Below are 72,089 nucleotides of genomic sequence, written 5' to 3'. Positions count from 1 at the left end.
CCTTCAATCCAGTCCCTTCTTTTTCCGACTGTCCAGGGTTAGTCTTAGTTGGTTGCAGGGTCCCTTTCCCTTTTCGCAATCAAATTGGGCAGTCAGCAATCCGATGATCGGCACTTCCGCAGCGCAGACATTTTCCCTCTTTCTTTCAACAATTTGCCTCCGTATGATTTGGCCCTCCGCAATATCCACAGGGACCCCGAGTAGCAGAGACCGGTTTCCCCCTGAGAGACATCACGCGACACCCTCGATTGTCGTACTCCCCCATTTCCCTTTCCAATTTTAAGAGGTGTGCTTGTACCGGCTTGCTCAGAGCTACTCCCAGGAAAGTCCCTTTTCTTGGTTTGGAACTTTTTCACCTGCAGCCTAGCATTCTCTACTCGTTGCGCCTTCTCTACGGCATCTCTGAAGGCGTTAATTTGGGCTACGGCTAAATCTTTCTAGATCTCCACGTTCAGACCCTGGACGAATTGCCGTATTCTTCGTTGCTCGGTCACGATGAGTTCGGGCGCGAATTTGGACAGCTGAGTGAATTGGCTCTCGTACTCGGCCACTGTCTGGGTCCCATGACGAAGTCGGATAAATTCATCCTCCTTTCGTTCCTGAACTAGGGGAGGAAAGAATTTAGCATTGAACTCCCGCATAAAGTTCACCCAAGTCCTGGACGTTTGCTCTCGGTCCTACTTTTGTCGTATTACGTTCCACCAGGAACGGACCGCCCCTTCCAGTTGGAAAACAGCAAAAGTCACCTGCCGTTCCTCCGTGTAGTGCAGGGCAGCAAAGATATCCACCATTTTCTCTAGCCACCTTTCGGCTACATTTGGATCGGGTTCCCCAATAAACTTTGGTGGGGCAAACTTCTGGAACCTCTCGAGGGCCCGGTCCTCACTCTCCACGTGATTACCAGGGTTCCCAGGGTTGGGGTTAGGGTTGTGACCCCGTTGGTACACCACTTGGGTTAGCAAATCAGTCATTTGCAGCATGGCAGCGGCTATTTGGACGTTGGGCTCAACCCTAGGTTCAGGGTTTGGTCCAAACGAGATTTCCCCAATGCCCCTCTCAAACGTGGGTTGCCTAATTCCACGCCCATGGCCTCGTCCACTACGAGTGCCCTCCATTGATCTAAGTCAATCTAAGGTCGAGGTACAAAGATAATATTAAAGATAATTATGGGCATAAGTAAGTAACAAGAGGTACACACAGATCAAAAGCATATATACACACAACTGTACCGAACCAGTCACACAGTAGCAGTCAGATAGATACAACCAAAAGAGATCCATGAAGGTAGCGGGGTCATCCAAAAGTACTATGAACGCATTAGATTAAAAGCACAAAAGCAACTAACGAAAAGTTATTTCTCTTCTAGGCCTCCATCCCTAATCTACGAGAATACCACAATTTATATCTTAATCCAGGTTAAGCATACTTACTAACACCCGAACAAACCACATGAAGTTCCATAGAATCAAATTTCTAGTTCGCCCAAGTTCTTTCTAACCTAGGCTCTTATCGATTTAGTAGCCGGGCACAAGAATCCCAAATAAGATAATTCACAATTCGAGCCGGCCGGTCCCAAGAGTAAATCATCCGTATTAAAGATTCCTACCCGACATACATACCTAGCTTCCTCAAGTCCCATGATAAAGATCTTTACACATATGACATGCACGGTTCATAACTTATGCTCAAAAGAGCACTTATACCTTTAGACGCATTCAAGAAAGCAGGACCATAACACCACTTGGTCCAAGCTCACTCCGCGCAAAGACCACGCGAACCTGGCTCTGATACCAACTGTGACGGCCCCACCTCACCCTAAGGCGAACTAAAGGGTTCGGCGGACCACCTGCCCAACTCTCGCCAGGACTACGGAAATGAATCACCCAAACCCTATCTTTCGCGCGATCGAACTGTAAGAAATTGATCAATTGAAGACCACCACGCTCGAGGATAACTTACCAAATCCATAGGAGAGCAACATCTCAAATCAATACACTGAACAACCAAGGTTAATACTCATTTACATCGGAGTCTTGAACAAATTAACTAAAATACAAGCCAAAGTATCCATACTGCTCAAAATACAATTAGGGTTTCGGTCGCAAAAGAGCTTAACAAATTAACATATATACTAGCTCGACCTTTTCCCAAAATCACAGTTCAAAGTGTGGTTCCCTGTAAGAAAAACAAAGTTAACAGAAACGGGGTGAGCTTACGCTCAATGAGGTACCAATATAATAACAGGTTAGACTCATAGAACTTCATATTCAATTAATCACATAGGCATATCCAATACGGAATTGAACAAACATCCTAAATAAAATGATACAGGTGACTCTCAAGAGCCCAAAATCCCTGTTGCAGTACTTGATCCAAACCCATTGACTCTCCGTCAACGTATGAAGAACAACCATGTCCGTAGACCCCACTTTACACCAAATTCCGTCCACCAAACTTTTCCCTACCGAGCCCGAACACCTCAACAGTAACAGAAGTAGTAATACTCGAGTATACCGGAATCAAGAGTCTCAATATTCAAAGATTCCAAAACAGACACCGTGGTTCGTTATCTAATCGACCAGACCCTTGCCGGCTCGACTCGAATAACTTAGCCACAGGATTTGAGCTCAGAGGTCACAGAAAGGTCGTTGGATACAAGCTTCCAAACGACGTCAGAACAGATACAAATACAGATAACAGATTCAAATTCGCACAATAAATTGGCATACGAACAGACAAGAGAACGAGTGTGATAAAGTACACTCTCGTCTCAAACAGAATAAACAGATAGTACAGTCATTCAGATCACAGATTGCAAGTACAAAAATCAAGTTAAACAACAAATGAGGGGAGTGGTACACTCACCGGTTCCAATATAGATACTTCAAAAGTTTTACCCGAAGTGGCTTTAATCGCCAAGAAATCCTAAAATAACCAAGATAAAACAATTACAGTTCGCACATCCGCAAACCCAGTAAATGGAATGCATAAAAGAGGGTCGACTACTTGTCGTACGCCTTTCCAGGTTAAGTACTAGTACAAAAGAATTAAAAATATGACTTTTGAGTAAAAAGATAACAGCTGGCCCTAGGGTTACAAACAACCCTCAAAACCCTTCATTTTTACTAAGATCAACTCAATTGAAGGAATCGCGTAGCCCTAAAATTTTGGGCAGCATGCCCTCTGTATTTACCTATTTTCCAACCACTTATGGCTTCATTATTTTTCTCAATCAATCCCAAAGTCATACACAATATAAATTCATCACAACAGCCGTTCAATAGGCTCAAAGTCATTCAAGTACAAGATCTAGTTAGGAAAATGACCGGAAATGAGCTTTAAGCTAGGAAACCAAAAAGGCAGATTCACCGCTACTTAGCGTATCAGACACAACCGAAGCTACGCTTATCGGATTGGGGTGAAATTTATACCGTTTCGAAGTTAAGACAAAGACTTACAACTTTGATGAAGACAACTCAGTCTAGTTCTCACCCTAACTAGGTCAAATTTACCAAAATAACCCCAGATTTTCCAGTTCGAAGCTCACTGTGAAATTCAACGAGCAGTCCTAATTCATTCAAGCATATCTCAGCACACACAACTCCAATTCAGGTAATTCAAAATCCATTTGAAAGCTAAGATACAAGGCTATAATTCTTCAGAAGACATCGACAATCAATTCAGTACTATTCCTGGTCAAACTAACCACTTACAGAGGCTGATTATCATTTTTGACAGAAACAGGGCAACAGGGGTAATTCTGTCTTTTCATAGCTACAGAGGTCGGATTGGGCTGAAATTTTACAGGAAACTATAAAACATCATTTCCTAAAACTTTCATGTTTTAATCTAAGCCTGATTCGGCCTCTAACATGCTCAAATAAAACCAGACAGAACAGGGAAAATTGAAACCCTAAACTGAAATTTTCGCACCAAACCAGAAATTTTTCGCAACCAATCATATCCAACATATATTAGCTCCAGATTACACTATAATAAGCCCTCAATCCATGACCAAACCATGATTATCATACAAAACAGAAAAATAATAATAATAAATCAAAATTTCATCATAACTTCACTTCCAACCATGAACAAACCATAATCACACCATATGTCATCATATTAAGCCACTAAAGCCACCAATTGAACATTATCAAAGCTAAAAGGAAAAGTTCTTAACAACTCACCTTGTAACCTCAAGAAAACAAGCAACTTAGCACCTCCTCTTTCCAAACCACTCCACCAACTTAGTCACTACCACCTAACAAAGGATTTCTACGGAGTGAATTTGAGACTCTACGGTTGGATCACAAGATTTGAGCAAGAAATAGCTTAAACTAGTTGTGGATTTTCTTTTTCTTTTCTCTCCAAGAGCTCTCGGCCAAGGGGTTGGAGTATGGTGATGATTTTTGGACAATTTTAGTCTTTAAGAAAGGTAAAGTAAAGGTAAAGTAAACAAGGTCAAAGTCCAAGGGTGAATTGAATGGTGACATTTGTCACCCTTAGTAAATGCAACTCTATCCTTTTGTCTCTCCATTGATAATTCATCTAGGTAACTTCTAATTATCTCTTAACACCTGCTACATTAAACCCGATATACACAACTTAACATAATTGGCCGAATTTTATCTAACTTACCGCACTAGTGGATCCCACATCCGGTATATACTCTTAAAACCTTATAAACTAATTTATACTAGAAAATTGATTTAAAAACCATATTTACTCATACAAATTATTTCTAAAATTTTTTGAATAAAGAAAATATGAAAAAACGTGCAATTAAAAGAACATAAAACCTAGAAATTGAGAAAATTACGGGTCCTCACAGTATCTGACTTGGAAAAGTGTGAAAAGTTTGGAGAAACAACTCATGGGAGTATCAAGAGTAAAAAATGACAACTAGAAACAACTCATTTGACTCTTGAATTCTTCTATAACTAGCAGCCTTGGAGAACATTTTCACAACTTTGGAAGGCTAGAGAAACTCCACAAAAATGTAATCTTTACTAGAATTTTCTTAGTTCATTAGTTAGGATATATAGAGTAATTAATATAGTTTACCCTTCTTGTATTTGTAGTTAGATTTGGATGAAAATTAGTGTAGTTATTACTTATAATTTACAAGTCTAACCAAAGATCCTACTCTTATGTCTAGCATGTGGTATCAAAGCATTAGATTGAATTTATGGCTAATAAATCAATTATGTCATACTCAATTTTAATTTATTTTTTCCACAAAGTTTAAGACAAATTTATGAGAATTGTATGAATTATTATATCGATTATAAATTCACATTATTGCTGCACCTATAAAGTGATTTATGGTCTTTTACTGAATTTCTTTTAATTGATAGCCTTCTATTGTTCACATGCAAGACAATTTCATGCCTCACAAGAATTATTGTATGCAAATTACATGTGTTGAATTCTTGTGCAACCACAATGTGGAAGCTTAATAGGAATTCATTTAGTTTGCTGTATGAAGGCCTTGTCTAACTATTCCTTCAATTCCTATTGTTTACTAGTGTTTTACTTTCTGTGAACCCATGCATGTTTTTGTATTGTTTGTGGGTGGAGTAGGTACTCTAATAATTGTTGTTCTCGTTAGAAAGGTGCAACTAAGTAAACTATAGCCTACTATCTTTATTAACGCAATTTGAATTTTCAGTCCATGTGGATTGATTTAACACCTTGTCCTTTGTATGAAATAGTTGGTCAAATAGTCAATTGCTTATATTCGAGTAATATACTAAATATAAGTTAACCATGACCACATCCTATTAGTTTGGTATTCAATTTACCAATTGAGCTATTGCTCTTCATGGCATTCAAGGAAATTTTATGGGGTCCATGTAATTGTTAGTCTTGGGATACCAGGTTATAGTTTACTTTGGATTTAAGTCATATCATGATAATGTAATTCCTAAATTACGAAAAGTGTGAATTTTGACTTTTTACACAACATGTTTGTTGTAAATTGGCTTGTATTTTTTAATATGCCATTATGTATAATTTTACTGGTATATTACAAATGGTAAATTTGAGATAATTGTATGCTTAAATATTTAAGAAAAAATAAATTGGAATCACTATGCATTTGTTGTTTGGTCCTGGCTTGATATATATCAGCATGAAGTGATTTGTGATAAATGAAATAGTAAATAGATATGTACAATTCAAAGTTGATTCTCGATGGATTTTGTTTATGCATTCTTTAACATAATAGTCTATCATAATGTTATCCCTAGATTAACATATGCGATATGTTAATTTTGCCATTCAATATCCTAAATTAAGCATGCAATTGCAAATTTGGTTTTATGGTGTTTTTATATGGGAACAAATTAAAGAATCCCATATTGATGTGTATTTGAATAACTTCAAATATTTTGTTAAAAAAATTCAAATTAACGTAAATTGAGCCAACACAATTATATTCTTGGGCACCTTAAGGCTGAATAACCTATATAAACATGATAGTGATGATTAATTAGTTGTCATCAAAGTGATGTAATTATAATAAAGTTTATTAAATGGTTATTTATATGAAATCATGATTATAGAATTATAATATGCCTAAAGGTGTTATATTTCTATATCCATGAAATAGTTGTTATATTCCCTAAAAGTGTATAACTTCTTTGATACAAGTGAATAATTGTCACTCACTTGTAAAATTGCCCAACTAAAAATAATATTTATGTTTTGGTTTTATGAGTGAATAATTGTTTCTCACTTATGGAGTGAATGACTGGCATGTCATTATTCAACCCAAAAATAGGATACAATGATGCAATAGATTACTAGTCTAATATTCAATTGTTTAATAAATCTATTAAACAAATTGGTTTGCTAGACATTAAATTAGGAAATTTTTCTATGCCTAAAGGCAAGAACTATTTCTTTAATTTATTGTTTTATCTTATGAGTTTAGATTTACTATTTTAGTTAAAATTATAGTAAGACAAAATAGCATCCTTATACCTTATACAAGTATTCTTGTTTTTAACTTGTATTATATTCCAATAATTTGTGATTATTTCCTTATGTTGGCCAAAATTATTCGGTTCTCTTAATTTTGGATGCAAAATTAAATTAGCACACATGAGTATGAATCTCACTTTAATGTGTATGTGCTAATATAACAGTTGGATACAAGTAGTTAAAGCAATTAATATTATTAATATGCTTATTAAATATTATATTCACATAAAGATGTTTGGTTATTACCCTTAAGTGATTAAAGTCAAAATTTTCATAAAGGTGTTTGTGGAATTATAGTATATTTTTGACAAAGCACCTTTCAAACACTTTTTGTTTTGACTCTGAAATAGTGTGAATTAATTCTTGAATTTACGGTGCAAGCTATTGATTTATTTATGGTAAATTCCATGATTAAAATTTTGATAATTTCTTGAGCATTTCATTTTAAATTCTCTTTGAAACTTTGAACTATTCAGAAATATTTTACAATGCATATTAAAGACTATGAATATTACTGACACTTAACCATGTGCATGTGAAAGAACAAAAGTAGTTTCAATTTGAGAGATGAGACATTAAAAGTTAATATTGTGCCTCATTAATGTAGAAATGCAAAAAGAGGCAATGATGTTTCCATAAAGGATGAAACATAAATTAAGATAAACATTTGCCATCCTTATCTAGCCAGAAAACATTGAAAGATTTGTGTTTATTATTATAAGTTATTTTGAGAAAATTCAATAGGATGTCTCATTTTATATGTTTTGACTATGAATGACACTCGTTGTCGTACCTCACACAATTTGTAGTACCAAAATATGTTTAGTCTTAAAAGAGAAGGAAACGTATTTGATAGGGAGAAAGCATATTATACAAGTGGAGTGTTTTCACCCATAATAGGGAGTTCTTTTGAAAACATATTTGGTCACAATCTAGAATTCACTTCTTAAATTAATAACTATTGAATATAATTTAAATGTTGATTATTCAATAGTAGTTTTAAAATAATAAATTTATATTTCTAGATTTTGAAATGACAGATGAAATTGAACAAAACACAACTTGCCTTATATAACAATATTTGGCATTAAGTGTGTCATTCATGAAAACTCATTATGTTTGCTATAGGGGATTGAAATATGTCTCCATAAGTGTATTTTGATAAAATGAAAGATACAACAGTTTTAAATTTCATCAATCATGGCATATATTTAGACTATATATTAAAAAATAGACTAGTCAGATTATTATGGATGGGGAAAATAATTTACTTTGTTAGTAGTCATAATAAAGATTTTATGAATTATTTTCTACTAAGTTGAAGTGGTTAAAGATATTTATTTATCTTATTTTTTATAACAATTCAAATTTAATGACTTTGTTCTTATATTTAACATGTTCATACGAGAATTAAAAATAAATGTATAAGAGCTAGAAAATAAATTGATAAAAGTTGGGATAATTTGAATATCCTATGTATAATTTCTTGATAGATTGCATTGATAAAGAATATACATTGCTTAATTGACAATATTTGAGTTATGTGTTTGTATCAAGAAACGAACACTTTTGGACAAAATAAATAATAGTTTGAATTTTTCTTTACTCTTGTACAGTGAAATCTTGAAAATTTCATTATATATGTTTTCTTTGTGTCCATCCATTATTGTCAAGAATTTTATTTATGTCATGGACTGGATTGATATTTCAGCTTACATGGAGATATATTATCAACATTTAAGCAAACTAAAATAATAACATATAGATGTTTTAGCTTATGTAAGAATATGTTATCAATTCTTAAAGAAGCTAAATGCTTGAAATACTGTCATATGTTGCAAGAGTTTTTTATATTAGAAATGTTTAATTTTTAAAAACATAGAATAAGTGATTTGACTCGAATAATGGACTTGAAAGGTACGAGTGAATTATGCACGTTACCATTATGTTTGGAGATTAATTGCTTTTCAAGAGAAAATTTAAAATTTCAGCAAAATGAATGTTTTTGAACTATTTCATCTAATCTTCACTAAAAAGCTTTAAGAACCTAACATTGGAATTTGATTATTATATTTTGAAATAATTGCAAATTATATGGATGCTATGATATTGTAATAAAATATTTGTTGTTTGACCTATATTTTGTCGATTTTGTACTATTGGCCATCTGAAAGTCATTGGTTCAATTTTGACACTTTTATTAAAGCATGTGAGGAAAAGTGGGAATTGAATCGAATAAATTGACATAAAGTATAAAAATTAGAATATTAATGATAAAATAGTTGCAACTACCTGAGTTCATTAGATTTGAATTATGATCATTAATGTTATAACTTAAGGATGTCGGCTAAATTGTTGTCACAATCATATGACTCATAAGGAATGTATTAACTTATTGTATAGTTGCTACTATATTTCTAACTATTTGTGGATAATTAAGTCCACTATGTTTTACTAAGAATTGTCACTATTGTATTTTTATAGAAGAGTAAGTGCCTTAATGGATTTAAGCAAATCAAAGTGAATTATGTATTACATTGTTCAATACAACATGCCAAATTTAGGGTGTCCATTTGAGCATACTCATTAATGAAATAGTGGCGCCAAAAAATTTTGTGAACATATAAGTTGGATGGGGTTTTGCTACTATTGATGTTTGGACATATTAAATTATGTTGTTTATGCACATTATCATGAGAAGTATACGCAGGATTAATATTTGGACAATTAAATGGAATCAAAGTTGTCTATTCCTTCCTCAATAGGTTTATCTACATTAAGTTGTTAGAATTGTGATACATCGAAGGAAATATATTCGCCAAATTGATATATGACCACCGTGATTCATTCTAATAATGGTGTAGGATAGAACATAATTAAATGTTGTGGCCACTCTACGCTATTTATTGGTACAGGACTATCATAATTTATATAGTTATTTGTCCAAGTGAGAGAATATTAAAATAGTAGTGAGGCCTACATGACCACAGACAATGTTCTAATATTCATTAATTATCTCACTAGTTTATGGAATAAATAACTACTTAAATGAATTTATGTTGATAATTATAGAATCCTAAAAATAGACAATTGGAGGAAGTAGGGAGTTTTATATTGGTCATATGTGGATGTATTATATGATGTTTATTGTGATACTTATATGATAATTACAGTGATTATTAATTTATATCTCATCATTATGTTTAATAAATAAAGTATGATATATCTAAAGAATATTAGGGTATAGCGTTATCCCATGATGGGAGAGATTATGACTCTATAAATATTGTGAGGACCCGAAAAATTTCTTATTTTTATCGAATATTAATGGTTTAATTAAGTATTTATCCACCTGTTTTCCCCAAAAAATTTATTACGACCATTTTAAATCCATTCGTATGGAATAATGTCTTCATTATGCTTTTAAAACGTGCCGTTAACAACTTCAATTTTTGGAGGATTGTTTAGGTGAGAAATAATGAACACGAGTGTTTCAATGTGATATTATATTCGAGAGTATGATTATCCTGGGGAAATTAAGAACGGACAATAGCAGATTAAGAAAAGTTAATCGAGAATTAAAGGTGAATAACTCCGGGATTCCACTGGATTACCAATGATTGGTTTCTCGGCATATCTGGGAGAAACTACATGTCTCCGTGCAGAGGCTTGTGCCCTTCTTATTGGTCTTCAGATCTGTATACATAACGGTTTTGGAAACATATGTGTACAATCAGATTCATTGGTTTTAATTGGGATCATTCAACGTCGTACTCAGTGTCCGTGGAAAATTCGAAGATACGTCAACCAGATTTGGTAGTTATTAGATGATCCACCTAGATTCACGCACTGCTATCGGGAGGCTAACACAGTTGCTGATGCTTTATCCAATGTGGGTATATCTCATCCAGATAAACAAATTGAGGTTTACGATACTTTCAGTAAATTCCCAAGGTTGGCTCGTGGGGCAATCCGTTTGGACAGAATAGGGATACCTTCAATTAGAAAAATGAGGATTATGTAAGAGGAATATTTGGTTATATTTTCCATGAATAAATAAAAAGAATTTCTAAAAAAAAAAAAAAAAAAAAAAAGGTGAATAAGTTCTAAGTGAGCATATACTACTCACGCGTGGATAGTTTTCCAAAAGACGCATGGATACAAATTTATTGGAGATTTGAGGAGTTAATACTCGACCCATGTGAGGACTCGTAAAACTCCTATTAAAACCCTATTTTGAGCTTATTTAATTATTTACTTATTCATTTATTTCGAGTATTATTTTCTAGACCTATTGAACCTAATTACGTGGAAATATAGCTTCATTATATTTTTAAAGTGACTTGTTTCAAAAATTAATTTTCGGGAGCGCGTTTAGTGAGAACAGTGAATAGTGCTTGGAAATTTTACCCGATTGAGAGTACAATAGGCTTGGAATATTAAAGACTTATACAATGGACCTAAATTAGGTATTTTAACGATTAAATACTCAAGTGATAGTTATTAGTATTATCGTTATAAGGATTTCTTGGAGGTTTCGCGTTATCGCGCTTAAATTGGTGGTACGCATTTTCACACGCGCGATTTTAATTGAGGGACTTTAGACCCTTATTTTGGGACGAATAAGAGTGAATAATATTTACATGAATATAAGTGCATTAGAGGTTTAGTGCACTAGTGAAACAAATGCGAGAGAAATCGAGCCCAAACGCACCCTACGCGCACTATTGAGAGTTGACTTTTGCTCCATTTTACACCACACAAATGAAGCTTCTCTTGGAAGCTAAAATTAAATCAACTCTCTCTCTCTTCCTCACTAGAGTAGCCGGCCAAAGGGGAGCAAAGAACAACACCCAAGTTCTTCCATTTTTTTCTTCATTTCCCTCACCAAACTTGCACCATTTCACATCAAATTTTCACCACACTTAGCTTGTTACTTGGAGAGTTCATCTAGCTATCAAAGGAGCTCACTTTCCACGGTTTTCTTGGAGCTTCAAGGGACCGAAATTCTGCTCTTGTACACCCACCAAAGTAGGTAATGATCCAACACTCTAATCTTGATTTATGGTGGTTGTTCAACACCTTTAAGCTCTTGTATTCATATGGGTGGTTGTTATTGTTGGAAAATTTTGAATGTGGGCTTTATGAACTCCCACTCTTAGATGATGGCTGATGTGATGATTGATGATGGGTTTAATGTTAATTAGTTTAGTGCTCAAAATAGTAGATTAATGGTTTATTAGTAGTATGAACTTCAAGAAATGCATGGGGTGAAAAGTTCCGATTCTGCCCCTGCTTTGAACGTACCTATTTCTTCCGAATTTTGAGGTTGTAATGACTTATATATGATGTTTATATGTTGTATAGATGGTGTATAAAATTTCATTGAAAAATATTGAGGTTTGGTTGGTCAAATGAATCGATTTCACAAAGCTAGTAAATCTGGAACTGTTCCCGTAATGCTCTGACCAGCTTTCGTGTATTGGCCATAACTCTGTACTCCGACGTTGAAATCAAGTGCCGTCAGTGGCATTTGAAACTAGACATTCCCACCATTCCAACGGAATAAAATTCACATTCTGGTTCCATGTATGTGAGCCGAACCAACCATTTAAAGTCGGCTGTTCTGTTTCTCTGTTTTCCTGGAACGAAATGCTGAGGCTACAACTTGTGGCTCGAATTCGAGCTAGTTGTGTGCCGAAATTTCAAAATGATTTCTTCTGTGAAATTATAGCTCTATGAATGTGTTTTCCAACGCCATAAACTATGCCCAATTCTGAGTTACGTTGAGTGATTTGTGATCGAAATACGGAACCTGCCCTGCTCTTGAAAACCCTAACTTTTGGACAGATTTGATGCAAGGCTTGGTGTAAACTTGCTAACTGAATATTTTGGTGCTAAACACTTATGAAATGTACCATGAATGTTCCTTAGGCTTTGCCTACACTAATGAGCCATGTTTGAGGAATTTTTCCTTGACCAAATGTTTGGAATGGAAAACAAAAGGGCTCAAGGCAGTTTTGTCTTAGGATTTTCGAAACTTTGGTTGTTTGGTTGACTATCTTCCCGAAGTTATTTTTCCATGAAATTTGATAGAGGGATACTATTTATATAGGAGTATTATACTGCCAAATTTTGTACCAATCCAAGTCCATTTCGATACCTAACTAAAGTCCCACGGTTGGAAGCTCAAATCTGGAAATTTGTTCACCAGTTTTGAATTTTTCCCTAAATTTGAGCTACCATATCTCGGTGCTCGAAACTCCGATTCTTGATCCGATTTTTCTGTTATAAACCTTACTTGCAACTCTAATTGAGTTACAAATTTCAGAGGCTAGCTCGCAACGTGTGAATTTTTCCGAATTTCCAAAGATAGTGAAAAACCAACCCCAACACAACCTTAAGTACTCTGAAACAGTAACTTTGAGCCCATTTTTGAATATTCTCCATTTAGAATCATGGAAAAGTGTCTTCTAAGAACTTTTAGTACTTTCAAAGAGGTTTCCAACGGTACCAAGTTTTCCAATTTTTGACATGTAGAATGTGAGATATGATTTTTCAAAATATCGTATCAAAACTGAAAATTTTCCGAATTTCAAAGGAAGGGAGTTTTCAAACACTTCTTACCCCTTCGATATTACTTGAATGTTTTATACTTGATTTTCCAAAATGAAAACTCGATCGCTCTTGTACTTTAACAAATTCTAGTTGAACCTCGATTTACGAGTAATTGAGGTTCATTTTCATGAAATTCCCTTAGATTGCACTAACATACAATCTTCCTTGATAATTGGGGCACGTGAATGATAATACATTATTATTTGCTTAGGCGCATACGAGGACCTTCAAGAGGATCCTACAGGGAACACTTGAACTTCCAGAAAATATCTCTTCTTGATTTGCACGGTGAGTGTCAAGTGTATGGCTACTTGAACTCTATGAACTTGATTCATGCTTGGCTTACCTGATTACATGTTTAGCCTACTTGGTTTTGAAAAATGGAGTCGAGTGTGTACTTTATCGCACTCGTTCTCATTTGAAACAAATGACTCATGCTTAACATGGTTTACCTGATTTACATGACCTGAAATACATGCTTCAACCTGTCAAATGCCTAAATACATGACATGGTATGCTATGGCTGCATACATCATTGGAGTGAATCTTCTCGACACTTACATGATACATGGGAGACGCCCAAACTCATAGGCCGACCTTGGAACTCGAGCCGGCATGGGCTTGGTCGGGAACCTCGGTGAGCCATGAGATTCACATGATAAGCTTGATCTATTAAGAGATCTTGCTTGGCATACTCGTGGAGTATCGCCTTATAAATGTCATGCGGGCCCGAAGCGGTGTAGGGTGGACGGATGAGAAGTAAGTGGTGATCTACGGTTTGGAAATATCAACCCGGTTGACGGAGAGTCATCGCGGGAAGATATACGAATGAACTGGCAAAGCAAGTGGAACTTAGCTCCTGAGAGCTACCATATCCTTGAATTGTTTCTGTTTACATTTCGTTGGCTTTATGAATTACTTGTAATTTATCACTTGAACTGTTATTTGGGTTTGTTACCTGAACGACGTGCTTGCATGTGTGTTCTTGGCCTCACGAGCGTTTTGCTCACCCTGTAGATTTGTTTTCCCTAACAGGATTGGACTTGGAGAAATGTTGGAGAAACCCCTCTTGGCGTACTCTTGTTTTAGGGTTTCCGTTGCACTTTGGGGCTAGACTTGTGATTGATGTATATTTTGAATATTGATGTATTTCGAGGTCCCGATGTAATGATTGGGCAGATGTTGAATATTGATAAGCTTGAATGCTTACGCACTGATTGTATTTATGATATTTAATCATAACGTTAGTATTGTATTAAGCTTGGACGGAAATTGCTTGAGTCCTGGCGAGAGTTGGGTAGGCGTCCCGCGGATACCCTTTGGTTCGCCTTAGGGAGAAGTGGGGGCGTCACAAATATCCCAAGGGCTCCTGGCCCCTCTTACCACTCTAATATGTTGTTTTTTATCCATCACTAAAACAACATAAAGAGAGTCAGATGAGGGAAGACTAGGCTGCACGGATACAAAGTGAGAAAAGACTAGGTTGCATGGATATAAATTGTGTGATTCTTTCTTTAAAGACATCGTCGGTAGATTAAAGTTAATTGGTTACAACAGTCATAAGGTATGCCTCAAATTATTGCTTATGATTTACAAATCTAAACTAAAGATCCTGCTCTTACGTCTAACACTCAATGCTGCATCAAGGTTTCGTTGTCTAGTTCTATTGCATTAAACTAATCGAATCATACTGTAGAGAAGGTTTTCCATATGTCTATAGTGCAATTTCAAAGAAGCAATATAATAAATAATAGAGATATATTCTTTGACAACTTCTAAAATATAGCTAAAGTAATTCTACAAGATTAGCAGAGGAAGCCATTCAATTTTGTTATCTTGAAGTTTAAATGGATCTAGTCATACTTTGATTCATAATTTAAATATAAATGTAAAGCCAAACAATGAAACCAACACAAAAAAATGTCAATCAAAGCCAACATCTAGTAAAAAAAAAAGTTCTGCAATAAACTAGAACCACAGTAAATAAAATTAGAAAAGACACCAACTCCAATTCTTTTCGGTAAAAACATGACTAGGTAGAATTTCGAAGTAGCGATTAGATCCTTGATCAGCATTGGATCGCAATTACCAGTCCACTTTTCCTTATATAAGTTCTAAGGTGGAACCCAAAAAAAAAGTCCAATCTGCTTAATGTATAATTTGACAAGAGGTAACCAACAAAAATCAAACAAAAAATGTTCTACAAAATGTATATATATTTGTAGTAAGCAATGGAATATTAACATGCATACCTCTAACTAATGTCATCAAGTAGAAATTGAATCCAAAATAAGGGAGTTTCTAACCTATGCCTAACCAAAATGAGGGATTGTCTTATAGATCGAGTACCACAGACTATTTATAGACTAGGTTAGAGACTGGTGAAATGAAAATCTCTAGGGTTTCATTCCATCAAGGAAATGTTACCATTAATCATAATTTGAGAATAATATATTTGACTAATTGACTGATGTGATTGATTATTTGATATCAATTAACAAAAGAAATCAATCACTCATTATTAATAGAAGATATTAATCAATCATTGATAAAATATCAACCAATTAATTAGAATATCAATCACTTTAAAATCAATTATGTGGGTCATAATTGCCTCTTTAGAGGAAAGTCTTACATTCTTGCACTTGACCATGGAATAGTCATATAACTTATGAGTGACTAAACCATAAGTCTTTATTGTCACTCAACAAACTAACAATTGCTTAATTAGAAAATAATAATACATGAATAATGGTAGTTAAACTCTTAGGGTAAACACTTCCTTGCATGTATTACAATGTACTATACATTCTAACCAAGTATTAAAATAACTTTATGAATAACTTCAGATAAGTTACTCAATATCCAACTTTATGGATCAAATGGTCCTTACTTTATACATGAACAACAATGTGAATAGTCATATAACTTATGGATGACAAAACCATAAGTCTTTATTATCACGCAACAAATTCAACAATTATGTGGGTGTAAAAGTTCCTCAAAAGTACACTGTTGAGAGATCACCTAATACTGATTAAATTTGGACTTAGGATGTATTAAGTTTGGCTCATTCCAAGAAAAACCTTTTGAGATTTCACTCTTTTTACCTTTGAACTTCAAAACCACCATGGCACTACATGTAAGGGAACCAACCAAAAAAAGAAAGAGATAAACAATATGTATTCAATAGAGTTTCAAAAGAAACTAGTAAACTTGAGTGTACTTGGGAGATGAATCACAAGGTTTTTGCTAATATTTTTAGAGGACAAAATGAGACTTCCTGGTTTTACCTAAAACTCAAGGAGGTTTTGTGGATTTTTCCCTTTCAATAATGATCAAAATAACAATAGATAGTGATACAAAAATACAGGCATCAATCCGAACATCAGTTTGAGCAATAATTTAAGTTTCTTTCTAGTATGTTTAGTGAATAAAATGGCTAATTTTTGTGTTGAGCCTTGAGCTTAATGGGCTTAAGATAATTAGCTTAGTCAGTTTAGTAGAAATAATGTAATCCCTATCCAGTTTGGATTTGGGTCAAAGTAGGGTTTTTTATGTTTTATATTTAAATCGCAACTCTCTACATTGTAAAGGGCTTTTGACCATCTAATGAAATGGGAATTAAGATTTTCCTCATTCTTCTTCTTGTTACAAGTTAGTTGTGTCTCCTTGTTAAGAGTTATGGCTTATCAATTCAAAGACCATGTTTGAATTGTGGCGCCGTTCTATCCTTCTATTCCGAGGTTCACATCATGTGCTAGATGTTGGGTTGTGATTGTACCAAGGTTCGTCACTAGTGTGCGGTGATGGGTTAAGGATACCATCCATGATGTCCCTTGAATTTCAAACCTTGGTTCTCTTATTTGTTTAGTTGTGAGTTGAGATAGTATCAATAGATTCGCAACTACGGGGATTTGTAGGGTCAAGGGATCATACCACCCTCCCAATTTTGATTCTATAGGATGTAGATCTTAGGCTGATCATATACGGGTTTCGATGGAGTCCATATCAGATAGTATGTGAAATATCCTTAGTTACTATCTATTCATATGCAAAGAGCAAATAAAGTATTTAAAGGAAAGAGAACAAAACCCTATAAATATAATTCAATTCGTACTTGGCTGACGTGCAAACGATCCACTCAACCAATCCTTCTGCCTTCAGGTACTCGAATATTTAATATTTTGTTGATTTTAAATACACTAATCATTTTATTAATGACATAATGACACTATAATAAGAGATGAATGCCATTAACTATAATTGAAAAACCTTCATTATCTTTCTTGGAGACATTTTATTAGTTAGTTTTTTTTTTGTTGAATATTAGCCAAGAATTGAGAAGAATATTTGGAGTCAAGATTCATTTATTTATTTCTTTTTCCATTATTCATTTTGGAACTTACAAGTCTCATTTAGTTTAAAGTTGCGAGTAGATCATTCTAGATTCATTGGAATGCATAAAGATAACTCTAAATAAGTCACGTGCCCACTAACTCATTAACTTGACTTACCAACTAACTAATTAATTAAACACATTACTGAATATATTCCCCCTTAATGTGTTTTTCTTGAACTCCAAACCTCTTTTGAAAATAATTAAACTTGTTTTTGGAAGTGCATTGATAAAGATATCTACAACTTGGTCTTCACTCTTGCAAAATTTCAACTCAATTTCACCATCTTCAATTACATCTGAAATGAAATGGTGTTTGATAGTAATGTGGCGAGCTATGCAATGATAGATTGGAATTTTGGTAATGTCAATTCCTAATTTATTATCACAAAACATCACCGTAACTTTCTTTTGCTTCTGATCAATGTCATTAGGAATTCTTCTAAGCCAAATGACTTGTGATATTGCTAAACTTGTAGAAACATATTCAATTTCAGTGGATGATTGTGCCACACTTTGTTACTTCTTTGATACCCAAGAAAATACTCCAAAATGTGAAAAATAATAGCCTGAAGTGCTCTTCAGATCATCAAAACATCCGCCCTAGTCTCTGTCATAATAACCATGCAAATTTTTAGTAACTCCTTTGCTAAATGTGATGCCATAGTTGAGTGTCCACTTGATGCATCTTAACACTCTTTTGATTGCTCTAAGATGTAATTAATTAGGATTGTGCATAAATCTTGATAATAAACTTGGAGCAAACATGATATCCAACCTTATAGCTGTGAAATAAAGCAAATTTTCTACCAAACTTCTATACAAAGTAGAATCAACTTTTTTTTACTCCATTTTCTTTAACAAATTTTTCACTCACAACAAGTGGAGTGATTATAGGTTTGCAATCAACAATGCCAAACTTCACAAGAACATTTTTAGTTTTTTTTTTGGCAAATAAAGACTCTATCATCATATTGATAAATCTCTATGTCAAGAAAATGCTACAGCAATCCCATATCATCCATTTTATATCTTTTCGTCATATCTTTCTTAAAATCAGCAATCATTTTCTTATTGTTATTGGTGTAAAATAAATCACCAACATATAAAGCAACAGTGATTATGTTTGAGTTACCTTGAGTTCATATATAATGTTGCTCACTTTTGCTCTTCTTGAATTCTTGCTCCATGAAGTAAGAATCAATTTGGCTATACCAAGTCCTAAGAGCTTGTTTTAACCCATACAGTACTTTTCTCAGCTTGTACACTTCCTCTTCTTCTCCTTCTTTCATAAAGTTTTGAGGTTGTTAAACATACACATCTTCCTTCAATTTTTCATTCAAAAATGTAGATTTGACATCAAGTTGGTAGAGATTCCAACCTTTTTGGGTTGCCATGGCAATAAGAGTTATAATTATATCAAATCTTGCAATTGGTGCAAAAGTTTTATTGTAGTCAATCCTGTGCTGCTATGAATAACCTTCTGCAATAAGTTTTACCTTCTTCTTTAGGATTAAGCCATCCTGATTTAGATTGACTTTGTAAATCCACTTGACACCAATGATCTCCTTGTCTTGAGGCTTCTCAACTAACTTTCAAGTTTTGTTCTTTTCAATTGCATGAATCTCCTCTTCTATTGCCATCCTCCAATCTTTTTCTTTATATGCTTCAAAATTTTTTTTCTTCAATAATGTAAAAGTTACATCTTGCATAAACATCATTCAAACTCCTCATTTTTTTTAGAGTTGAACTTGGAGAATTCGAGCATGAATTTGGAGGTGAAGATGTACTGCTTGATGGAGTTGAATGGTTATTTCACTTTCTTCTTCATTTGTTGAATTTTCTTCATTTTCATGATGTCAAACAACCTGCTTTGGAATCTTTTTCTCATCCCAATTCCAAACAGCATTTTCATCAAATAAAACATCTCGACTAATAATAATTTTGTTAATATTCAAATCAAACATTCTATAACCTTTAGACTAGGAACTATAATCAACAAAAAATACATTTTCCACTTCATCAAGCTTGTACCTCTTTTCGTTTGGAATTTGAGCGTAGCAAATGCTTCCAAAATCTTTCAAGTGTTTCACCAAAGGCTTCATTCCACTCTATGCTTCAATTGGAGTTTGATTCCACATGGTCTTTGTAGGACTTCTATTGAGCAAATATATAGTTGTATAAATAGCTTCAATCCAAATTTTCTTTGGCTAGTTTTCAGCACGCAACATAGATTTCGCCTCGATCACGGTTTGGTTCTTTCTTTTCAATTGCGCAACCAACGGTCAGCTACTTTTCCAAGTTTTCATCTTCGCAAAATTCTTGGAATGCATTTGAGGTATATTCCCTGCCACGATCACTCCTCAACATCTTAATGCAATGGCCACTTTTGTTTTTCAACAAGGCTTTTGGACTTCTTAAAAATTGAAAATACTTCAGATTTTTCTTTCATGAAATAAACTCAAATCATTCTTGAAAAATCATCAATAAAAAGGATGAAATACTTATTACCTCTATGAGAAGTTGTTCTCATAAGTCCACAAACACTCGTATGACCAACGCCAAAATCTTCTTGGCTCACCATGTAACTACTTTAGGAAATGGTTGCCCATGTTGTTCTCTAAGTGCACAACCTTCGCAAACTTCATGCTTTTCCTCAATCCTTAGTAAGCCATGTGTCATCCCCTTTTGTTGAAACACCTTAAAGCTATGAAAATTCAAATGACCAAATCTCTTATGCCACAACCATGAATCTTCATTCACATGTGCTTTTAAGACTTGATTTCTACTATAATTGAAGTTGACCAAAAAATTTCGGTTGGTTTGCATTTGTATTTTCATAACAAGCTGTCTACCATCCTTTTTGTCATAGATAGAACATTCATAATTAACAAAGTTAATTGCATATTTATGCTCAAAAAACTATCCAAGACTCAATCAATTTTGTTCTAAATCAGGAACAAATAAAAAGTCATGAATAAACTTTGTACCTTATTTGGTTTGGACTCCAATGGTTCCCAATCCTTGTGCTTGAGCTATGAATTCATTTTCGATCTTCATTTCAATCTTTACAAATTCATCCAAGTCAACAAAAATGAATTTATCACTTGTCTTGTGATTGCTATAGCCATTGTCAAGGTACCACACATCATTCTTGATTTCTGAGGCCATATGACGAGCATAGAATAAGTTTCTTTCACCTTGCCTCTCTTTTAAAAATTGTGCTTGTTGATTGGTCGTAAATATGTAATCCTTCTTGATACAGCCAAATCTCTGCAATTATAGCATTTTAATTTATTTTTGTGCCAACAGTCTTTTTTAAGATGATTTTTCTTCCCAGAATAGCTGTAAGATAGTGAATTTTTTACACTAAAAGCTCTTTGAATGTTTGAATGTTGTTACTTCCTTTTCCTCTTGAATTTTTGCCTCTACATCTTCTAGGGCTATATCTACCACCTCTTTGTGAGTCTTCACCTCTTTAGTAGCTACAAGATGCTCTCCTTTATTGGTGCTGGGGCTAAAATTCAGCTTTATTTGGAAAGCATTTTCGATAGATTTTTCAGCATGTCTACCCATCCTTCACTTAAGAGCTTTCAAGGATCCCATCAACTCTTGAACACTTATTGAAGAAATACCTTTTGTCTTTTCAATTTTGAACACCAATGGATCAAATTTTGGGGGTAAACTAAAAGAATCTTCTCAACCAATCTGTTGTCATTAATTTCTTCACCAAATGTCTTCATTTCATTTACAATTTTGGTAATCCTTGTATAGTAACCCATCTTCAAATTTTCAAGATCTCTTCTAAGAGTTTGTAGAGTAACATTCTTTACTTTAAGATTCCCTTGGAACTCCTTTTGTAGAATCTCCCATGCTTCTTTGGCTTGTTCGAGTCTCATGATTATTGAAAAGATATCCCTACTCACAAATTACTAGATGTATGAAAGAGTTTTTGCATCCTTCTTCCCATGTTCCTTAAGTATCTTTAGCTCTTGATTGGTGAGACCTTCTTCACCTTTGGATTTTTTGTAACCATTATCTACATATTACCACAACTCTTGTGGTCTAAAATTTTTTCTTATTTTCACGTACCAGTGGTCATAGTGCTCAATGGAGAATATGGGAATTGGAGGACCACCAATAATATTATTGGCCATTTTGTGTAGTCGAAAAAATATTCAAATTTTTCTGATTTTAGGAGATGAGTTCCTTAGCCATGGTACCAATTTTACTGGATACTAGCCAAGAATTGAGAAGAATATTTGGAGTCAAGATTCATTCATTCATTTCTTTCTCTCTTTTTCATTTTGGAAATAATGAGGCTCTTTTATAGTTGTGAGTACTCCGTTCAACTAACTTATTAATTTGAACAAATTCATTAACTTAACTTGCCAACTAACTAATTGATTAATTACTCAATAGTATTTTATTTTGTTTATTCAACAGGATGACTTAAATTGCAAATGAACCTAATGAAGTTAAGCATTGATCGTTGAGCTTAAGTTGCATTTACATAACTCTAACTCCAATTCTACGGCTTGCCATCAAACTCAATCGAGCACCTGAATTTTTTAAGCACGAGTTTAGCTCCATATTAATCTAAACACCAGGACTTGGGTCTAATTGAACTGAAATAAATTATAAAATGGCATAATTCCCCTTTCCAATCTTAAATCCTGTCGCTTCTTTGTAGATTTTTTTTTTAAAAAAAAAGACATAATCCTTTTTGAGTAAGTACAGAATGTATTCGCTAATAAGTGAGCATTTAGATTAATTTTGAGTCTCTAAACCAACAACTCAATGTTCAAACTAAAAATTTTATTTATACTTCCAAAAATAACCTAGGACGTAGGGAAGAAACCATTATTACCAATATCTCCAAGTTGAACCCAAAGGTTTTTTGGCTTTTGTTGAACTTCAACCTCTTGTCTTGCCAACAAGTTGTTAAGCTCCACCATAGTGGAACATTCTTGAAGCTACAAGTCAACATCTAGTGGATTATCAAAAAGCGTTGAATAGAAGCAAACTTATGTGGTAACTTGTTGATTTTGATTTGACTAATTCTAAAGGTCTCTCTGTTTTAACTTTGGCCTTTTTTGTTTTCGGTTTTTGAATAAACATAAACATATGGTTACTTTCAATTACACTATCCCACTCTTCTAACATAACATTTAAAAAAGCTTTTTATCTTCAACCTAGTGGTTGAAAAATCTTAATATCTTAGTTTTCATTGATGCCACCGAAAAAGTCTGATAAAAATGTCATGAGGTTGAAAATAAGCATTGGAATTGTCAAAAACGGTAAACCAAACATGGTTCACAAAGGTCCTATCAGGTTTACCAGAAGTCCTTTAGATGCCCTTTTGCTTCTTGTTCCAAATGTACCTAATACTTGCGATTGAGATCCACTCTACATGAGCCGAACAATTGAAAAGCCAAATACTCCCTCCGTCCCACTTTGACAGTCCTATTTGTTTTTTCACACAGTTTAAGAAAAAGTAGTTAACTTTGTTGGAAAAGTAAATTTAGATTGCTATTTTTCTAAAATACCCTCACATTAAATATGGTACAACTTTATGGGAATTTGAATTGATAGGAAAAAAAGAATCAACTCTCATTAAATGGGGTAGGTTTATAGTAACAATTACTTACATTGAATAAGGGTATTTTAGGAAAAAATTAAAATACAACTACATTCTTCAATTGGAAAGTGGACTACAATTTGGAACAGATAAAAAAGGAATACAGAACTATCAAAGTGGGACGGAGGGAGTAATAATAATAATAAGGGTGTATTTGTTTGCCTCAAACACTTTCCTTCGCTAAAAATGATAAAAGATAAAATCTCCAAGAGTTCTCCACCACTTCTTAAGTCATAGTTGAATTTAAATGTAAGCTCTCTTTAAAGAACAAGTTTCAGGGAGTCTAATTTTCTCCTACAAAAAAGATATTTTGAAGAAGCTTTTAGAGAAGCCTTAAGAGTTAATCAGAGATGTGATAATTTGGACATCTACCTTGCAAGAATCCCGAAAAACAAAAATCCTAACATTGGAGTGGTGTTAACTATTGTTATTGTGGCATAAGCCTATCGATTATTCATGTTTTTAAGATTTTCTCAATTTTGGGAATTCTGTCCTAGTTTCAGCTAAACCCAAAATAGAGAGATCATTAACAGATACCCCAATTTGATATTTGCTTTTGAATCAAAATTAAACCACTGACTTTTCCAAGCACCAGTATTCACAATTAACTATGGCCAAGAGAAGAAGGTAAAGGGCTTGTACGTTCTACCCCCTTTAGTCAATTTTGCCACAACAAAATTCAGTCTTTTAAGCCATCGACAGAAATGAAATCGGTGTGAATCTACAGGGGAAAAGTGATTGATGAGTCTTAGAATTCAGGAGCAAAAGGCAACAGTTACTGTTCATTTGTAACCATATTTACTTATAAAACAATTAAAAAGGAATTCCTTTTCTATTTTGAAAAACAACTTCAATCATTTGTAACCATATTTACTTAAAAAACAACTCATCTAGTTCGGATACATTCTCTTATTCCAGAGGCCACCAAAACGTCTTTTTTTTTTTTAATCTACTTTCAAACCTAGCTGTCAGAGATCTCGATTATTAACCCCAACAGTTTTTCAACAATGTATTTATGGACTATTTATCTGGAGATCAATCAATCAACTCATAAACCTAAGTCACATGTTATTCTCTTGATGTCCAAGTCATTTTAGTTTAAGTACAATATGCCTTTTTTTATGGCGAACGGTTCAGAATTTGTCAATCTACTTTGCCAGAGAGGGAAAGGGATCTTCTTTCTAAGGAGAACAATGAAATCTTGAAGAGTAGACTCATGGGCCAAAATTTGATAGGCTTTATACATAGACCCAGAGGTATTCCAAAAGTTGTGAAAATTAAACTACAAAGTCTAGCTCAAAGATGCTATATACGATTACAATTTGATATATCACCATCTCTCCAACCAATAATTTAGAATGCTCTATCACACATCTGCCCCAACGGAGGAACAATACTCCTTTACTTGAAGAAGAGACCTCTCTTTTTACCTTTCTTCCTTTCAATAGCCTGCAAGACCAGGTTAGAAAGGGATAAATTTTAGAGGCCCCTCTTTTTGCAAAACAGGTAAGGGACTTGGGAACTAGCACTGCACAACATTTCACAAACAAGCATAGAATTTGATCCATCTACGAGCGCACTTTCTAAGCGTGTGTCAACCAAAATAATCAAACTACAAAAATCCTTCATCAGGTGACACTATACCACAACAGAGCAATAAAAGCCCTTGTTTATTCCCCACGTTTTGATAATTATGCCAAACGCCTTTCTCAAGACCAGTACGTATTGTGTTTACAAAATTCCAGATTTATATTTATTTGACGATACCAATTTCCAAAATTATCGATTCCTCAATCATTTCAAGATTACCATTTTTAACCACTCAATTACAGCAGTATTTGCAAAAACAAAGAACTACTTTAAGAAACAACCAAATGTATTTCTAGTTCATGTGTCAAAGAAGCTACAATTATATTGTCATCCATGGTTAACGAATATTTTTTTTAAAAAAATGCTGCATACAAGTTCTAGATGTAGGACAAAATACGACTCATCTCGCCTGCTAGCACTAGCCGAGGAGGTTTTGGAGGAAGTTGAGATTGTTTCCAGGCCATAAGCAGTAATGGGGAACAGTAACCAGGGAAAGAAGAGGGCAAGAAGACGGGGACTAGGGAAATCTTGAGGGAAAAAAACAAAACTACTAAACAAAGACCTGTAAAACTTTTCATTAAAAAAAAGAGATAAAAAGAATTCCTATTTCCTAATATAATACGTAAGCAGAAGACTAGTAAAACTGTTCTAGAACTTTCCAATGACAACTCCAACTAGTTTCCTAATAAAATCAAATAACTCAGAAAGACTCCATGATAACCAAAAATCTCTGGCAACCAAACAAAAGGCCAAAATTTCCACTTAAGACATCATATTCTGAAAAGCATTAAACTTCGAGATATAATTGGCTAGGACACTTGAACCATCTCAAGACCCTAGGCATCACCACAGACAGCTCCCTTAAGATTAGAATTTCTTCTTTCTTGTAAGTGATCCCTTAGATTTCTCCTTAAGCTTCAGAGATGACAAATACTTATCCAACTAACTTATGGCCGTTTCATCACTTTCACTCCTCAATTTGCGAATATTAGAGGGGTTAATTACAAGAAGTTAACATCGAAGAAGAACTATACTCAAAGTTAAAGAAAATCATTTGCAACTTTCCCGACAACTTTCTGGGTAATTGATACATTTTTGTGTCAACATTTATAGCCAATGGGGCGTAAGGAATAGAAAAGTAATTTTTGGGTACAAATTGATGCTACTTAAGAAGAAAGAACTTAAAACAATCAACCTTAAATTAAAAAAGTGGCAAGTTAAGAAGCCATACCCTTATGACAAATAATCTCAGGATGAGGACAATGGTATCCCTTGAACTGCAAAACAGAAGCAGATGCAAAATTTCAAACAAATGGTTGGATCACATACATGAACCCATTCCTCCCGATACCTTTTAACCACTTTAAATTTTGAAAAAGAATTCAATCCATCATTTAGTTGCACAAGAATTTTCAGATAAATTAGCAAAATTTCATCTGCTGATTACATCCAATGTAGTAATTAGACATTTCTAGTCCTACAAGATTACTTCAGGTGGTAATTACATCTTTATCTTTCAAGTAAGTAGCTACCCATTCTCACACAACGGCGGCTATCATCCAAATAATTGATAACGCACCTGCTTATATCGTTTGAACTGTTTTCTGACCTCAAGAGGCGCTCAATTCCCTGACCATCAATTATTGAGAATTCTGTTGGACTACCATACGGAATAGAGACCTGACAATAAAAATGAAACCATAAATCACTTAAACAGATGAGGGGGAAAATGCCAAGCTAGAGAATATAGCCCTATTACTTGAAAAAGAAAAAGAATGGCACAAAGAATCACATCTGAAAAGTTTTGTATCTTAAATTATGTTTGTTAAATTCATAAATAGTAAAAGATATGCATCATACAAAAAAATCGTTAAAATTAGTTTTTTAGAGCATATAATTTTAGAGCCATATAAGAATTTCAACAGTTGGACAATTTTACAGTTTTACTACTATTAAGAATGGTGTTCCCAAAGAAAATCAACTAACAGCAAGCAAAATTGTACTGTGTGATGCTCCAAAATCAGGTAAATGACCGCCGTCAGTGGTACCTTCCCAGAGTAAAATGTCTCTGGAAGTTTTTAACTGATTGTCCAAAAAAAAAAATTCCCGATATATTAAAGGTTCAAAAGATGCATAGATAGCCTAATGATGGAATTGATTGTCAGGACTCAGGAGTGGATTTCTAATTCTTTCAAGAAAGGAAACTATGGCATAGAAATTACAAAAAGTCCACATGGAAAAGAGATTTGCATCTAGTATCACAGTTTACCTGGTATCAATATACAGAGGAAAGGCTTCTAACACGGTTTCTAGAAGAGAAGGGAGGATATGGCTTCTAACAGGGATACACTCAAGAAGCTACTGGATTTAGTAAAAACGAGGGCAAGATCAAAAGCGTATGTAATGCATACCTAGACAATGCATAATAGCCAGAGTATTGAAGGACAATAGAGAAAAGCATGAAACCCAAGGAACGAAGTGCAGTACAACTCATTAAGTAAAAGGATGGAGCCCTTACTCCGAATACGTCACTTGATTACTAAGATACTGCATTAGCTCAATGTATAAAGCCATTACGTAAATTACTGGGACTTCTTTAGGCCACGTATAACATGAAATTTTTTATGTCAAACACAGAGAAACGAGCTATCCTATTTATTCTCAATTTGGTCAATGGGCCAATTTTTGTGTCAAGTTAGCCATTTCAGCTGTTAATTCACATGAAAGAAGGATATAGACTATTTCTGTGGCAATGTATCATACAGCTTCCTCAACAAGAATATTGAAAATGCGTAAAGGAGAACTGCCAAAACTACATGCTAAACCAAACATGAGAAAACCACATTGACTTCATTGTCAAAGATTTCTTCGGTATGAAGAACTAAATTAACGCAACAAAATTGTAGCAACCATGAACTTGTTTGGTATTTACCATCTAGTGTGCTTATTACTAGTATCATGACCATAATCGACAAACTCTCATTTTGATCTAGCTTATTGTCCATTACTGAATGCCAATAATAACATCATAGTAGTAACTAGGTCAATAAGGATCCCCTTCTATAGCCTCAGATCTATGGCTGTTGCTCAAATCCACCAATTACTGCATTCATGAAAAGTTTCCTAGTGAATGTATTACATATGCTGTGTTCTTTGATTGATTTCTTAAGCATCTCAATGATCTAGGCTGAATTCTGCAATTATGTCCCCTGGTGCAGCTAATAAAAAAACAAAGCAGAAAAAAGGTGAAGGCATGCATGCCATGACAGACTTCATCTTCCTTTTCAAACAATATCCCTATCTAGAGATTAGCAAGGAGACATACAATTGTTGATGACGAAAATTTCTCAGAAACCACTACACCACTAGGCCCACTGCACTTGATGCTATAACTATCTCTCTTGATTCCTAAAGTAGCTGGCTCCCATATATCCAGAAATCCCGTCTGTTAAGACCAAAGGAAAGTGAAACAGATAAAGCAACCAAATAATAATCAACATGGAGTATCAGCTTAACTTTATATTGAACTTCAGAGTAAAAAATAGATCCGCTAAGAACTTGGTTAGACATCATACCGACAAGGACACCTTATATGAAGCATGACCACTGTAAAGTGTCCTCTCTATGCAGTGCTGCATTTCAACATCTGCAATTAGAGACTCCAATCAGTACTAATTAGTTAAAAAATCTATCAAAAGTTCAGAACAAATGGTTACACCCACTGGTGATAACAATGTGTGACCTATCAAGCATTTTTTTTTGTCAGCACAGAAACAAGAGATATAAAATAGCATCCGAAAAGTAACATTAAGCTAATATAAGTTTGGGATAAATCCAAGAAAAAACGTAAAGTGTCTAGTCCAGATAACATCGGTGGTGACACAAGGTAGGTACTGGAGGACATCTAACACTAACATTCAGAGCACATATTTAGCAGGTGGACCGGACCAAGGTTTCAATTGTTCTAACTCATGGTATAGTTTAATCTCATGAGTCAGTCAACAGGATACCCAACATCCACCAGCGTCTACGTAGCCTGTTTGGTAGGAGTTGCTGGTATCAGAGCAGAAGGGAAAGGGTTTGAGAAGGGAAAATGCAACGAAAAAGTAAAGCTAAACAAAGAAAACCAATTCGTAAGGCCCATTTCTAAAAACTGTCAGACAAACTACAATTAAGAAAATAAAAAAGGATTCAAAACTTAGCCAAAACAGCAGAGGAAGCTGAAAAAAGAAACTCGCGTAAATATCCTACTCTAATTCCCACTCTTAGAATTGCAAAAGAGACACAAGTTAAATGTACAACGAAAACAGATTTTATGACTGTCCAACAGAAAAAACAAGAGTAGAAAAAAGTAGTGTAAGACAAAATGAAAGCTTGTGCTTTTAAATTGTAAAAGGCGGCTACAGAAAAGCAAGTCATAGCTTTTTCACAGACAAGAGGATCTGACAAGAATCCAAAAGGTTGTAACTGCTTCCAAGCATAATCCAGAGACCATCAGAACAAGTAATCTATAGCAGGAATCATCCAACTTCCAGTTTCTTCAATTCTGCACCAGTTAGCCCTTCAATTATTTTGACAAATCAACCAGATAGCCTTTCTTTGACAAATCATACAACTTCTCTTATTGAAAGCACATTGTTGTTAAACCACAGGTTTTATACAAATACCAATTTTACCACCAACTTTTTTGAACAGTAAATGCAGCAAGAAATAAAACTTCAAAAATCCTACCCCCTCTGCTCTTCCCCACCCTTCCCCTCTCAGATTTGGTCACGCGACCAGATCTGAGAGGGGGAGGGAGGCCAGGAATGTGGGGCCATGGGGAAACCAGATGGGGAAAGGGTGGCGAGGGAGGCCGAAGGGGAAGGTGAGGTGGTGGGATAGGTGGTATGGAGGAGGGGAGGAAGAGAGGAACGAGGGAGGAGGAAAACATGGGGGGTAGGAGAAAGGGTGGAGGAAGAGAGGAAAATGGGAGGTGGCAGAGGGAGGCAGGAGGAGAAAGGTGAGGTGGTAGGGGAGGAGGGAGGAAGAGAGGAGTGAGCGAGGAGAGAATTTGTTGGGGGGGGGGGGGGGAGGGTAGTAAAAAAATTACCCCAATATATTTCTAAATTTTAAGAATGCCCTAGGATAATTGAGAAATTTTGGAGATATAATGCTGCGGTAAAGTTTTTGAAAAACACCTAATCAATACACACACATCGATATACACACACACATACATATATATAGATATGTCTATAAAGACATGTCTCTGTGTGTGTGTCTTTATACACGTGTGCACGCGTGTATGCGCGCACACACACACACACACACACACATACATATACATGTATATATACACACACTATTACACGCAGGGAAGTTGCAACTAAAAAATAAATCAAACAGCTTCACCATCATCAATAAAAAAAACCATCCTCATATATGCAGGGAAATTGCAACAAATTATACTTCTTGTACTGGGTAGGAGATTATTTGGAATAATATTTTGTAAAAACACTGCAGTGCTTTTTGTGATGTAATGTATGTGAGATAAAAAGGTGGTTAGAAATATAAAAGGATAGTTGCAAAACATGTTTGTGGTCTAGTTTTCTATACTGATGTCTCTTGGCTTGGAATTATTCCCTGAAATCCTTCAGCCATTTGACTCTTGCAGATAAAGGATTTAGGCTTGGCTTTTTTCCCTTTTTTTTATGTTTGATTTTATTTATTTACTCATTTATTTATCTTTTATGCAGGGGAAGTGTGGGATTTAAGAAACGGGAAAGGGGAGGGGGGGGTTTGAATCCAAGACCTCTAATTCCCAAGCCTCAACCTTAGCCACTAAACCAAGGCCTCCTTGACAGTTAACATTTCATTGATACCAAAAGGCCAAATTCATATGACTAACATAGTTTAAGAACTACAGTAATCCTTCTAAAATCATTAGGGACTTTCAGGGTAAAATACCCTCATAGATTACCATAGCCAAAGTTGGTGATTGGTACAAATTAGCAGCACAACAGCCACTCATCAATCTATTTAACTGAACACCACTCTTGTTCATAAAAACATTCCTGTCAAGCACATCAATATGTTTAATCCATTTTGCTTCTGTGCAAACCCATAACACAACAATAGTGGTCAACCAGGTTCAAAATTCCATAAGAGACAGTCATGATCAGCTCATTTTGCTCTTCATGCTCCACATTATGCTGATAGAGGCCAACTCCTTAATGACAAAGATCACATGCACTAGTTGTAAACCCTGCTTATTTGTTTCCCTCTACCAGCCTAGTAGGAATTCAATAAAGTCGTACTATCATCAAAAGGAATTTACCATGTACTGTGGCGCCAGAAGGAAAACTTTAGAACACTTCTGCAGCTGATTTGCAGTAGTACATCAAACTCATTTCCACAAGTTCTTTAGAAGAATCTTCTGAAAACACCTAACGCTTACTTCAAGGAAGTTCTATGCTGGAGATACAAAAATGAGTTTGCAACCTGACTCTTTCTAAAATCTAAGCAAACATTCTCTTTCTGAACTACCAAACTTCCACTGCCCCTATTGGGAACTTTCTCAACAAATCATTGCAGTAAAAGTCAATCCATAAAACAGAAGTACATAAACAAACACAAGTTCAAATTTCAGATATTAATAAATTAAAAAGTTGAATAGATTACCGCAAGTGATCTTTCTATGTTCATTGGCAAAAACTTTTACCAGTTCCCCCTGAAAAGTCAAGGAGATGAAAACATGTCAGACTCCATAGACAAGGATTACCAACAGGAGAGTGAATAAACACCACCAAAACCACTCCAAACTAAGATTAGATTTTAGTTCAATGACATCATTTTTGGCATTATAGATTAAATGCATATTGGCACATATCCAGAAATACAACAGTAATAGATGTGCCCTTAATCACCATTTAGAAATAGTGTATGATGGGCTTCCTACAGTAGTTTTAAGACAAAAGTCAGATATCAAATATCAAAGAACACTAAAGAAGACAAAACTTTCAATTGCATGAATAACCCACTGAGAACAGAAACACTAATTTTGAAACAGAATGCCCATCATAGACTTGTTTTTCAACGTCCGAATAATACAGTTCTACAGCTAGCTATAAAGTAACAGAAATCTATATCAAGATCCAACACTTCAGTTGTGTGAAACACAAAGCAATCAAACACTGCTCCAGAGGAGATATGGACAAAACATTAACAATTAGATGTTGAGGCCATTCTCCCTACCAACAAGCTCATTATTGAGCCAAATTTTCCACTGAGTTTTTGAATTTGGTGGATAGCGTTACAAGTAATTCATCAAATTGTGAGATTTGACGACTATATGTAGTACATGAACTTCATTTAACACTTCTAGATGTATAGCATTTCAGAAGCTCATTCTTTTGTGACTTTAGATGACATCTAATCCAACATTAATCTAATGTTTCTGCATTCTGTTATTCACAACAGATTGTAACTTCTTATTGTCGAAGATATTATCTCCTATGATTATGGGAGATATTATCTTCCATAATTATCTCCCATGATCATGAGAGATATTACCTCCCATGATTATGGGATTTTATTGCTTATGATCAATCAGGTTTGAATAGATAGGATATGAGTTGATTATGTAATCCCTAAAATCATGGTTCTATTACCTTAAGTGGTGGCAGAACTATGATAGGGTTGTCCTATAAATGCCTACCTTGTAAGCATATTTAGGGTGTGGGAAAATAAAGAAAAGTAGAGTTTTTTGTTCATTTTTCTTTTCTTTTAAAGATTTACATGGTATCAGAGCTCCGGCTCTGTACCAATCCCTGCCATGAACTACCGAGCAGCCATGACTGGATCGACTGCTCACACAAGAGAAGACTCATCCTCGTCTTCAGTAGTTATCCAAACTACAGATTACTCCGCTTCAAATTCTTCTTCCCTACAAATAACCGTTCATAAATTAAATGGTTCCAATTATCTGGAATGGGCTCAATCCGTAAAACTGGCTATCGATGGCAGAGGTAAACTCGGCCACCTTACTGGAGAAATTCAACAACCAGCTGCTGAAGATCCCAATTTGAAGAGATGGCATTTAGAGAACTCTCTAGTTATCGCTTGGTTGATAAACTCTATCGATAGGAAAGCCACACTTATTTCTGCCCACAGCCAAGGATGTGTGGGACGCTGTCCGGGATATGTATTCCGATATAGAGAATTCATCTCAAATTTTCAATCTCAAGACGAAATTGTGGAAATCAAGACAAGAAGATAGAGATGTTACAACCTACTACAATCAGATGGTAACTTTATGGCAGGAATTGGATCTTTGTTATGAGGATGAATGGGACTGCCGTGCAGACAGTGTTCGATACAAAAAACGGGAGGAGAACGACAGAGTCTATGTCTTCTTGGCCGGACTAAATCAAGAACTTGATGAGGTGCGAGGTCGTATTTTGGGCAGGAAGCCTCTCCCCTCCATTCGTGAAGTATTTTCTGAGGTCAGAAGAGAAGAATCAAGGCGTAAGGTGATGCTAAAGTCCAAGGCAGAGGATGAAGTTGAGACTTCAGCATTGGTTTCTAAGGGGACAGATTTGGACGGAGATAAAAGAAGGAAGCCTTGGTGTGAACACTGTAAAAAGTCGTGGCACACAAAGGACACGTGCTGGAAATTACATGGGAAACCATCGAATTTCAAGAAGAAAAATGGAGGTGATAGCAAGGTGTTGCAGACTGTGAATGAGGATTCTCAAAAGCAACAAATTGACTCTGAGACACCAGCCTTCACAAAGGAACAATTAAGCCAACTGTACAAACTCTTTAAGTCTCCACAATTTTCAGTCACTGAGCCAAAAAGCTTCACTCCTTTCTGTTCTTTTGCTAAAAATGGTAATCCTTTTACTGTTGCTCTTTCATGTAAAACATCAAATGCATCTTGTCCACGGATTGTATGGGTTATTGATTCTGGGGCCACTGACCATATGACTAGTTTGTCACAATTATTTTCTACCTACAGTCCATGTGCAGGCAATAAAAGGGTCAAGGTTGCTGACGGATCATTATCCGTCATAGCTGGCATAGGTTCCGTTGTCATCTCTCCTACTCTAACACTTCATAGAGTTCTTCATGTTCCAAAGTTATCATGCAATTTGCTGTCCATAAGTAAATTAACTAGGGATCTCATGTGTCGGATTAATTTTTTCCCCTCTTTTTGTGAGTTTCAGGAACTGACCACGGGGAGGATGATTGGATGTGCTAGAGAAAATGGGGGACTTTACTTCCTTGAAGATGGATCAAATATGACAACACCAATCAAAAACACATGTTACGGGTCTGTCTCTATTACTAGTAATAAAGAGATTATGTTATGGCACTTTAGACTAGGACATCCTAGTTTTTATTACATGAAATACTTATTTCCAGATTTGTTTAAGAATAAAGATTCATCTTCCTTTCAATGTGAAATCTGCGAATTGGCTAAACATCATCGGTCTACATTTTCTATACATCCTTATCAACCCTCAAAACCGTTTTTTCTATTACACACTGATGTTTGGGGTCCCTCTAGAATTTCAACTTCATCTGGAAAAAAATGGTTTGTTACATTCATCGATGATCACACAAGAGTTTGTTGGGTGTATTTGTTAAGAGAGAAATCAGAGGTTGCAAGTGTGTTTCAAAAATTCTACAGCATGGTTTTGACACAATTTCAAGAAAAAATCAAAATTGTTCGGAGTGACAATGGAAAAGAATATTTCAATAAAATTTTGGGAAGTTTTTTTCTTGAAAAAGGGATTGTGCATCAAAGCTCCTGCAATGATACCCCACAACAGAATGGGGTAGCTGAAAGAAAAAATAAACATCTTTTAGAAGTGGCGAGGGCATTACTTTTTTCAAGAAATGTTCCTAAATATCTATGGGGCGAAGCAATTTTAACTGCTACATATCTCATAAACAGAATGCCCTCAAGAACCTTGAATTTCCAAACTCCTCTGAATTTTTTCAAAACAATTTATCCCATGTCTCGATTAGCATATGAAGTCTCATTAAAGGTGTTTGGGTGCATAGCCTTTGTTCACAATCATGAACAAGGTCGAAGTAAGTTAGACCCTCGAGCAAGAAAATGCATTTTTGTTGGATATGCACCCACGCAAAAGGGGTATAAATGCTTTGACCCCATTTCGAAAAAAATGTTTGTAACCATGGATGTAACATTCTTTGAAGATAAACCTTTCTTTGGAGATCCTCTTCAGGGGGGGACTCGGTATGTAGAAGAACCTGTAGAAGATGATGATGTTTTTCGTATTGAAAATCAAATTTCTGATCAAAATTTTGTTGATAGGAGAATTGATTTTTCTGATTTTTTAGAAGAATCTACAGCAGCATTTCCTCAACAAGAATCTTTTCAAGATAATAATCCTGAAAAATCAAATGACACTCTTCAATTTGCCCGTAAAAAGGATTTTGAAAATCGTGAAAAAATTGATCATGGATTAGAAGAGGATCTCTTGTCTTTAGTGCCAATAACAGAGTCGAATTCTCTTAGTGAAAGAGATGGGAATGTAACTGAAAAAACCTTGAAAACCTATGTCAGGAAAAATCATCGAGGAAAAGATAAAGCTCCCCCTTCTCTTCACAACAAGGAATCCGAACCTAGGGCAGTTTTTGATGTTTTTGAGTCATCAGATAAAGTTTCCTCTGATTCAAAGATTGCTGATCTGGATCTTCCTATTGCACTTCGAAAGGGAGTGCGTTCTTGTACCAAACACCCTATGACTAACTATGTTTCTTATGAAAAGTTATCCCCTACCTTCTTGACATTTACTTCACAACTTTCTTCTGTGGAAATTCCAAAGAATGTACAGGAAGCATTACAAGTTCCAGAGTGGAGAAAGGCTATTGAAGAAGAGATGTATGCTCTTGAGAAGAATCAAACATGGGAAGTAACAAACCTGCCACAAGGGAAAAAGACGGTAGGGTGTAAATGGGTCTTTACCATCAAGTATAATTCCGATGGGACATTGGAACGGTACAAAGCTCGATTGGTGGCTAAAGGGTTTACTCAAACCTACGGGATCGATTATCTTGAAACTTTTGCTCCAGTGGCAAAATTAAACACTATTAGGGTGCTTCTCTCAATAGCAGTAAATCTTGATTGGCCACTCCAACAACTTGATGTCAAGAATGCATTTTTAAATGGTGATCTGGAGGAAGAGGTGTACATGGATTCTCCCCCTGGATTTGAAGGGAAGTTTCAGTCTAGAGTTTGCAAGCTAAAAAAATCGTTATATGGTCTCAAACAATCTCCTAGGGCCTGGTTTGAAAAATTTACTAGGTCGGTGAAGGATCAAGGCTATATCCAAGCTCAGAGTGATCACACCATGTTTGTTAAACACTCCAAGGACGGGAAGATAGCAGTACTCATTGTGTACGTGGATGATATCATCCTCACAGGAGATGACTTAATTGAGATGGAACGGCTGAAGAAAAGTCTTGCTTCTAGCTTTGAAATCAAAGATTTGGGAACACTACGATATTTCTTAGGGATGGAGGTAGCTCGGTCCAAGAAGGGCATCGTTGTGTCCCAACGCAAGTATGTTTTGGATCTTTTAAAGGAAACAGGGATGAGTGGATGTCGACCTGCAGACACTCCTATGGATCCGAATCACAAGTTAGCAGATATAAAAGATGGAACACCAGTTGATACTTCTCGATACCAAAAGTTAGTAGGCAAGCTAATTTACTTGGCTCACACTCGTCCTGATATAGCTTTTTCAGTGAGTGTTGTGAGCCAGTTTATGCATTCTCCATATGAAGAGCACCTTGATGCAGTATATCAAATTCTGAGGTACTTAAAAAGTACTCCAGGAAAGGGATTGTTTTTTAAAAGAGGAGATCGAAAGACCATTGAAGCTTATACAGATGCTGATTGGGCAGGATCAGTGATTGATAGAAGATCAACCTCGGGGTATTGTACCTTTGTATGGGGCAATTTGGTTACTTGGAGAAGTAAGAAACAAAGTGTTGTAGCTCGTAGTAGTGCAGAAGCAGAGTACCGAGCTATGGCTCATGGTGTGTGTGAGATGTTATGGCTGAAGAGAGTTTTAGAGGAGCTGAAAAGACCTATTGAACTTCCAATGAAGCTCTATTGTGATAACCAGGCGGCAATTAGCATAGCTCATAATCCTGTGCAACATGATAGAACCAAACATATTGAGATTGATCGCCACTTCATAAAAGAGAAACTTGAAGGAGGAATTATCTGCATGCCATTCGTTCCATCAGCTCAGCAGATAGCTGACATTCTCACCAAAGGACTCCTCAGACCCAATTTTGAATTTCTTACAAGCAAGTTGGACATGATAAATATATATGCACCAACTTGAGGGGGGGTGTCGAAGATATTATCTCCTATGATTATGGGAGATATTATCTTCCATAATTATCTCCCATGATCATGAGAGATATTACCTCCCATGATTATGGGATTTTATTGCTTATGATCAATCAGGTTTGAATAGATAGGATATGAGTTGATTATGTAATCCCTAAAATCATGGTTCTATTACCTTAAGTGGTGGCAGAACTATGATAGGGTTGTCCTATAAATGCCTACCTTGTAAGCATATTTAGGGTGTGGGAAAATAAAGAAAAGTAGAGTTTTTTGTTCATTTTTCTTTTCTTTTAAAGATTTACATTAATCATACACAATGATAAAGTTTGAGAATATGATGTTTGAAAGGCTCAAGTACAGAGTCATCAAGCCTCCATCACTGGGGAGGCCGGGGGGGGAGCTCTGGAGCTGTTTCATATGTATCCTGGAAACAGGATTGGAGTAGGAACCAAATGTGCTTGGTTGCAAATTTAGACACAAAATGTCAACCAACCTGATTTTAAGAACATATGAACCACATTGAACAATGAAGTCTCACCATAAACAACTAAAATGTACTAGAGCTCTATCAATAATGTGACCAGGAAGTTGCACTAAACACTGACCAGTTATAAGCTAAGCAAAAGGTTTTGAAATATTTTTGACCTCTCTTGTAGGATAGAAGTATCTATTCTATTATATTGTGCATATATCATCATCTCCTTCAAACCTTGAAGCTGAAGCACTGACCCACTGCAATTTCTGACTTGTAAGTTTGAAGGATGATTAACCAATCTGTCTTTTGGACTATCTCGCAATTCTTACTCGGGGAGTTTTTCAAGCCATACTGGAGGAGGTCAATATATTAGTTCAATTTTCTCTAAAGACCGGCAAAACTTCAAGCCATCCTTTGGGTATTTGGGAGTTCGTCTAAAACTTCACTGGATCAAAGAAGTTGTTTTGGGAATTTGTCCAAAAACCCAAAGGATTAATGGATTTTCACAAACACCCCCTCCCCCACCTCCCCTCCCTCCATCCAATCTTCTCCCCTCCTTCCTCGAACCACCAACCACTTACTCCACCCAGCACCCCTCCTCCTTCGCCTCTTCTATCCCGCCTCCACCTCCACCTCCATCCCCATAACCACCACCACCCCCTCCCCTTCTCTCCCTCCCCCTCTTTACCACTCCACCACCCAACCCGCCACCACCCCTTTTTCTGCCTCCCCTCTTTCCCCTCACCCCCACTTCCCTTCCCTATCTGGTGGTTACACATGGCATAAGAAAAGAAGCCACAGCAACAGCAGTGCGTAAGATAGGCAGCAAGAAGGTCATGGCATATTCGGAAAAACTAGTCTTAGTTGCACAAAGAATAAGAAAAGAAGGCACAGCAACAGCAGTGGGTAAGATAGGGGGAGAAGGCCATGGCATATTTGGAAAAACTGATCTTTTTGCCTTGTTGCCTCACCACAAATACATTTTAAATGCTATGCAAAATGACAGCAATCATCAACCATGCTAAATCTGGGCCAATGAAATCCTTACTCGACAACAAAGGAGAACAGACCCCTATCCATACATTTGACTGATATAATAACATGCAAGTGAATAATGCACAAAACAGTAAATGTAGCCCTACTATCTTAAACTATAAGCGTTAATTCTAGATTGTACAATGAAAAAATAAAATAAAATATAGTCAGAGGGAGAAGGTGGGAGCGTATAGAATGCCTCGCAGAAGGGTGACATGTATAAGCTTCAGAGAGGAGAATAGGCAAGTACAAAATTGGGTGAGGAGACTAATTCATGATGTTTCTTGTCCTGCTAGGCTTAGAGATAAAGAAGTTTAGCTCCTTTAAACACTTTTGGCAGTTTCACTAGTCAATGATTATGAGACATGACCTACTGAGCAGTATGTTACCCTTGGAACCCACAAAGGCAAGATCTCTCTCCTTCGCTTTACCTCTTTCCTACTTCAAGCATGACTAAAAAATTAATTGTTGGCATTCTCTTTTACTACTTCAAGCATGAATAAAAAAATAATTGTTGCATTCTTTGATGCTTTGAAATGAATGAAAAGGCAATTAGATGGGCAACAGACGAATATCCTAATTTTACTGATCAGCAATTACAGCAATAACTAAAATCAGAACAACAGTAATTCTCAATTAATATAATCAGGAAGCAGATAAAACTAATATTCATTTAATTTACCAACAAATCAGGTTTACTGCAACTAAAAGAGGAAGTAGATCACTAGCCAGTAAGAGAGACACTGTACCTTCCGCTTCCTGTTGTCCAGTGGTTGGACTTCAATAGCAAGGTACGTATCTACATCATCTGCAGCAACCAGATAGTTTGGTTGCTTTGCCCCTGTCAATTACAACACTAACAACTTAACATGACGAATTTTTGCAGCAATGGAAATAAAAAGATATCTATTTATCCATGAATACCATCTATGTAGTGAAAAGATCCATCCTCCAGATGACGCACCCACTGCAAGTTCAAAGATACAATTAAAAACTTTCATACAATCATATAGCATAAGCACTTTTTTATATAACTAGAGAAAAGAGAGAGCAAGCAAAAGGGAACCAAAAAAGAGAAAAAAGAAATAATGTTGAATAGCAAAAACAGAACACCTCAAAATTACAACTAGTAGTTCCATTAATCGAGTATCCACATGCTTGGAGTTCCCGTCCTGGAAACGCTTCGCCAGAAATTTGCAGGCCCTCTATTGCAGGTAATGGATCATCTTCTCCAGCTAGGAAGGCAGTAGAATTAATGAACAGTGGGTAACATCATGCTTAAGAATAACTATAACAACCAAAACACAAGAATTCTTACCTTCAGAGAAAGATGACGAAGGTTCTTCAAGAACAGGGGGTAAATAAGGAGAATATGAGGTGCTTGCATCATCAAGAGCACTAGTATATGCTGAGCTTTTAGAGGCCCAATTAGCTTGTGGCTCTCTGTCATTCTGTTGTCCCTCCAAGTCAGAATCCTCCATATCACTGCTGACAAGATCTTTGAAAGTAACTTGTTTAGTAGAAGTCACATCTTTATGATAAACTGGAACTGATTCACCCATGCTAACCGCATGTGCAGCTAACTGTTGATTTGCTATGTCCCTGAAGTCAATCAGAACTAATGAATACAGGAACAAAGAAAAGAAAGCCTCACACTAAACGAAATTAAAATTGCTGCAAACGTAACTCAAAAGCAATCATAAAAATGTCTATTCCATGGAGTAATAGTAACAATTCAATTTCAGTACAAAAGAACATAGGTAAATCTTTACAAAGCCACTAACAGGAAACATGACACTCACGAAACTATTCTTCCAATATTTTGCTCGATCTAGAACAGAAATATATCCTTAATAGAAAATTCAATAAAAATGATTAACAAAAAAAGAAGAAAAAGAAACAAGATACCAGATATATTTTAGAAAGGCATTCAGTGACCCATCAATTGACAATAGTACAAAGTCAGGTGGAAAGCCAAACGCTTGGGATCATCTTATCAAGAAATTCTCTCTTAAATTCCCAGCTATCATTATGATGTTGCATTACAATTTACAACTTCCACAAAAGTATATTTAAGAACCTAAAAAGAAATACTATAACCAATGAACGATATCAGCTTGCATAACAACTTTGAAGAAAATATCATCCATACAGCTAATGAAGTACCAAAAAGGATCACAAACATTACAAGCAAAGCCACAGCCTAAAAATGAACTTAATGACCAAAAGGAGTTGGAATAAGACAGGTCCTCAGACCCATCAATATAGTTTGCACGGTTAGCACGGGAGTTTCAACCAAAAATGAATTTAAGAAAGCACAATTTGCTCAACTTTGAGATTTACAAGACACTACACAGAATTTGGTCATGTGCTCCAATAAAAGCCTAGCACCTACAACATCCTTGGTACATGTGAGGCCTTGGGTTGGCCTGTAATCTTGTCGTATAAAGCACCACGTCAGAAGATTTTCTACCCTGTACTAATTGGTGTTGTGTGATAGAAAGTACCATGCACATGGCTCATTCATTCTACTGTTATTGTTTGATATCTAAGATTTCATTTACCATTTGCAGAAAGACCACCTAGAACTGCCTAAGTGAAAAACCAGAGTTTCTTCATTCAATTAATTTACTTTCAAGCTAATTAGCTAAGGCCAAAGAGGTGTCACTGTTTATTTGCAGTATAAAATTTGCCTCAGTTTGGCAAATATAAATGTGTGTGCACAAAAAGTAGCCAAAGATTCATTGAGAAATAACAATACTGCCAGCTCCCGAGCTTTTGCGACTGTAAACCCAAACTCCATCTAAAAAGAGAGAGAGAGAGTGACAGAGAGAGGGCGAGCTATGACGAAGTCCTACATTTATATCTACTTTGGTCCCCATCTCATGCTACCAGACCATTTGTTGGGCTTCACAGCAGTGCATTGCAGGTAGTAAGGGCGCCTACCAAAGCAATGCCTGACTGAATATTAGCATTATTTAGTTTTCTTACAAGATTGACATTATTTTTAAAAGAGCAAGTATAAGCAAAACCCGCAAGTATAAGCAAAACCCGTAAGTCTACCAAAACCATATTTGCAGACATGAATACTTCGTCGCATCTCCACTAAATCTCTTTTTCTAAATAATCTCCCTTCTACCACTCCTTATATCATTCTGATCAAACCATCAAAATTGTTTCTCAAGAAAAGAGTAGAGACACTAGACTTAAAAACAGTTCTTCATGTTAGGTGAAATTCCAGTCTTCACACAACTCCAGATGTATCTCAGGTGGACACACTTCCCAACTGGTTCAAATGCATAGAGCAACAACACAATCGCAGAAGACTAAAATATATTGGAAAGCTTCTAGCCTAGGATGAATACCGTCTTGACCCCATTCCACCAGTAAATTAAGGTAACAAATTGAAGCTTAGAGAAAATGAAAATGTCTAAAGCTACAAAGTATGCCACTCGTAAAAAGTAACACTTTTCAGGAACAGTGTGTATTATTGTAATAGTAGATGGATAGAAGATAGAAGCTTCAAAAGTTACTGCTTGATAACTGCCCCAGCTGTCTAATTTGCTTTAAAAAAAAAAAAAAAGCTGTCCAGCTCTGTATTATATTTTAGTCAAACACTTCAGACCCACATCTTATAAACAAAGAACCCAACATTTCTGCTGGTAACTGAACAAAGTTCCAACATCAAAATGTTGGTACCATACACGCACTTGAAAGCACTTTTTCATTCTCTAGAGGAACCCATGTGTTTCTTAGTAGTAAATGTTTATAAGGAGAATACACTTAAAAAGGGCAAATAACTTATTTACTATTTCTGGTAACTGATAATGATTTTGGGGAGGGCCCAAGACAAAGGCATGACAATATCAAATAAAAATAAGGGTTAATCACACTTTGCTCCCCTAAACTTTGGGGTAGTCACACTTTCACCCCTCAAACTTAAAAGATACACTTTATCCCCATAAAGACTAGTCAAAGATTTCTACCAAAAAGATTAAGAGAAAAATGCAATGGCATTATTACCCTTTTATTTGTGAGATTATCTATAACTTACAACAATTTCCCTTCTATTGCTAAAAGATGATCATCTTTTTATAATAACTACCATACAAAAATATCAAATTAACAAAAAAGAGAAAAGAGTTCACATTTATTTCATTATCCGTAAAATTTTTCCCATTGGATTTCATTTTTATATAGACTTTCTTCAATTAACTAGACATTAAATCAAACAACAGGTATAAATAACAGAGTAACAATCACAGATAGAGTAAGCAATTTTTTTTTGAAGAAAAATAAGGTAACATTAAGCTTGATATTTTTTGAGAAATGATTTTTATTATTCTAGTTTATGCAAAACTGTTAGAATAATAGTATTGTCTTCTTTGATTGTCATATTAGTTAAATATTAAATACATAACCAAAATTGCTAAAAGGGGCTGACATGCCTTATTTTTAAACTAATAGAGATCTAGTCCAATTCACTTTTTGTCGGCTATACAAGGGCAATAATAGTAAACTATAAAGAATTTCAACAGCAAAAGGGCAATTTTATCAAACCACTCATTTTTTTATGAAGTTAAGATTCCCAAGGTCAACTAGTCTCCATTATGGGTAAAGTGTATATTATTAAGGTTGAGGGTGGTAAAGTGTGACTACCCCCAAAGCTCGGAGGGGCAAAGGGTGATTAACCTAAAAATAAGGAAGTATCCAGAAAACTGGAGATTGGAAGAATGAGGATCCCACAGAAAATACGCCATCAGGTGAAAAGAGCCCCAGTAATCATGAAAATACTCCACAAATGATGGTTTGCATCATAACACTGTTTACGAAAGCTTTTGCACTCTTCCTGCAATAATAATAAACTATAAAGAATTTCAACAATAAAAGGGCAATTGCATCATAACACTGACATTTTTTTTATGCAGTTAAGATTTCCAAGGTCAACTAGTCTTCACTGGGGGTAAACTGTATATTTGTAAGGTTGAAGGTGGTAAAGTGTGACTACCCCAAAAGTTCAGGGGGAAAAAGTGTGATTGACCCTAAAAATAAAGGAAGGATCCAGAAACTTGAGAATGGAAGTATGAGGATCCCATAGAAAATATGCCATCAGGTGCAACGGACCCTAGTAATCCTGAAAATACTCCATAAATGGTGGCTTGTATCTTAACACCATTTACAAAAGCTTTTACCCTCTTCCTGCCAAGGAAGCTCTTTTGCAAACATCTACCAATTTTCCTTCAACAAAATTAACTCTTACAAATAGTTTCTTTAACTTACAAATGCTATTATAAAGAAGTACTACTTGAACAATAAACTGGCATGACAAGTAACAAATGGCATTCCTTCAAGAATAAACCAGGGGTGAAGACAATGGAGCTGTAAACAGAACAGAGAAACAAATGGAGAATATACGATTCAATGCACCAACTACTTGGAAATTAAATGAAAGCTACATGCTCAAGTGACAGCATGAATATACATGGGACATGGGAGGTTAGTCAATGGTATAATACTTTACCCAAGGGTTGTGCATAATGAGATGGCCATTAACAATTCATGAGGCACAGTTTAGGATTTTTACGAACTTTGTCATTCCTCAAAAACAATGAAACACTATCAATCAACTAAAATCAGAAACCATCATATTCAGTAGCACGGTGATTGTTTTCTAAAAGTAACAAGTATATAGGTCATTAATTCATTCAAACAGGACCAGTTAATGAAGAACTCAATTGAAACCAGAACCCACCACCAAAAGCAGATGGTTGAAATTGTACATTCAGTTCACAGTAGCAGTCTCCATTTGACCAGGCTCACCTGCTGGCAAGAGGTGAATACCTCCCCAAGTCATCAGACTCTGGATTTTTCACACCACCACCACCCCCCAAAGCACTCTGGCGATTCCCCAATAAATCCCAGTCTGTTGTTGTCTGAGGGTCTGAAGTCATAGGGATCTTCCCATTAGAATATGGTGGTTGAGGCACCAATTCAAGCCCATTTTTTATCTGAGAACAATATGTGAATTTTATAAATCCACTGGGATGTCACTACAAAAAAATTCTGATAAAAAATAAAAATAATGCCCTACCCCAGAAGAATGAGATGGCGACGGAGAAAAATTCGAGGGGTTTACATCAGAACGCCAAGGTGCCAACTGGTACTGGGACTCCTTTAACTTCGCCTACATTGACAGAGATACAAGCACCAAAGTTGTGGAATTTCTTTAGGTTATGAGAAACTGGGTAGTAAACCAAGTACTTGAAAATAAGCAAGAAAGTTATATCCTATTCTATCTGCATCTAGAATTCACAATGTTCTTAAGCACCTCCAACCTACCTCTGTGACAAGAAGCTTCTCTTGCATGTGTCTAAACAGTACCTGAAAGAACAGGATATCAGGAGTCCACCATATGTAACGGCCCATTTCAAAGGAAAAGGAACATTTCTATACATATATATCTTACAGAATATGGGCATGCTAGTTTCAATTTATGAGTTTTACACATTACCATATACATACAATGTGATAAACTACTAAATCAAATTAAAGACTACTTTGGAGTAAGATGGAAGTAGAAAACCAAGGAATTTATGCAAAACCTGTTGTTTTCATTATGTATCACTACGTGTTATTTCCATCTATAGAGATATCAATTTAGTAGACTTAGCAAAGCCATACATGTCTCTTTGTGTGGGCATGTATGTATATAGGTGTCACTCAACTGCCACTTTATTATAGATGTGTAGGGAAGAGAGAAAAAGAAGGGGTGGGGGGGAGGGGGGGAAGAAGATCTGAGGAGAGTATTTTGCTGGGCTTTCTTCTCAATTCTCTTATAGAAAATCATAGGATGTGCCTGCCTCACCACCTCCCATGTTTTCTTCTCAAAGCCAGAAGAAGAAAAATTGGAACTTGAATAAGCAGCAAGAGAATGAATGGACAATTGAAGAGAGAAGGAAGAAACAAAAGTAGGGCAAGGTGGCAGGTGACGGGAGCAAGTGTACCATGCGCAGTACAATGGTGCTTCAACAAAATGTTCTAGACTTGAGCAAAATGGAGTTTTAATCATAAAAAATTTGCAGACCAGCACGGATGGATGTGAAAGATGAGGCAGCAGCAGAGGTACACTCAGACTGAGGGCATTATATTCTTGTAACCGAATTAAGTGGTGCACTGCCTGCAGAAAACAATCTTTGGCCACCGATCTTCAGTGCCTCTAATAGTAAAATATACAAAAGGTGGAATGTTTATTTCAAGTATCATAGTCAACATTTTTGGAGTTGATGCTTAAAAAAGTTGCAGATTATCATGTTATGCTCTCTCTCCCACGTCCAAATAAGATCTGATTGAACAACTATCCTCTTCATGCCCTTCCAAATCTCTATTATCACAAGAAAATATTTCCCCGTAGACCATTATTTAATACTGAACATGTTAGAGCATATTCTGCCATCGGGGAACTCAGTACGTGCATTACTTTTGATAGAGTTGAAGAAACTTGAATGTGAATTGTTGACAAACAAACAATGACTTTAAAGCATCAAACTGTCTTAAAGTCTTAAAAAGCAGTCAGCTCTCTTGCTTAGTTCATTCTAAAAAATGGTCTATGCTATTGAAGTCAATTCACAAGCCCCTTGACAAACCTAAAATTCCATACATGGACCCCATATATCTCTGAAAACCAAGACTACCATCCGTAGAGCTGAGACCAATTTAGATCTTGTTTGCAATGTCTTATAGGAAGCCCCTGAATCTACGAAAGATGCACGTAAGCAAGATAAAGAGCTGAAGAAGCTTGGAATATGTGTATGTTTGAATCAAACAATGCCTTTAAAACATGATAAGCATTCCAATAGTGGCCAGCCACTTGCTGGGCCCATCTTGGAAATGCAAATACTTGAATTGTTTCACGAGCTCTCTTGCAAACAACCTAAACAATGATATGTGAATCCCATACATCTTCGAAAACCAACTAAAGCAATCATTTGAAGAGTTTGTGGATCGATTTGGCTGTCTTCTGCAATGTCTTATGGCAGATCATTGAATCAACTAAACATACCTCCTAGTTATCTCCATAGAATGTCTCTCTAAACATACATATGCTAAAAACTACAAAGATATATTAATGGTTGAGTGATGGAGAGAGGCAAGGAGTAAGGGAGCTAACAAAAACATCTTGACAATGTCTGACAAGCTATAAGTGTGATGTAGATTTGTACTAGAGCCAATGAAGAACCAATTTTGTGTTACGCACACTTTCAGAGGAAAATGAATCGTAAAGTCAGTCAGATACATGTTTTATTTCAACTAATCCCAGCTATTGAAATTTAACCATCCCGAGGCTAAATTGACACACTTTTTTCAAGACAACATGAAAAGAAAGGCTAACAATCAAAGTAGAGACAGTAAATTTACATATAGAACATGCAATGCACATAAGCTCAAAAATGGATGCTTAAATCCTAGGTATCGTTGCCTAGTTTACCCTCTTCTTTTTGCCTTCCTCCACTGTTATAAATTTCCCCATCTAAAAATAGATTGACTAATTCCATAACTTGCATCCTCTTCAAATGAAGGCAAGTTAATAAACAAATTTTAGCAGGTTTTCATGATGATTAATATTAGTCCATCTAACACATCAATAGAAAGGGTAACACAAAAAAGTTCAAAAGCATTTGTCAAGCACATCAAGTTTTACCAGCCCACCCTCTTCTTTGCAAAAGTCCAACAGCATTGCCTCTTAACATCCACAAAAGTTCCAATTTAAGATTTAAGAAGTTGAGAAGGAGAAAGGAAAATTCCTAAAATTATAAATAAATGGTTCAAATTTGCACACAGATTGAGAAAAGTAAAGTTTGACCAAGACAGATCAGCTACCAAAGCAACTCTTTCCATCATTGCCGCTCAATTAAACTTCAACATTTTTTTTAGTTGAGTTTGGAATTTTAAAAAGGCACAAGTACCAAAATACAAAGATGATTTCTAACATTACTTATTGGAAGAACATTACTTAATTGTTTTTCCTTTGAACTTGTATTAAGGGCACAATAGGAAAATGAAGCTTCAGTTATTTCCATGTTAAACCATGACAAATATTTTGCACAAACGAAAATAGCAACCAAGACATAAACTAAGATGGAGGGAGCATCTTTTCATCTATTATTTCAACACCACAGCAAACAAAGCAGTGAGTTCACGACGACAGCAACCATTCATTTGCTTGAAATGCATTACATAAGCAGAAAGACCAAGTTCATTCTAACCTTGACATGACTGACAATGGTTTGTGCATCAGCTGCATGTGGTTGAAAAGCATACTCAGCAAGAAGAGGCATTAACGAAGATACAAACGTTGATCTCTCTTGATGTGCTGCCTGAAAGAACCCAAAAAGATTAAGATAAGGTAGACTCAATTATTTGTAGGGAAGCAGATAAATCCCTGAAAACATTGAAACGACTAGGAAATTGCTAACTCTTACCAAGTCCAATTTAAAACACATAAACAACAGAAGTCAGTATATCTTTTACTTAGGACCATCCATCTCATCAGGTAAGGTACTAGACCACAATGTTCTTAAAAGAACTAAAATGAACAATTTAAGGTTAAAAATTTGTTGATTACTCGTCCAGCCACCGAACAAATGATGTGATAAAATGCTTGATAAAAGCTCAGAATCAAGCGACATATCCCCCATATTTGAAGACTGAAAAATAATTCAGAAGTTTATCTTTCCAAGCTCACACAGAATTTTGTAGAACACTTAAAGGAACATAATCGTTACAAGCTCCGTGCTACACCACCATACCATCAAGGACCCAACAAAAAAAGGGAAAAAAAAAAGACAGCTATCCTTCAGCTCCTTATTTGGTTATTCCATATTTTTACTTGTTCAATAACCACCATTTGCAATGACAAAGTTGCTTTTGCATTCCTATGTAATCAAACTAAAGTCACTAACTAGTTACTGCCTCAACAATCAATAAACACATCTAACGTGATCAGTAGTCCAACCTATCAAAAAATACGCATGTAGCATGCCCTAGATGCATTAGATTGACCACTATTCTTTTCGTGCTGGCTGAGAAATTGCAGTGCACTGAATTCCAGAAGGAGGAAGTCATTCCCTCACAAACATAACTCCGTACCAGTTCAAATCATGCAAAGGAAAAAGGATAAGCTCACCAAGTATGGTGGTTCTCCCTTATATAGGGCATGGCCATCGAGACCAGTAAGGGCTGCAGATAGCTTTTTTCCCCCAGGGTGGAGTGTGGGGAGTGGTGTAGAGAGGTCAAAGCAAAGTGAGATTACCCCAGAATAAGACAAATCATCATACAATATATACCTGTAATGCATATGTTAGGCGTATATTTTCTTCTATTATGTCTTGCCTATAGGAAATTGCTTTAGATGCAGCATCAACAAGATCCTGTTGCTGTTGATCAAAGGCCTATCACAAAAGAGGAAAATAAGTTCCACAACTCCTCTTGAAGGATTTAAATTACACAAAAAGAATATTCAAAATCAGGAGCTAAACCAAATAATGCCCACCATACGCATATATGCAATGCGCTTCTCCAACACATATTTCTCATTCCTTATTTGTGCTTCCTACCAACAGAAATATTTTTTCAGTTACCTAGGAACAGAATGAACAACTGTCAAGCACACAAATTTGAAAACCAAAATTCTCCACCTGTTTACCTTAACTGAATATTCTGCAAGATGCTTTCTTAATCGCAAAATCTCTTCTTCATGTTCCCGATTATTCAAAGCAAGATCCTAAAGACATTCATTTGATCAAATCCTCAGACAAACAAAAATGTATTATATTTTGTAGTCACTTGTAGTCAAGTTCTTGAAAGAAACCCTTCAATGTAACTACCTGCGCCACAGACATCAGTCCCTGTGTGGGTAAATTTTGTTGTGGATTCAACTCTTCATCAGCTTGAAACCTAAAAAAATCAATCTAATCTCATAATGATGCCTCTGCATACTCATTGCATATCCTGCTCTGTTAATAATGCTACTAATGCATAGATATCAAGTACCTGCTAGTAGAAAATGATGTTGTAGATGGTGAAGATTGTTGGGAAAACCCTATATTCTCTGTTGCCACCTGACCACCACTGAAAACATTCAATGTGCCATTGGACCTGCTATTTTCAGATTGAACTTCTGCACAAGCTTGCATTACAAGATGGTCATCATTGTTAACTAAATCTTTGTTTGGAATAACTGCGTTAGGCAAACCACGACTAGAAGAGTTGTCCAAACTTGCGATCCGATCTACTTGGTTTTCGACCCCAAAGACAGGCTGATTATCATAAGAAGCTATACGAGCATTATCACCAGAATGATTAATCAGATCTGAATGATGCACTTTCAGGTCATTTGATTTCTGCAAAGGATTACCATCAAGTAAAAGATAGTGTTGACAAAAAGAAATTGGAACTTTCACGATAATTACATGGCAACAGTCATGAATTAAAAAAGGGAAGGCAGCAACAGTGCAGCAGCAGCAAATACTTATCTAATTCATTGTTCCAAACAACATATGCAGCTAGATTGCAAGCTTTTATTAGTTACTTCAGTACATGGTGATGACAGCGGAAAAAAAAAAGCAACTTATATCTTCCACTTTTCTAGATAAAAGAGTCCTATTGAGAATAATTATCCATGACTTGAAACATCTGATAACATATCACTACATAATTCAGTTGTTTTGCTTCATAATCCCTGTGTATGCAAATCTTTTCACCAAATTGACAAATATATAACAGAACTCATCATGCATGTGCAATTTAAGTAATAATATATTAATATAGCAATCATATATTGGAAAGGGATACTTAATTTCCAATCATTAATTGACACACATTTTTGCATTTTCCACTTACATTAGCTTATGTGTTATTCACATAAGGTTTTTCTTTCCTTCTTAGATGAATGAAAGTAGGTACAAATCCTAAAAGGCTAAAGGACAAAATATTAAACAGTTGGAAGCTTTCTAATCAGAAAAATGAGGCCATCTAACCACCATTTGAAAGTATAGTGGTGGCTTTCCTATTAATGAAGTATTGATATGGACATCTATCAATGTCACTTTTAAGGCAAGATGTCTTATAGTTGATATAAAGCTGATAGCAACAAAGTATAAAGCATCTATCAAATGTGTGGTGTTACACAACCTAGATATCTGCTTCTTCAAATGAAACAGAACAAAGTCATACATTGCTCAAGACACAAGCAGGTGGCTGGATGTGTGAAAGAGAATGAGAAAAAATCTAAGGCAAGAAGCAAGTGGTAATGAGCCCAAAGTGGTCAAAAACATACGCCATCTTTCTTGAGCCTCGAGAGACTGGAGAAAATTTATTACTCCCAGGAAGTGCTTATTTTCCAAGCCTAACAAGTCTTGTTGAACTCATTCTGAAAACATGTTTAAAAATTCAGGCATATTTAGGAGCTCCCTGCTGGAGTGGAGACAGAAGATTTAAGATAGATGAAGGAAAAACAAGGTTCTTTACTAGAACAAGACTTTGTCTTGAGGAGGCAGTGACAATGAGGGAACTCAGACTATAGGAAATCTTGGTCCAAGGGGAACCTGCAAGGAAATCTTAAATGCTACAAAAGACACTACCAATTATTACAGGAGAGTGCATCTAAATTTAGAATCTCAGATCAGTTCCCACTGGAATCAAGGAATTCAAATTTCTAGGTTTTGCAAATTAAAATCCAAATTAGGCACATTCACCTCATTAGACAATCCCAGAAAAGACTTCCATCGACTGCTTCTTAACAGAAAGTAAATACTCCATTAGCGAGTAGCATTATAAACAACAGCATATTAGCAGAATAAGTATTATGAAGCATATGCTGCACCAAGAATACTATGAAAGATATGATAATAAGCATGTGCACAAAATCTGTGACAATTGAGCATATATGGTGAAAATGCTAAAAAAGAAAGGTGCCTAGAGAGTATTTCCACCAAATATTTTTAAGATATTCAAACTATATGATAAGACCAAGGCAATCAGAATTTCGTATTATCAGCCAACTTGAAATGAAACCTGGCAAGATGGATAATACAGAAAAAAAATCATGGGAAAAAGGACATACATATTTTTCAAGTTCTTGAATCTTCTTCTGAAGTTCAGCCCTCAAACGATTGTTTTCATCCACCTGCAAATGAAATCCAAACTTTAAACAGCTATACTGAACCACTAAAAGAACTAGCAATCAAGAGAGTTTATCATACAGTACAATCTCTTTTTCCAACATAATGTAATTCCACAAACAGAAGATATATCATTTTATCATGCAAGGCACAACACAAATATTTGCATAAAAAATATAGGAAACATCTGAAATCCCAGAGCAAGAGCAAAATAGACAATCTGATAAGCAAACAGGAAGTAAAAATCTGGAAGCAGATAAAATTGTCAATGCATAGACAAACACTAAAGTAGATAGAGCATGTTTATGCAATTCAAGGTAACAACCGGGATTTAAGACTTCAAGAAGAACTATTTAGCATAATCAGCAGTAGGCATGTCAAAAGCACCCTCCTCCTATTCATTGCTAGAACCCTATTAAAACCAAAGTTTTGCAGTATCAGAAGTATTGTACGGTACAACAGGTAGGCAACAATGTAGCAGCAAAGTGAAATTGCAATCAGATCTTTACCTAGATCCATGATAGTAGAACCAACGAGTCCCTAATCCTGACAATCAGAAAGGACTAAATGTAGCTAAAAAGTGATCTAAACAAGTTCTTGGAACACATTCACCTTCTGTAGAAGGGTCTGAATAGAGACAACAATTACTACAACTAAAGTAGACTATTCAACGTAAAAGCCATTTTTCATCTAAAATCAAACCATAATACCACCACCGCGAGAGATAATTTTCCATCATATCCAATATTCTAAAACAAAACAACTTTGAACATGCAGATTTTTGCTACATAGTCTGGAGATTTCAAAACAGAAGCTCAAACAATCACAGGCAAAATCCGTTTTGCTCTTTAGAAAAACAGGATATATAGTGCAGTAGTTCCATACTAAGTTTCTTCCTCACCTTGTATGGCAAAATAAACCATCACAAGAATGGGCTGGCAAAATTGGACATGGAGTCTGCTGAAAATTTGCTAGCACTAAAGTAGTTGGAAAAGTTTGATAGGAGGCTTGTCACCTGGATGAACCAAAGCGAGGGCATACACACTTCTTTTTGGAAATTGGCATAATTTATGAGCTACAGGGAAACAAATAAAAAAAAATCTTGGCTTGAAGAAGTTGCCAGAGTGACAAAAGAAGCTATTCCAAGAGATAGCTGGGGGCCAGAAATGAAAAGGGAAATCAAAAGAAGCTAACAACAAGGAAGAAGAAAAGGAGGGGAAAAATGAAAAGGCACACCATAAAAAGAACAGGAAATGAATTTAAAGCACTTCATTCTATAGAAATTCAAGGCATTTGCATAAAATCTATAACAAAATACCCAGAAAGTGTTTTTGGGTGGGGGGGGGGGGGGGGGTTGGCAGCTAAGCCTTGATCTCTACAATCCCACATAGCCTTGTAATGCTGAAGCAGAGATACATGACATCAATTCAGAATTCTCATTTTAGGGCAAAGGTCCAAAAAAAACTTGCTGCAAAAAGATATTTGTGCGGCATCCATTATTAAAAAATTCTGCTTCTTCATCTTCTTTTCTTCCTTTTATTATGAAGAAGGGGTGATTACATGGATTTTTTTTTGCACAGAAGGTGAGGATCTACAATATGGGTGTGGCTGTAATATTGTTATGATATGGAAATGAGAGATGGGCGCTTGTCAGCTGGCCATATCTCCATTATTATTTGGGACATCAGACATGCATAGGTGCTACTTTATGCAAGAGAATAATCTTTGGTCTGACTGCTAAAAGTTGATATGCACTTGTGTGTATGAGATGTCATGGACCTCATGGACTTTTCAGGGGATGCAGGAGTCATTCAGGTGATGTAATGAAGGCAGCTCATGATTGAAAAATCAGGCCTAGCCGGTTTGCCTAAGCAACTGACTGAATTTTTCATGATGAGTTACATAGTTTTAGAAGTGAGCAGTAATTCTACACTGAACATGAAGACTAACACCAAAACACTTTCCTGCATCAATCACCCGATCCCCAGTCAGTGCTTTTGCAACACATAAATCAACACTCAGGCTCTGTTTGACTAGCAAGAATTCGTATGGGAAAATAAATTGGGAGACAGTTGGGGGGGGGGGTAAACAAAGTAATTTTTCATAGCATGTTTGTTTAATTAGAAAATAGCGTAAAGAAACTGCACATGATGTTGTTGGCTCGATTGAACTCTTTCAAAAAACAAGATTTCCTAAAAATAGTTGTCATTTTAGGCTCCAAAATAGGCAGCATATATTCAAGGAGTGTCTCATTGAAGCTTGAGCAAAATCAATGAAATCCTTACTTTCAGATTTCTTTGAGCTTTCTCATTGATGGCATCCAATGTAATATAAAATTTTTTAAGCGTAAAGTACATCCATAGTCATCAAACCATTTCAAAGTCTCATTTTTCCTACTAAGCTTCTTTTGCTACTAAACTTCATTTCAAAGTCTCCTTGAACGTATTGATGTTCATTATTTTGGCAATTTAGCAAATTTGCCTCAATTATCCCTGACCCCATTGCACCTGATGTGCACAATACCACCCCATGGACATTTTTCTCACAATTTCTCAATAACTGCTGTCACCAATCCATTTCAGATATTCATTTCACCTGTTGAACTTTTATTTTTATGTCATTTCACCCATTGAACTTCCAGATGTGCACTAGGGATTTTTTTGAGAAATGGCGGAAATGCACCAGGGTAAAGGTATGCATCTTCCTTTAACTGAGACAAACTAATGCAAAGGCCAAAAACAATCACATTTAACAGCTCAATGGATGGGAAAGTTGGGGCAGGGGAGAGCCAAAGTGGGAAGCATCAAATTTGCAGTCTGGTCACCACTGTTCACATCAAACAAATTCTAATAATACAAATCTACCGCCATACTGAAAATTGTCATATCTATGCATAGATCTTGAGACAAAAACCAAAAAACTTATTTTAATACACTCAAAAAACATACAGGAAACCACATAAATATGACAGGAAACAAATGCAGCTTCCCAAAATTGATAAGAAAACTGTCTGTAACCAGCACCAGGCCACATGATTTACAATATACATATACATAAGGATACCTTTTGCATGCAAAAGCATCTTGAAGCAGCCTTATCTCAGAGTAGCAAAAAAAGTTACAGCCAAAGAAGGGATTCCTAATGACCAAAATGTCGAATACTTGTTTGTCCAGTCTTTCTTTTCTTTAGCTAAATACAGCTCCAGAACTACCGTGATTTAGGTTTTTCACCTTAAATTGTTCAAAATTTCCAACTTATCCTGACTCATTATTCCTAAACTTTCCCATGCCAAACCACATATATGAGCAGGTAGCCTTTAGACCAAATTATCCTGCAACCTTCCTCATCAGTTAAAGAGTATCCAACATCGTGATCAATGATTCAACAGAACACATAACATGCTCCTAGGCCAGAAACCATTGACAATAACTACAGATAGGCCGCATAAGAATGTAGACTGACATTACCAAACAAAATCACTTTCATCTTTTCTCATCCAAAAAAAGGTCAAATGGTATGCAAACAACTACCGCCATTTAAACAAGTCCATAAAATTATTTTCAATCTAAGTGAACTCAACACAGACTGAACATATATTTTTTATTTAAAACAAAAACTCCAGAAAAATTTAAGACAATCGTTAGCCAGAGACCATTAAGAATAACTCGAGCAAGGCCTCATAAGAATCTATACTAACATTACCAAACAAGATTACTTTCATCATTATTCATCCACAAAATGTCAAATGATATACAAACAACTACCACCATTCAAACAAATTCATCATAATAGTATTTTCAATCTAACTGAACTCAACGTAGACTGTACAGATTAAAATAATTTGAAAAAAAAAAGGAAAAAAAGAGAAAAAAAATAAACCTGTTGCTTAATGGTAGCCTCGGCAGCTTCAACTGCTTTCATAACCTGAAACAATCCATCGTTGTTGTTGGGATTACTGCTGCTATTCATGCTATTATTGGAATCATTCACTGCCAAGCCTGCAAATTTACCAGCTAAATTGGCCTCTCCATTCTCCATCTGCATGTCACCCCCAAAAAATTACTCAAAAATAAACAAATGCATAAAAATCAGTCATTTCATACACATATACAAAGATTAATACTACCTTTCATTCAATTTATCCAATTCCAGGCCCCCCAACTCAAATTAATCGAGAGACCAAAAACCCTAGAAAGAAGAAGAAGTTCTTCTGGGTCTAGCAAAAAAAAAAACTACAAAAAAATTGATGGAAATATTGAAGTAGTAATCGGGATAAAATATATTGGGTATTGGAAGAAATGATGAGAGTAATAAGTGATCATTATGAAAGGGTGGATGGAGTGATCGAAAAGGGAGAGGAAAAGGGGAAAAAAATATTTAGTCCCTTAAAACGATAGTTAAGTTGCTGCCTAGCTTTTTTTTAATAAAATATTTAGTCCCTTAAAACGATAGTTAAAATATTTCGGGGACTGAGATTTACGTGCCCGGAAGTTGGACGGACCGCCCTCTCTGTGAAACGGTCAGTATTTCGGGTCGGATTGCTAATTAGACAGGATAAGAGATCATTGGTCAAATTCAGGTTTCATGTTTTGCAATAAAAATCTTTTTAGTTATTCTCTTTTTAATTGTTTTTTTGACAGCATTAAGAAAGGTTAAAATACGTGAGAGACCTATGATATGGTAGGATTTTAGAAAGAGTAATACACAAATCCAGCTTGTGATACGGTGGAAAGACACGAAACCTACAATTTTAAAAAATTTCCAAATAATTACCTTGTAGTATGGTCCGAATGTAGGATTTAAGAAAAGATAAAATACCCAAGGCTTCTTATAATATGCTCGAAACACATAGAAACTATTTTAAAAACTTGAAGAACTACCTTGTGATATGGTCGAAAGATAGGATTTAAGAAATGATAAAATACACAAGGTTTCTTGTGATACGATCAAAACACATAAGACCCACAATTCTTTAAATATCCCAAATAACTACCTTATAGTTTTGAATACTAGTAGCAAGTCTATATATATATATATATATATATATATATATGTATATCTACCCAACCCCAACTATCACACACAACTACCCGCACTAGACTTCTTTCCGCTCTCAATTGTCAAGTACACAGAATTCCTTTTTACTCCCAAATGTCAAGTATAGAATTCAAACCCTAAACCTACCAATAACAAGTTCTTTTCTTTTTTTTCACCTTTTCTTCCCCAACTACAAGGCATACCACACCTTTTACATCCTCAATTGCGAAGTACAAGATCTAAATCATGAATTTGACAATAAAAAAAAACTCTAAAAATACACGCCTACCAGCAGAGCGACCTTAATGGTTAGCAAGTCATATTCTTCTTTATCAATAAGATTATAATTTTTTTATGTTTTATATTTTCTTTCCTTTTATTCCCCTTTTTTAATCACAAAATCATCTTTTCTTTTTTATTTATTCAGAAAAGCGTTTTATTTTTTTAATTCTTTTTTTCATTTTATCCCTTTTCTTTCTTCCACCACTTTGTTTCTTCCTTCATCACCTCCCACCACCATCCTCTATCTTCCACCACTTTGTTTTCTTGGTTCGAGAAACTATAGAAATGTTGATGTATACTGGAGATTGGTGTCATAAGCTATACGGGGTGAAGAAAAGGGAAAAGAAGACTAAAAGCAAAATTCTTTCTAAGTAATATTTAAAATATGTCTTACTATTTCTTGACTTCCTTTATTTTAATTTTTCTTTTTTGCAGAAATTGAAGAGTGCACAAGAGATTGTGTTGCCTATTTCTTGACTTTAAAGATGTTTGAGGTATTCTTGTTAAAACTAACTATGTACATGTGAATGTGCTACGTAGCAGAAATCTAATATACACTTTCCTCTAACCATTGTTGTCAAGCACAAGTTGATCTTTTCTTGTGTCTTTGACTCTTTCTTGTCTATTCTAACAAAACAAAGTATGTAGAAGAAGGAAAAGTAGAAAAAGAATTTAGAATAAAGATCTTCTAACCTATACCTAACCTAAAAGTGTGCAATTGATAGAATACCACATACTATTTATAGACTAGATTAGGGACCCTTACTAGCAAATACAAAAATCTCTAGAGTCTCCTTCCATCAAGGAAATCTTGCCAAAATTCATAACTGAAAATAACTTTTTTTGACTAATTGATTAATTTGATTGATTAACTGATTGAATAAGATACCAATTAATATAGATATCAATCAATCATTAACAAATGGGAGATACTAATTAATTATTGACAAAATGTCAATCAATTAACTTTTTCTGCCAAAATTCATAACTGAAAATAACTTTTTCTGACTAATTGATTGATTTGATTGATTAACTAATTGAATAAGATACCAATTAATAAAGATATCAATCCATCATTAACAAATGGGAGATACTAATTAATTATTGACAAAATGTCAATCAATTAATTAGGATGTCAATCAACAATCATTATCCAATGAGAGATGCTAATTAATTATTGACAAAATGTCAATCAATTAATTATAATATTAATCACTTTAGAATCAATCATGTGGGTCATAATTGCCTCAAAAAGAAGCAAATCTTACATTCTCCCACTTGACCCATATGAAATAGTTGGATAACTTATGAGTGAATAACTACTTAAAAATGGCCATAAACCTTGTTTGTCACTCACCAAATTCAGTAGTTATGTAACAGTTGCTTCATTAGAAAATAATAATAATACATGAATCATGGCGGTTATGTTCTCATGGCAAACACTTCCTTCCATGTATTATTATGTATTATACTTCCTAATCAAGTGCTTTAAAAGAACTTTATGAATAATTTCATATAAGTTATTAAATGTCCAACTTTATGGATCACATGATCCTTACTTTATACATGAACAACAATGTGCACAAAATCATGTAAATATAAATATCTCGAGTGTCTATACAATAACAATAGTTTGAGAATAATAGCAAAATATTAAATGAACTACTGAGTTCCATGTGAGTTATATGATCATTAACAACTCAGTCGGCAACCTTTAGTTGTTTGATCAACAATAATAATTCCTTACTATATAATCAATAGCTACCTTTTGCTTTTCAAATAACTATTGAATACCTTATGTCGACTTACCTATTTTGACTCCCACTCTTTCATATATACATAAGGAAAGGGTGTAGTCAAATCAAATATCTATAATGGCCACAATACAATATCAACAAATTTCATGCCAAACAGTAGATGCCTGTGGTATAACTTCATAGCATCCTTGGTGAATTTATATTCATTCCAATGCATGATGTGAACATTATGCAATTATTCACTATTATTATTTAAAAGTAATCAAAGAACTCTTGCATGAAAGTCTTAAGATAGATTAACTATTTTTTACATTTTATTTTGTGAATATCAATGATAGAAGGGTTGCACAAATATCATGATTGAGAAAAACTCTCATAGTTCCACTAACCTTTGTCGCGCCCCATTTTTCGCGATGAAAAAATAAGAATAAAAATAGGTATTTATAAAAGCTATGATTTCCATTCAAAAATAAGTGAAAAGGACCTAGAATGAGACTTAAAAAGAATGCGACAATTTGGGTCCAAAATTTAGTCTAAAAGGGTTTTTAAGAAAAAATAGGAGTCGCCACTTGGTATGGAGTTTTGGTGTACCAAGTCACCCAAAAAATATTTTTTGACAAAAATAAAATAAATCAAAAACCCTTTTTGACAACTCCAGGTCTTTGAAAACAAGAGAAAATAGGTTCGGGAGTCACGGTTGAAGAAAGAGAAGACAAAGGTTTAATTGACTCAAACCTAAGGCACCCTTTCAACCTAATCTAAGCTAGTTGCGAGGTTTAGTCAAAATTTTTTATAATCTAACCCTTAATTTTATCATATTTGGATATTTTCTACATGGATGCAAATCTAAATTTATAAAATACCGAAAGGGTCAAAATATCCATTTAAGGGTTTAATCGAACCAATCGCATTAATTGCGAAGGCCACAATGATTCTTTGAAAGTGTCACGAATATGCGAATGATGAAATTAAAATAAAAGAAAAGAAATTAAATTATATACATATATAAATGATCGAAGAAAAAGGGAATGCAACATAAAGGGTACGGGAGGCAAAAACTCGTGACATAATTTTCTTATATATGGATTAATAGGGTATTTAAACTAAAAAGTTATAATCACCCATTTTCCATGTTTGAAATATAATTATCCTAACATGAACAAGCAAATGAACTAGCTTAAATGAAATGCAATTCTAAATGGCATGATTAGCACCTATAGCGGGTAAGGGATAATATAATAGGGAATATCATACAAATGAGAAAAGATCCTAAAAATGAAAATATGCATGAAAATGTGGTGAATAGCATACAAAGATGAATCTAGCGCAAGATGACCTAAAGGATCTAGCGTTGGACTAGCCCATTTCTAAAAAAATCCTTACTAGCGTTGGACTTGCAAGTAAGCAGAGAGAGAAACCACAACTAGCGTTGGACTAGTGTGGTGACGTCATGCATTAACAATTTATAGTGAAACAAATAAAACATAAATTAAAACAAATAAACACATAAGAGCACGTAGCACATAACACGTAAACATAATATCTAGATGCCAAAATTCTAAGAAAAACGGATAAAACACATAACACATAAGCCACATAAACACGCAACCTATCTATTACATCGGGGAACGCCTAACTACAATCTAGAAGGGAAAAATATAATAAAACAAATCTAATTATCCTATCTATTACATTTTTGAGGTATTTAAATGGCTCTTGAATCATTGTAAAAAATTAACTAAAACATATGTAAGAAAACTTGAATGAATATTTAAATCAAATAAATAAAGCATATAAAAATATAAACACATAGGAACATATAAGAGCACATAAGAGCACGTAATTGACATTGAAATAATAAAAATAGGGGTACCTCCCGTTTGAAGTGGTGACTAAATGGAGTCAAATTGTCCTATTTATACTCACAATGAACAAAAGAATCATGGCACCAATTTAATTAAAAAAAACAATAATAATAAAAGTACTAAACTCACGCTAATATGTCAAACATAAAGAAATTTAAAACATCTAAAAATTACAAGTTGAATATGTTCAAAAATAACATAATTAATTATTGAAGAAAAGAAACAATCATAATAAAGAGAGCCAAAATTTGCCAAGGACTGAATTGCAAAAATTGAAAACTTTTGGGGGACAAAAATTATATTTTCCAAAGTTCAGGGGTCAAAATTAAATGAAAGATAAAATTCAGGGACCAAAGTACAATTACTATAAGGACCGAGTTGAAAAGAATTTAAAGTGTTATGGGCCGTAGTAAAACTACTCCAAAGATCAGGGGCCAAAGTGCAAAATCGTAACCAGATCTTCTTAAAGAAAACAGGCCACTGGGCCATCATTTTATTTATTTGGGCCGAACACTACCTAAGCCCAGCCGAAAGCCCAAGCTAAAACACACAGGCCAGCCCGTCTTTTATCAATCAAACCCAGCCAAAAAATACATAGGCTCCAACCTCCTAACCCAACCGAAACCCAAAGAAAAATAAACCAAAGCCCATCCCCCAAAGCCTAACAAAATAACCACAAACCCACCTAAAAAACTCACCTTAGCCCAAACCCCTTTTTTCTTTCTTTCTTTCTTTTCTTCTTTTCTTTTCTTCCTCCACTTCCAGCCGTTTCTTTTTTTCTTCTTCTTCGGCCAGCTGAAGAAGCTTCAGCTGGCGGCCATGGCGGCCGCCGGTGGCACCACCGCCGGCGGCGGCGGTCGCCGGCGACCTCTCCGGTCACCAAAAATCCTCAAAATACACCCCCTCACTCGATTTTTCGCGTAGACTCCATTTTCGGAGTTAGTTTTTACAAAAGATGATCTGAAAGTGGCCAAAATGTCAAAATACAGTCCAGTTTTTATTTTTTAAAACACCCAAATCTTTCACCAAAAATCATAAAAAATATATTACAATACTCCTCATAACCTCTACAATACAACTATGATTTTAACTAACCAGAAAACAATAACAGAAGACTACATTAAGGCAAAACAGTCCCTAAAAATCTTTTTGGCATTTTTTCAAACAATTAATATGCATTCACAGACATCATTTCCTTTTCCTTCATCTAGTTCATGCCATTTCCCAATTTTCAGCAATGCAACAACAACAATACAAGGCAGCCAGCAGAAATGAAAGAAAACTAAACAATGAAGCATTGATTTAATGTGCTAGACAAAAACTAAAAAATTACCTCAATGTAGGTGTGTGTGAGGTTGAGATGGAACCGAGAGGAGTTGGGGAAGATTTTTTTTTTGTTCTGTTTCTTTCCTCCGCCCAAGTCCGAGAGAGGGAGAGTGAGGGGGCAGGCTGCAAAATTCCGAGAGCTTCCCTTCCTCTTCTCTTGTGCGTTTCTTTTTTTTTTTTTTCTGCCTCTGCCAAGTGAGCCCAGAGGGATTGGAGTGCTTTTTTTTTCTTTTTGTGGCTTGTCTTTTTGGTCTCCTGAAACTAGAGAGAGCCGAGTGCCTCCCTTCTCTTTTTTTTCTGTATGTTTTTTTTTGTTCTGCGAGGGAGAGAGCCGAGAGTTGTCTGGGAGCTAGAGTGCTTTTTTTTTCTTCTTGTCTCTCCCCCCAGAGAGCAGAGAACCGAGAGGGATTTGTAGCCAAAGTGGAGCTTGTGTGTTGGATTTGCCAAAATGATGATTTCTTAGCTAATGAAAAGAAAAGTCCATGGCAATTGAGTGTGGAATGGGTTAATAGTTGTTTTGGTAGGGAAAATGATGAAAGTGATTTTTTATTTCTTGATTTTTCTCTTTTGTTTTGTGTTTTTTTTCTTTTTCCAAAAACAAACCTACAAAAATGAGAAAATCATACATTAATATATATTAAAAAAAATGATAATAATAATAACTTATCAAATAGATAAAATTTCAGGAAAATATTAAAAATTGACAAAAATTTGGTGTCTACAACCTTAATGTATATTAATTTACTAGAAAAAATTCTTCTAAGATCAAATAAAGAATAAATTAATATATTATTGGAAAGAAACAATTTAAATTGCATTCTCTACAAATGCATTATGGTGACACATGTATACACCTAATTATCAAGAATCACATTAAGAACATTTGTTTTCATATTTATCTAATGTAACTCTAACAGTGAGTTACTAATGTCATAATTATCCTAAATAAAATCTCTCAAAATTTGGTAGAGATTTTGTGATAATTGTGACATTATTCTTGAATATGGAGATTTCTCCATTTGTACCTTATGAAAACATTACCCAATTCATCCTTAAACTCTTGTAGGTATACAACATAGTAACCAGAGAACTTCAATTCTCTATAGAGAATATTTTGCCTCTCACTGTCTCAAAGATAACGCAATCAGTAGGTTCAAAGTAGATTTATCTTTATATGTTTATTTGACAAGGAATTTTTCAATTGATTGCTTATCTAAAATAATTAAATAATTATTTTGAGAAAAGTTATCAATTTTCCATATGCAAAGGAATCAAATATGAATCCTTACCATTTCCAAACTCCACTATAGAGTCAAAACACTCCTACTTACTTCATGTTCTTAAGAAATTTAAATCTCCAATTTTAATAATTCTTGAAGTGTAAAAGAATCTAAATTTCTTGAAGTAAGATAGCTTTGTTTCCTTTGTACAGCTTCTTTATGTGTAGGTTGATTACCCTCACAAAACTAAACATAATATTTTAAATTTAATTTCCATCCATACCATAATCAAAGTGGTGTCTAAACAACATTGGAGGAAATTGTTTAAGTCTATACTTCAATTTCAAGACATTACTTACAAGATATAAAGATTGCCAAAATGCTACATCCACAACTATCTCATTATTTTCTTAAGGTACATCATTTGGATGTTACTAATCAAGCATTGCTTTTACTCATTAGCAATGCTTCATAATTAAGAAATTTATAAAATGAGCATATATAGGATAGTCCCCTAATTTTGTTTGCTTTCATTTTATTTTTTATCTCTCAAATTTCAAATTTCCTTTCTAGTTTGAATACTTACAAAGGTATCAAATATTGATCCTTTATCAAATAAGAAAGGAACTTTATATTTCTGAATGGTTACCTAATAGTGAGATAAATATCTCTCACCAATCAAAAAGGATAGAAAATAATTCACAAAATTTTAGTGTTATAATGAAACTCTTATGGCATCCATAATGGTTGAATAGTCTGCTTTACTTATGCGGTCCACCTGAAATATTATAGTCAATAAATCTAAAATTTTTAAAGATTTATGATTTATCAACTCTTTATTTCTTTATAGAGATATATCTCAATCTCTTATACCAAAATTTAAGGAGTTTTCCCAACGATAAACATACTTGTTGCCAATATAATTATTGTGGTCAAGTGCAATATATTGCTCAATTCAAAGGATGGTACTGAAAACTTTAGAATTAATAACTTCACTATTTTCAAAATCTACAGCTAGATAATGAGGTTTATAATCATACCCAATAGTAATTAATTTGAAAATAGAAATTCTAAAGTAATAAGAAAATAATGTTTTAGAAAAAAAATAAATTTTCTTGAAATGAGCAATAATACATCACTTAATTTTATGTGAACATTTTTTAGTTTCTATTTTGTTCACTTTTCATATAATCAGAAACTTCTTATACTGGCAGCGTAAATTGACAGCTTTAGCCAATTCACCAAATATATCACAATTTATAACACTCAACAATTGAAATTTTCTTTTGAGTTACTTTCTCTCAAGGTAAAGTATCAAATATCATTCTTTTACAAACAACGTTGGTCTTATTATTGTTTGACTTAATGAGAGCAAAATTACCTTTCCTTTCATTTCTTCTTTCATGAAGGTTAAGTTTCTCTTATTTCTTAACATCTTTATCCTTTCTTAATACACATAGTTAAAACAAGTAATTAATCATATATCTTTACGTGTATTATAAAGGTTTGAATGGTTAAGAAATTTTGCATGAAAGAATCAAGAATGAAATGCTATAGAAATAACTCAATCTCAATTTGATGGGATTTTAATTTATGATATAGTAAAATTTTCAACTCTAAGAAATGAGCTAAAATATACTTCAATAATTAAGTGTCACAAAAGAAAGCCTTCTAATAGTGCTAGTTAAAACTTGTAACAATTTCTTTATGGCTTTCACACAGGATTTAACTATACATAATTAGGGTTTGAACCCTATTTTATATGAATATGAGACAAAATGAGCAAACTATTAAATTGCTCCTAATTCTCATACTTAACCTCTATATTAGCAAATATATCCACATTATGAGAATGATTTGTTCATTCTCATGAAAGTGCTAATTTAAAACTTGCACCAAAAACAAAAGAGAATGAATTAAAAAATCAAACTAATAAGAACCATAAAATCATTGGAATGAAACACTAAATTAACAATCAAGAACTATGTCATAAAAAAGCTATGAAATTTGTACCTTGATTTTGAATCAACCTTATGTCAATTCAAATAGTAAATTCAAACCTTTCTGTGGACAAAGGTTGCAAACATGTATAGAATTTGCTTTACGTAATCATAGACTAGTAATCTAGAACAATGAATTAAAGAAATAATTCGTACCTGTGGACATAGAAATATCTCTAAATTGACTATCTAATTTACCATCTTATGTCAATTAATCTCATCAAAATAAATACCTCCCTGTGGGGCCAGATAGCTATCTCAATGAATTAATTGCAACTTGATATAGATGCCTTTTCTTCTAATGTCTTTAATCACTCAGCAATATGTGAAAAAGAAATACAAAATTTCTCCAAACACCAATATACTTAATATGTTGTGGCTACTCCTAAGTATATGACGTTATAAGAAAAGTTGTCAACTAGTCAATATGTTGACTAAAAATTCATAATTTCAATCACCAAACTGTATATGATGAAAACTTTTCTCATCAAATATTTGGGATGCTGTGACTACTCCTAAATATATAATGTAAAAGTGAAATTCTTAACTTGACGTCTTGTTATTTGTCAATAGTCAAAAAACTTTATGTGGACTGAAGTTCATTGAATTTTCCTTTTCTTTTATAATCATTTAATCTTATGTAATTAAAGTTATTTACACTGTATATTTGAGATGCTGCGGCTACTCCCAAATATACGATGCAAGAAAACTTCTAATGAAAATTCATAGAAAATAAGTAGTCACTTGTTGACTAGAAATCCTTAATTTTAATCAGTAAACTATATGTGATCAAAATTATAGTACACTAATGTTTGAGATGCTATAGCTACTCTCAAACATAAAGTGTGCTAAACATTATAAGGATATCAAAACAGTCAAAAAATATATTTTGACAAAAGAATTTCATAATTATCTTTTTTTTTTTATATTCATTTTTAACCACCCGTCTTCATGCGATTAAAATTCTTCATGCATCAAATAATTGAGATGCAAGACATGCTTTATAAAGGAAATTCTCAGAAATTTAAATCGAATTAACCATACTAATGTCGACATTATAATATGAGATAAATGAACATAAGTGGAGTGTACAAAATACTACATAATTCCTAATAACATTAGGAATGTGGAGGCAAACTCATATTGAAATCACGCCTTTAGATATTTATCTCATAATAATGTAGCAGAGGTTCAATAAACCTATAGTTCCATTCATATAAAGTCAACTAATTATCTTGCACAGATTAATATGATATTAATCTTTTGATTGTTGAATATAACAACTCTTTATATGTTTTTCAAATTATTATTTGTATTGATAACAACAATCAATACATATAACTCTTACAATCACAAATATGTAAGTTCAAGAAACATTTTAATTACGTGCAGTCATACCATATTATTGGAGGAAATATAGATAAATTATATAACCAAATAAGATATCATATGAATGATACATATACATAAGATTAGTCAATAATCTCAATTATTGAGAAAATGAACCATAGATGCCATGGCAAATTAAATTCGATTCGTTCAAACTTGATACGAATCTCTAAAACTTTTATCAGATTGCCAATAAATCATGAAATTATAAGTTGAACAACATGGTTAGAGGTTGGCTCTGATACCACATGTTAAAACTAACTATATACATGTGAATGTATTACGCAGCAAAAATCTAAATACACTTACCTCTAACCATTGTTATCAAGCACAAGTTGATCTCTTCTTATGTCTTTAACTCCTTGTCTATTCTAACAAAGCAAAGTATGTAAAAGAAGGAAAAGTAGAAGGAGAATTTAGAGTAAAAATCTTCTAGTATATGCCTAACCCAAAAGTGTACAATTGATGGAATACCACATACTATTTATAAGTTAGGTTAGGGACCCTTACTAGCAAATACAAAAATCTCTAGGGTTTCCTTCCATCAAGGAAATCTTGCCAAAATTCACAACTGAAAATAACTTTTTCTGACTAATTAATTGATTTGATTGATTAACTGATTGAATAAGATATCAATTAATAAAGATATCAATCAATCATTAACAAATGGGAGTTACTAATTAATTATTGATAAAATGTCAATTAATTAATCAGGATGTCAATCATCAATCATTATCTAATGGGAGATGCTAATTAATTATTGATAAAATGTTAATCAATTAATTATGATATCAATCACTTAAAAATCAATCATGTGGGTCATAATTGTCTCAAAAAGAGGCAAGTCTTACAAATCTGTCTTTAATTTCCTATTTAGAGTTTAGTCTAGTTGTACTTCATTCTAATTGCAACTCATGGTATTAAAATCACAATACCTTTAATTTGAAAGTTTTTTGACTACTTTTTTTGTCCTTTTTTGGCTAGTTTGTAACTACATTTCAGGCTGTTGTATTTTGGGTTATTTCTTGGCTACAAGTTGCTATTTTTTTGCTAAGTTACTGGCTTGTAATAAGTTGTTGGTTTTTTTACTGCTTAACAGACTAGCAATATTGAAGAGGACTTGTTTATCTTTGTTGCTATTTCATTGTGGTTCATATCAATGATTTTTGGATATTATTTGGTCCTTTTTCTTGGCTAATTTTTTAGCTATGCTTAAAGCAGTTTTTTGGACTATTTTTTGTTGGTTTTTTGTGCTGAATTTCTCAATCAATGGGCTGATTTTTTGACATTTTTTTGCTACTATTTTTCTTTCTTTTTTTTGGTAGCTCACTTACTAGTTTCTTTTGTTTCTTAATGTAGTTAATATTGAAGTGCTTATGCATTAGAAGCCAGCTTGTTGGTGAAGTGTTGAAGACACTATTTATATTTAAAGTTTGTTGGCAACTTAATCACTTTGATTTCTTGTGTGACAATGGTTTAATATTTCAAGTGTTGATGTGAGGACTTGTAAAAACCCCTCATATTTTCTTAAAATTCTCTTTTATTTGGAATTCATTACTTTGTGAGAGTTTTACAACTCATTTACTCCTTCAAAAGTTGGAATAAAGAATAGAATTAAGAGTTTTCCCTTTATTTCCAGAGTTAGGATAAACTAAGATTTTTGCGTCTTTTGGTAATGTGATTAATCGATATAGGGTGTGTACTAGAATTGGTGGTTAAAAGTGAGTTTTATATAAAAAAAAGTGTGTGATTAGAAGTGATAATAATAAGTTAGTGAATCATAAGTTAAAACACTAGTACGCGCGAGTTAGAAAAAAATAGTTTGAACCAACGTACACCGGTTGTTACCGATTGAATACACCACTTGGACACCACTTGATTACCTTAATATCCTTGCTATTATTGCATCAATATTAGCCTTTCATTAGCCTTGAGAGGGCCAAGAAAAGAAGAAAAGAAGAAAAAAATTTGAGATTTGATCCTAAGATGACACTTGGAGGCCATCCACCCAACTTTGACCAAACCAATTCCTATCTTCTTATCTTTCTTTTAGCTTCATTTCTTCCTCATTTCCTCCATGGTAGCCGAGAGTTAAGGGAAGAAAAGAGAGAAGAAACACTTCAATTTTAACCTTGATTTTGGCCTTGTTTGAGTTGAATCCAAAAATCTAAACTGATTAAACTTTCACTTTCGTACTTAGGAAGTTTTATGTGGTAAAAGTTTTGGAAGAAAGGGGTGTGATTTTCACTTACAAGCAGCTCTTGTGAGGTATAATGTTTTCCTTTCCTTTTCTTGTATTTAGTATTGTTTAAATTTGGATAGAAGTTTATGTTCTTGGCTTATGATGGTTAATTAGTTAGTTTTGAATGATATGGTGGAATGTTTAACTAGGATTTCAAATTTTCAGATGTAATTATTGTTGATCATCTAGTATATGATGTTGATGAATTTGGATAGGGACTTGGGGTAGTTATCTCATTCCTAATAAAATCTTACTAATAATAATCTCCTTTCCCAAATAATGTTGGAATAAAAATTCTAAACTAACTATTTCCATCTAAATAAAGTTCTCAAGGGTGCAAGGACTCATTGCCTATCCCCAAAGTTGCAAAGAATCAATCAATCATCCACTTTAATTGCTGAAATTAATTTCAAATCCCACAACCTTTTAACTTCGTAGATTCTTTAAGGCACACCTAGACTTTACATCAAATAATCTTCTCAACAGCTCTTTTTAATTTCTTTTCTATCCCAAGTTCCTACGACACAACCAAAACATAAAATATAAACAAAATCCACTAAATATTACAATTATCTACTAAAACAAAGAGAGAATTGACACAACTTATATATCTATAAGTATATTTTCATTAATGAATTCACATCAAATTATGCGACGAAATTAGTCTATGCAAATTAACAAATTGGACCATGCTTTAAATAGTCTTTTACGGTATAATTCTAAAATTATGAAGTAAAAAAAATTGGTAACCCTTGTAGCTGCCGTAACCCTTGTCGCCGAAACCTTAGCAGCCGTAGGAATTGGCCTCCATGGCTTCCTATGACACAACCAAAACATAAAATATAATAAAATTCACTAAATATTACAATTATCTACTAAAACAAAAAGAGAATTGACACAACTTATATATCCATAAGTATATTTTCATTAATGAATTCACATCAAATTATGCGACGAAATTAGTCTATGCAAATTAACAAATTGGACCATGCTTTAAATAGTCTTTTACGGTATAATTCTAAAATTATGAAATAAAAAAATTTGGTAACCCTTGTAGCAGCCGTAACCCTTGTCGCCGAAACCCTAGCAGTCGTAGGAATTGGCCTCCATGGCTGAGCTTCAGCTGTGGGTTGAAGGCCTTAATCGCTTATTTGCTAATGTATTACGGGATAGACCTGTTCTTTCACCATGCCGGATTAAGCAAGTGTCACAATACAAAGAAGAGCCTGTGACGACCCCACCTCTCCATAGGGTATACCCCAAGATTTAGCGGACCGCTTGTTTAACTCTCGCCAGGACTCGCTCATATAACTTAAAAGTTGAATTATAACTTCAAGAGTAAGAGTAGCAGTAGTTTCCAAACTTAAAAAAAAAATATATATATACACACTCGGGTCATTTCAAACATCCATACATACTCAAAATACAGCAAAAGATTCAATCTCTAGTTGAAATCCAAACCCTAAACAAGCACTAGTACTATTACAATTACAAAGCCAAAAGATCTAAATAACATCCATCCGATCACAATTACTCGCCTATGCTTGCACCCCCTGTAAGGAAAATAAAACTAATGGGATGAGTCATAACTCAATGAGGTTCCAAAACAATTCATGCAAACAAAGAATCAATCTCAAAGCAAGTAAGAAGGCAGTCACTAAGCAAATCGATAACAGGTAATCAAGAACAAGTGGTACATTCAAGTAAAAGGATACATTTTTCCTCACATTGGTCGCTTAACTTGTAACCGTTGACACTCCGTCAACCGCGGATTACACTATCAAGTCTAGTAGATCACCACTTCACGCCATCTCCAACCACTGATTATCTCCCTTACCCGGGCACGCACGCCAATCAAGTAAAAGTAAGGTAATACTTGAGTATACCAAGGCCAATACAAGATACAAGACCTATGGTTCATTGGTCACCTTGACCAAACCCTTGCTGACTCGATTTGACCAACTAGCTACTGGGGATGGGATCCCAAAACAAGTATAGTCGGCAAGATATAACTCCAACCGGCTTTCAAGTCATGCATAGACATATTGATTCACAAGCAAACAAATCGACAAGAATTCAAGCAAGTTCGGTTGAATGCGATAAAGTACACACTGACCTTTACAATATCAAGTCAATCTCAATAATAAGTCACATGAAACATCACATAATCCAAATCATCCAATTTGAACACTCACCAATGAGTTACTGCTTATCAACGTCAAGCTCAGACCCTATACCTTGGTTACTCTCGAAATCTGCGAGTGAATAGCATATGGAAAGTTGCAATCAAACAAGGTTTCAAAATATACAAATCTTACTTGTTAATATCAAAGAAAGATCATGTAAATAAACCTTATAATGCTTAGCAAACTAGATGCAAGATACATGCACACTTCTCTTTGTTTTTAGAAAGAAAGCAATTAAAACTTTTAAATTTAAAACTTGACTTATGCAACTAGAAATCATGCTTAAAATGGCCATTAGTTTCTCCTTGTAAACTATATAGTTTTTGGCAAAATTTCATCTTATAACTCATAACCAAAGTAGAATCAAGTATCCATAAGCAAACTAAGTCCAAATCAACTACAACTCATTTTTCTACTCTCACTTTCACTCGCTTATACTATAAGAAAAGAAATGGGCAGCACCTCTCCTGTTTTTCCTTC

General features: G+C 34.6%; 2 protein-coding genes and 1 long non-coding RNA gene across 4 annotated transcripts; 2 read left to right on the top strand and 1 right to left on the bottom strand.

Moving 5' to 3' along the window:
• The first annotated feature begins 11,887 nt into the window (after window positions 1–11,887).
• LOC140011048 (uncharacterized) lies at window positions 11,888–14,821 on the top strand. The gene is made up of 2 exons (XR_011818295.1): window positions 11,888–12,025; window positions 14,644–14,821. It is a non-coding gene; the product is annotated as an uncharacterized lncRNA (long non-coding RNA).
• Window positions 14,822–24,691: 9,870 nt separating this feature from the next.
• LOC113701960 (uncharacterized) lies at window positions 24,692–56,755 on the bottom strand. Of its 2 annotated transcripts, XM_072059354.1 has the most exons (23): window positions 56,432–56,755; window positions 56,316–56,343; window positions 56,185–56,229; window positions 52,248–52,310; window positions 50,177–50,526; window positions 50,011–50,080; window positions 49,830–49,907; window positions 49,677–49,736; window positions 49,471–49,575; window positions 48,391–48,501; window positions 45,467–45,508; window positions 45,219–45,311; window positions 44,948–45,135; window positions 40,446–40,729; window positions 40,241–40,362; window positions 40,052–40,094; window positions 39,877–39,968; window positions 31,902–31,950; window positions 28,814–28,884; window positions 28,564–28,683; window positions 26,818–26,918; window positions 26,470–26,515; window positions 24,692–25,097 (listed from the first exon to the last, which is right to left on the bottom strand). In XM_072059354.1, exons 3-23 carry the CDS (start codon window positions 56,224–56,226, stop codon window positions 25,050–25,052), a joined length of 2,178 nt encoding a protein of 725 aa, XP_071915455.1. In that variant the 5' UTR covers window positions 56,227–56,229; window positions 56,316–56,343; window positions 56,432–56,755; the 3' UTR covers window positions 24,692–25,049. The 2 variants fall into 2 exon arrangements, with proteins under 2 accessions (XP_071915455.1, XP_027078683.1); XM_027222882.2 differs by having other exon boundaries at window positions 56,185–56,343; window positions 56,432–56,753.
• Window positions 33,469–34,633, top strand: LOC113701961 (uncharacterized). The gene is made up of 2 exons (XM_027222883.2): window positions 33,469–34,112; window positions 34,448–34,633. The coding sequence occupies exons 1-2, from the start codon at window positions 33,524–33,526 to the stop codon at window positions 34,480–34,482; spliced, it is 624 nt and encodes a 207-aa protein (XP_027078684.2). The 5' UTR covers window positions 33,469–33,523; the 3' UTR covers window positions 34,483–34,633.
• Window positions 56,756–72,089: the final 15,334 nt, after the last annotated feature.

Source organism: Coffea arabica, chromosome 7e (genome assembly GCF_036785885.1).
Source record: "Coffea arabica cultivar ET-39 chromosome 7e, Coffea Arabica ET-39 HiFi, whole genome shotgun sequence".
Lineage (NCBI taxonomy): Eukaryota > Viridiplantae > Streptophyta > Magnoliopsida > Gentianales > Rubiaceae > Coffea > Coffea arabica.
The sequence above is the reverse complement of the archived record's forward strand: the minus strand, read 5'-3'. Positions and strand labels throughout refer to the sequence as shown.

Bases quoted from the DNA above. Each gene is read 5' to 3' on its own strand.
- LOC113701961 (XM_027222883.2), top strand. From the start codon at position 33,524: ATGGTAACTTTATGGCAGGAATTGGATCTTTGTTATGAGGATGAATGG. The intron at 34,113-34,447 runs GTAATCCTTTTA...TGTGAGTTTCAG, and splicing joins CTGTTCTTTTGCTAAAAATG to GAACTGACCACGGGGAGGAT.
- LOC113701960 (XM_027222882.2), bottom strand. From the start codon at position 56,343: ATGGAGAATGGAGAGGCCAATTTAGCTGGTAAATTTGCAGGCTTGGCA. The intron at 48,502-49,470 runs GTATATATTGTA...GGGTTCTTTCAG, and splicing joins GCCTAACATATGCATTACAG to GCAGCACATCAAGAGAGATC. The intron at 45,509-48,390 runs GTTAGAATGAAC...CTGTTCTTTCAG, and splicing joins CCATTGTCAGTCATGTCAAG to GTACTGTTTAGACACATGCA.